Raw genomic sequence first — 72,089 nt, 5'->3', positions numbered from 1 at the left:
AAAAAGTCCTATGTGACTTAGGTAGTACTTTATATGGATAATATTGTTCCAAGTTTTGATATTTTTACCACTTATATTCATTTAAACATAATTGTATAGTTTTATATTTGTTTTAATGGATACCTATACTTAATATTCTTTTATTTGTTTGCTTTGTAATTTAATGAACTAGCCCATCTAATTTTAGAAATCTCGAGTCACTTGTGTATCATGTTAGAGTTATGTGTTTACTTACATTATCTTGTTAATATATTTTTATCTAATTTCATGTATTATGCTAGTTCAAGTATATTTTATTTTCTTGCATGTCTATTTTTTGTCTTCAATTTTTTTTTTGTTTTATGTTTTTATTTTGCTTTTGTTTAGTTGCTTGAAGGCAAGCAAAGACTTAGTGTGGTGGTCTTTAACTTGTCGCTAATTGTAATGGTAGTTTAGATACATTTTTGACATTTAAAGACCTTATTTTCTAATTATGTTATTAATAATTATTATATATTTGGTACTTAGTTGTTAGTAGTTAGTATTAAATATTAATAAAATAAGTGTTTTTACATAATTTTGAGTATTAGTGACCTATTAGGCCTACACGAGCCTTAAGTAGTTTTAATTTGTGTAATTGGGTGTGCAGGATATTGAATTTAAGGCCTAATGGATGTAAGAGCTTGAGACATGTGATGCATAAGCCTCTTGAGCTGCTAAAAGATGAAATAAACTGAAGAACCCACAAAATGCATGTCGCGTCGTGCCTTGGCTTGTGTATGGCGTGACATAGGACCGATGTGGAGGCTAAGTATTTTGAGGCTATTTTCTTCCACACAATCAACTTCATATGAAGACCTAAGACGCGTTGAAGACTTAATTCGGGTTGCTAACACTTATATAAATAAAACCTTAGGGGTTTGATGTAACTAAGTCTTCTTAAATGCATCCAAAAATTCTCGTTCTTTAGGAGTAGGATTTAGATTAAGTTTTCTTTTCTTTTTTTAAAACGCTTATTCTTTTCTATGGGAATCAATTTTGATCCTAGATTTCTTTTATTAAATTAAAGTTATTCAAGTTGTTTTCCTTTGCAAGCGGTGAGATTTGTTATCCCAATTGAAAGATTCGTTATTCCACTCTCAGTCAGTACAAATCAAGATTATTCATATCTCTTTTCTCTTTTGGTTTATTCGTGTTATTTCCATGTCTATATCAATTGAGTTTGAGATTATGAATATCATGAGTAGCTAATTTCCTTAGGGGTGATTAATGAGTGGATGGGGGAAGTTATTAATGGAGGATTAAGGGTTTGTAAATAGAATTAGTTGGTGTAAATTACGCGTTCTTAAACCCTAGGCTTGATAGCCCTATAAAGTAATCAAAGGTTAAATGAGGTTAAGAGATAAGTTTTCTGAGTAAATCACAATTTATCCTGGTTGAGAAAGTGAGGTTGGAAGATAAGCGAGTATCAACCAAATAATTAATTAATTAAAGTCCAGGAGGTAATAATTGGTTAGTTAATAGCTAAACCACCCTAAAACCTTAATCTGTAGTTAATTACAACCCCTAAAACAAGATAATATTCATGTTTGGTTTAATTGGTTTAGTTGTTTGTTTGTTTGTTTTATTATTTATTTATTTATTTTAGTTATTTGGCTTCCAATATTCATCTCTTTTATGATTTATCGTAATATAGACTTTAACCATTACTATTTAGACTTATTATTGTAAAGAGGTTTTCAATAGATTTAATTTATCCTTCCTTAGGTACGATCCTTGGAATACCTTTCTGTGTTCTATTGTAACACATTACTATATTAAAATTTGATCCATATACTTGCGGACACTGCTGAATTATTTCTTATGTTTTTGGTGTAGTATTTTCACATCAAACGTCTGCACATTTGGCAGCGGCCAACTATTGAGTGCATAATAATCAATCCTTAAAAACTTTGAGTGGTTTGAGTAAATCTTAGTAAGGATGATAAGCCTTGTTGAGTTTGAATTTTGAGTAACTATCAAGGTAGGGGAGACTCCTATGTTTTATTAATTGAAATTTTTGCTTGGATTGCTTATTGTGATAGCCCTAAAGTGACCCTAGTCGGAAAGCGTCTCGGGACCGCTAGACCGAGTCACCAAATTATTTGAATGTGATAATTATTGCCTAAAATATGTGAATATAAATGTGTGAAAGTTTTAAGCTTCGATTTAGTTAATTGCATGTGAATTTAGTTGATAGGACTTATGTGAGAAAATTTAGAAATGTGCTAGGCAAATGCAAGTGGCCTAATAGTGCATGTAATCAAAGGGGTGGACTTGCATGTCAATTTCCCCCATTTAAGTACTAGTGGCCGGCCATGACAAGGGATGATGGGCAAAACATGTCATGAAACATGTTGTGTTAATGGAAAAATAAAATAAGAAGCAAGGGCAATAAACTAATAAGAAATTGAAGGAAGAAAACAAAGAAAAAAAAATGTGTTCATCATTCTCATGCATGATCGAAAAAAAAAGAACAAAAAGTCTTTCTCATTTTGTTCTTCTTGGCCGATTGTGAAGAGGAAGTAGGGAGGGAGGCATTCGGTCATCCTAGGCTAATAGCAAGGTAAGAAGTTTATATTAGTTCATGAAATTTTGGTTAATCTTGAGTAAGATATCAAACTACTTTTGTAACCCATGTAGAAATTTTGATTTGTGTTATGGACTAGGGCTTTCAGCTATGGTATTTGACAATGGTGAATTTTGTTGTTCCATGTTAAATTTAGATGAGCAAAGATAGATGAGTGTTTGAACTATACAAATAATCATATGTGAGCAATGGGTGCTAAAGGGAAAGAAATCGGCTACCTTATTATGTACCAAGGCCGAATGTGTACTTGGTAAAGGAGGGGTTGTTATTGAACATTAGGTCATGTCCCTAGTGAATGGATGAATTGGTAACCATTGTGTATGAAGATTTGCTTTACTATGTTTTTGTTAGCAAGATGAGAAACGAGTTAAGATGGTCTTGGTGTAATTGTCGAATGCATGTTTAAGGAATTGGTTAAGTACATTGTTATTAAATGCTTGTTGTTAAGGAGTTTTGAGTTGGTTATAAATTGGGTTTAGTGTTCGAGGAACATTGGTTTGGACACCTAGTGCCGAATGTGTTCAAACGCAACTTACCAAGTGCATAAATATGATAATGCTATGATGGTAGACTTAATTGGAATTCGGCATTGTAAGTGATGCTTTGGGCTCTTGTGTTGGTTAGGGACAAAATGTATGTTATGAGGAACTAAATGATGTATATGAATTCGAAAATGCAAGGTATTAAGCTAGTCCTATTATTCGGTGGTGCATGAGTAGAGCACATGTATAATGCTTGAATAACTAGTCAATAAAATTATTCGCACCTAATTGTATAATATGAATGTATTTAATTGAATAGTTAAATTGATAAATTATTAAATAAGCTCTATCTGTTTGAATTAAGCTCAAGAGCTTAGAGGACCAAAGTTGGATAAGGGGAAGGAAAAAGTGATCGAATAGCCGTCGAAACCGTTCGACAACATCCGAGGTAAGTCTTCGAGTAATGACCCTACTTGAATTATATTGAAATGATTAGTCATACTATGACGGATAGCCGAATGTGCATAGAGACTATGTTATAAAGCCAATTGAAATCATGCTCTTTGTGTGTGGCTATTGAGCCGAAATTGGAAAGGTTTAATAAATGTTTTGTGTTTGAGCCTTAGTAACGAAAATGAAATATGGATGTGTCATGATTATTGATATATGTGTGCATGAGCATTTGAATGATATCCGGGCTAAGTCCCAAAGGCATTTATGCTAGTGATTTTATTCGGGCTAAGTCCCGAAGGCATTTATGCTAGTGATTTTATCGGGCTAAGACCCGAAGGCATTTGTGCGAGTTGCTATACCCGGGTTAAGACCCGAAGGTAATTGTGCTTGTGGTTATATCCGGCTAAATTCCGAAGAAACTTGGGTTTGAAGGTAAGCATTTTGTGCTGTAATAAATTCAATTAATACGCTCGAAAAACCCAAACGATAAGGTATGTTTGCATGTGCATCGGAAAAGTCGATTCGTTTTAAATAGTATTCGTTCAATCGACTAACGAACTTTCGGCTTTTAGATAGGTTGATACCTTGTGTGTGTATATGTTGATGAAGTGCGAAGTAAGTATGATTATGAGAATGTGTATTAATAAAGTGATTCATTTAGCTATGTGAATGTAATACTTTAGTCAAAGCCGATTTCATTACTTGAAACTTACTAAGCTTTAAAATGCTTACCCCGTTGCTTTGGCTCTCTGTTTTATAGATTTTGTTCGTTAGCTATCGGATTCGGGATCATCGAAGTCAAGTCATCCACACTATCAAAGCCCTTTTGGTACTCTTTTAGTTGAACTCTGGATATGGCATGTATAGGACTACCCTTTGTTGTTTTTTCAAGTACTTTTTGTGATGTATGTGTGTACAGCCATGCGAAAATGGCTCGTAGAAGTGGAGTATGGCATTAGACCATTTGTGTTTATGTATATATATATGGTTTCAGATGTGACTATGGACTGGAATGGAAGTGTTGGGCAAATGATCAGCCATTGGAATGGCTAAATATGATCATATGTGGACCTATGTATGACAAAACTCTAGTTGGTCCATGGTAACCACGAAATAGGTAAAGTTTACCTTGAAAACAGATGCTGACAGCAGCAGTGGTGTGGATTTGAAAATCACTAAAATTTTAGGAATGGAATTAAATAGTGAATAAATTATGTAATCGAACCTTGATGAATCTATTTTCATATGAAAGTAACAAACGATCATATGAATAGTATATTAGAGATATTAAAGTTCTCGTGAAACAGGGCCAGAACGGTTTCTGGATCTCCTATTTGACTTTTAAAATTTACCATAAATTATCCAGAGACAATTAGAAGTCATGCCTTATATGTATAGATTCCCCTTTGAGTCTAGTTTCATAAAATAAATGGTATGAGTATGAAGGTCTGTACAGGATATATCCAAGTCGTAATACGTGAAGTCAGAGTAGTCGAACCCAGAATCAGGGGAGACTTTAACTAATAAACTGTACCAATTGGCCCAACCAAAAATCCTAGAAATAAATCCACAGATGGATATATGAGTCTAATTTCAGGGAAAATTTACGTAATAGTTTTCGAGTTTTGGAACTCGAATATGATTTTTAAGGCGACAGTGACGCGGTTAGCCAGCCTGTCTGAAATTTTTTTTAAATGGACTGTGAAAACAAAGTAATTAAGTCTGTTAGCACCTCGCGTTCGACTCCGGCAATGGTCTCGGGTACGGGGTGTTACAATTTTATTGGTATCAGAGCTACGGTTTAGTCGATTCTAGGACTACCGTAATACGTTTGGGTCTAGCTATACATGCCATTATGTGATTAATTGATAGTGTGGTGATTTCTGACATTTGAATTTGTGTTTATTTATAGTAATGGATCCCGATCCCAACCGAGCGATAGCTGATGATGTGGAGAGTGTGGCGCCTACTCCCGCACAAGGGACAGCGCCGGTGGACTCTCAACCTATTGCTAGCAATCCGAATGATGAGGCTAGGCAAGCTTTTTATAGCGTGATGAATGATTGGTTCAACCAATACATTCGAACTAATACGGCTGTTCCACAACCTCCATTCCCGACTAATACAACCCCCGCACCTACAATACCTCCGGTAACTACCAAATAAGGTCAAATAAGCCCCCAGTTGACAGAATCCGAAAACATGGGCTACTGAATTTAAAGCTACGGATAGCGACGATGCCGAGCAAGCTGAATTTTGGTTGGACAACACTATCCGGGTACTCGATGAGCTATCTTGTACACCCGATGAATGCCTAAAGTGTACTATCTCCTTGCTACGCGATTCTGCCTACTATTGGTGGAGTACTCTGACTTCTGTTGTGCCCCGAGAGCAAGTAACTTGGGAGTTTTTCCAAACTGAGTTTCGGAAAAAGTATATCAGTCAGAGATTTGTTGATCAAAAACGGAAGGAATTTCTTGAGCTTAAGCAAGGTTCTATGTCAGTTACTGATTACGAGCGAAAATTTGTTAGACTTAGTAGATACGCTCGGGAATGTGTTTCGTCCGAGGCTATCATGTGTAAACGCTTCGAGGATGGGCTGAATGAAGATATAAAAATGTTCGTTGGCATTCTTGAAATACGAGAGTTCGTAGTACTTGTCGAGCGAGCTTGTAAAGCCTAAGAGCTTAGAAAAGAAAAACAAAAAGTTGATGTGGGAACTGGAGAGTTTCGTAAAAGATCCTCGGGAAAGTCTCTTCAACAGGCATCGAAGAAATTTCGAGATGATGTGGGCGGTCTAGAGGCACTTCGGGCCTTTTTAGACGAGATTGTGATCGACCCCCTGTGGGTACACGAGGCACTTCGGTCGCCAGTGTTGGGAATGAACGTCGAGACAGAACGGAGTGTCAGCATTGTGGTAAATGGCATTCGGGGAGCTGTAGGTTCCATGACCGCTCCTGCTATAAGTGTGGATCAGATGACCACTTTATCAAGGATTGCCCGAGGTTGCCTGAACAAAATGTAAGTCAGAGTGGGAAACCAGGTGCTACTACTGCTCGGGGTAGACCGTCTAGAAACACGGGCAATGCTAGTGGCGTCAGAGAGATCTAGAGATGCTACAACCAGATCTGAGGCTCGTGCGCCTGCTAGAGCTTATGCTATACGTGCCCGCGAGGATGCTTCTTCGCCTGATGTTATTACCGGTACTTTTACTCTCTTTGATACTAATGTAATTGCTTTGATTGACCCCGGTTCTACTCATTCTTATATATGTGAAACCTTAGCATCCAGTAAGACTTTACCTATTGAGTCTACTGAGTTCGTAATTCGGGTGTCAAATCCTTGGGTCGTTACGTGCTTGTCGACAAAGTGTGTAAGAAATGTCCCCTAGTAATTCGAGGTTCCTGTTTTCCGCGACTTGATGCTTCTGCCGTTTGATGAATTTGATGTTATTCTCGGTTTGGATTGGTTGACCGTGCATGATGCGGTTGTGAATTGCAAAAGCAAGACTATTGATTTGACGTGCGCAAATAAGAAGTAATCCGAGTTGAGTCTACGGACTTGGATGGGTTGGCAGCTGTAATATCCTCAATGTTGGCTTAGAAATATGTAAGAAAGGGTATGAAGCATACCTTGCGTATGTACTTGATAACAAGGAATTAGAAAAGAAACTTGAGTCGGTACCAGTAATTTGTGAATACCCGGATGTTTTTCTCGAAGAATTACCGGGTTTACCACCTGTTCGGGAAATAGAGTTTGGCATCGAACTGGTACCTGGGACCACACCGATTTCGATAGCTCCGTATCGTATGGCACCAACGGAATTAAAGGAGTTGAAAGCTCAGTTGCAAGAGTTGGTGGCTAGAGGTTTCGCTCGCCCGAGTTTTTCACCTTGGGGTGCACCAGTGTTGTTTGTGAAAAAGAAGGACGGAACCATGAGGTTGTGCATCGACTATCGTCAGCTTAATAAAGTGACAATAAAGAACAAATATCCGTTACCGCGTATCGATGATTTGTTCGATCAACTGAAGGGAGCCTCAGTGTTCTCAAAAATAGATTTGAGATCGGGCTATTATCAGTTGCGAATTCGAGATTCGAACATACCCAAAACTGCCTTTAGAACGAGATATGGTCACTACGAGTTCTTAGTGATGCCGTTTGGGCTCACTAATGCCCCTGCGGTATTTATGGATTGATGATCGGATCTTCAGACCATATTTGGATCGGTTCGTAGTTGTGTTCATTGATGACATCTTGGTCTATTCAAGAGATGAGACCGAACATGCTGAGCACCTGAGATTAGTGTTACAAATTTTACAGGATAAGCAGTTATAGCCAAGTTCAGTAAATGTGAGTTTTGGTTACGAGAAGTTAGCTTTTTGGGTCATGTAGTATCTGTATCGGGCATTCGAGTTGATCCGAGCAAAATTTCAGCCATACTTAACTGGAAGCCTCCAAGAAATATTACCGAAGTTCGGAGCTTCCTGGGGCTCGCCGGTTATTACTGACGATTTGTAAAAGGTTTCTTGATGATAGCCACACCAATGACGAAGCTACTTCAAAAGGATGTTAAGTTCGAATGGACGGAGAAATGTCAGAAAAGTTTCGATCAACTGAAAACTTATTTGACTGAAGCTCCAATTTTAGTGCAACCTGAATCAGGCAAAGAGTTTGTCATTTATAGCGACGCATCCCTACTTGGGTTGGGTTGCGTATTGATGCAAGAAGGTCGAGTTGTGGCCTATGCGTCGAGACAATTGAAGCCACACGAGAGAAATTATCCGACCCATGATCTCGAACTAGCCGCCATCGTATTTGCTTTGAAAATATGGCGACATTATTTGTTTGGTGAGAAGTGCCATGTATTTTCGGATCACAAAAGTCTCAAATATTTGATGACCCAGCGAGACTTGAATCTGCGACAAAGGCGTTGGCTTGAGTTGTTGAAAGATTATGAGCTTGTCATTAATTATCACCCGGGAAAGGCTAATGTGGTTGCGGATGCCTTAAGCCGGAAATCACTGTTTGCTTTGCGAGCGATGAATGTACACTTGTCTGTTCTACCCGACAATGTGTTAGTAGCTGAATTAAAAGCCAAACCATTATTGATTCATCAAATTCGTGAAGCTCAGAAAGTCGATGATGAATTGGTTGCAAAACGGGCTGAGTGTGTTCCGAACAAGGAATCGGAGTTTCAAATTGATGATGATGATTGTTTGAGGTTCAGAAGTCGTTTGTGTGTTCCAAGGAATTCGAAACTCATTTCGATGATTCTGAACGAAGCCCATTGTAGCCGAATGTCAATTCACCCGGGGAGTACGAAAATGTACAACGATTTGAAACGTCGATTTTGGTGGCATGGTATGAAACGAGACATCTCCGACTTTGTTTCGACATGTTTAATATGTCAACAAGTGAAAGCGGAACATCAAGTGCCTTCAGGATTACTTCAGCCGATCATGATACCCGAGTGGAAATGGGATCGAGTCACAATGGACTTTGTGTCCGGACTGCCATTGTCAGCAAGTAAGAAGGATGCGATTTGGGTTGTTGTTGATAGACTGACTAAGTCGGCTCACTTTATCCCCGTGCGTACGGATTTTTCATTGGATAAACTAGCTGAATTGTACATTTCTCAGATTGTGAGATTACACGGGGTACCGATTTCTGTTGTGTCGGATAGAGATCCAAGATTCACCTCGCGATTTTGGAAGAAATTGCAAGAAGCTTTGGGTACCAAGCTGCATTTTAGCACCGCTTTTCATCCACAAACCGATGGTCAATCCGAGTGGGTAATTCAGATACTTGAGGATATGTTGAGATGTTGCATCCTTGAGTTTAGTGGTTCATGGGAACGGTATTTACCATTGATTGAATTCGCTTACAACAATAGTTTTCAATCAAGTATTAAGATGGCACCTTACGAGGCTTTGTACGGGCGTAAATGCCGTACACCATTGTTTTGGACCGAGCTCGGTGAAAGTAAAATTTTCGGAGTGGATTTGATTAAAGATGCTGAACAGAAGGTAAAAGTAATCCGTGAAAGTCTAAAGATAGCCTCAGATCGCCAGAAGTCGTACGCGGATCTGAAACGAAAAGACATTGAGTATCAGGTGGGAGATAAGGTGTTTCTTAAAGTTTCACCTTGGAAAAAGATACTCAGATTTGGGCGTAAGGGCAAATTGAGTCCGAGGTTCATCGGGCCATACGAAATATCCGAACGAGTCGGTCCAGTTGCGTATCGATTGATTTTGCCCCCTGAACTTGAAAAGATTCACAACGTCTTTCATGTTTCGATGCTTCGATGCTATAGATCTGATCCATCGCACATAATTAGCCCATCAGAGGTTGAAATTCAAGCTGATATGAGTTATGAAGAAGAACCGATGCGTATCCTAGCTCGTGAAGTGAAAGAGTTACGAAACAAAAGGGTTCCGTTAGTAAAGGTGTTATGGCTCAAACACGGGATCGAGGAAGCTACTTGGGAAACCGAGAGCTCGATGAAAAACGATACCCAAACCTATTTATCGGTAAGATTTTCGGGGACGAAAATTTCTTAAGTGGGGGAGAGTTGTGACAGCCCTAAAGTGACCCTAGTCGGAAAGCGGTCTCGGGACCGCTAGACCGAGTCACCAAATTATTTGAATGTGATAATTATTGCCTAAAATATATGAATATAAATGTGTGAAAGTTTTAAGCTTCGATTTAGTTAATTGTATGTGAATTTAGTTGATAGGACTTATGTGAGAAAATTTAGAAATGTGCTAGGCAAATGCAAGTGGCCTAATAGTGCATGTAATCAAAGGGGTGGACTTGCATGTCAATTTCCCCCATTTAAGTACTAGTGGCCGGCCATGACAAAGGATGATGGGCAAAACATGTCATGAAACATGTGTGTTAATGGAAAAATAAAATAAGAAGCATGGGCAATAAACTAATAAGAAATTGAAGGAAGAAAACAAAGAAAAAAAATGTGTTCATCATTCTCATGCATGACCGAAAAAAAAAGAACAAAAAGTCTTTCTCATTTTGTTCTTCTTGGCCGATTGTGAAGAGGAAGTAGGGAGGGAGGCATTCGGTCATCCTAGGCTAATAGCAAGGTAAGAAGTTTATATTAGTTCATGAAATTTTGGTTAATCTTGAGTAAGATATCAAACTACTTTTGTAACCCATGTAGAAATTTTGATTTGTGTTATGGACTAGGGCTTTCGGCTATGGTATTTGATAATGGTGAATTTTGTTGTTCCATTTTAAATTTAGATGAGCAAAGATAGATGAGTGTTTGAACTATACAAATAATCATATGTGAGCAATGGGTGCTAAAGGGAAAGAAATCGGCTACCTTATTATGTACCAAGGCCGAATGTGTACTTGGTAAAGGAGGGGTTGTTATTGAACATTAGGTCATGTCCCTAGTGAATGGATGAATTGGTAACCATTGTGTATGAAGATTTGCTTTACTATGTTTTTGTTAGCAAGATGAGAAATGAGTTAAGATGGTCTTGGTGTAATTGCCGAATGCATGTTTAAGGAATTGGTTAAGTACATTGTTATTAAATGCTTGTTGTTAAGGAGTTTTGAGTTGGTTATAAATTGGGTTTAGTGTTCGAGGAACATTGGTTTGGACACCTAGTGCCGAATGTGTTCAAACGCAACTTACCAAGTGCATAAATATGATAATGCTATGATGGTAGACTTAATTGGAATTCGGCATTGTAAGTGATGCTTTGGGCTCTTGTGTTGGTTAGGGACAAAATGTATGTTATGAGGAACTAAATGATGTATATGAATTCGAAAATGCAAGGTATTAAGCTAGTCCTATTATTCGGTGGTGCATGAGTAGAGCACATGTATAATGCTTGAATAACTAGTCAATAAAATTATTCGCACCTAATTGTATAATATAAATGTATTTAATCGAATAGTTAAATTGATAAATTATTAAATAAGCTCTATCTGTTTGAATTAAGCTTAAGAGCTTAGAGGACCAAAGTTGGATAAGGGGAAGGAAAAAGTGATCGAATAGCCGTCGAAACCGTTCGACAACATCCGAGGTAAGTCTTCGAGTAATGACCCTACTTGAATTATATTGAAATGATTAGTCATACTATGACGGATAGCCGAATGTGCATAGAGACTACGTTATAAAGCCAATTGAAATCATGCTCTTTGTGTGTGGCTATTGAGCCGAAATTGGAAAGGTTTAATAAATGTTTTGTGTTTGAGCCTTAGTAACGAAAATGAAATATGGATGTGTCATGATTATTGATATATGTGTGCATGAGCATTTGAATGATATCCGGGCTAAGTCTCGAAGGCATTTATGCTAGTGATTTTATCCGGGCTAAGACCCGAAGGCATTTGTGCGAGTTGATATATCCGGGCTAAGACCCGAAGGCATTTGTGCGAGTTGCTATACCCGGGTTAAGACCCGAAGGCAATTGTGCTTGTGGTTATATCCGGCTAAATTCCGAAGAAACTTGGGTTTGAAGGTGAGCGTTTTGTGCTGTAATAAATTCAATTAATACGCTCGAAAAACCCAAACGATAAGGTATGTTTGCATGTGCATCGGAAAAGTCGATTCGTTTTAAATAGTATTCGTTCAATCGACTAACGAACTTTCGGCATTTAGATAGGTTGATACCTTGTGTGTGTATATGTTAATGAAGTGCGAAGTAAGTATGATTATGAGAATGTGTATTAATAAAGTGATTCATTTAGCTATGTGAATGTAATACTTTAGTCAAAGCCGATTTCATTACTTGAAACTTACTAAGCTTTAAAATGCTTACCCCGTTGCTTTGGCTCTCTGTTTTATAGATTTTGTTCGTTAGCTATCGGGTTCGGGATCATCGAAGTCGAAGTCATCCACACTATCAAAGCCCTTTTGGTACTCTTTTAGTTGAACTCTGGATATGGCATGTATAGGACTACCCTTTGTTGTTTTTTCAAGTACTTTTTGTGATGTATGTGTGTACAGCCATGCGAAAATGGCTCGTAGAAGTGGAGTATGGCATTAGACCATTTGTGTTTATGTATATATATATGGTTTCAAGATGTGACTATGGACTGGAATGGAAGTGTTGGGCAAATGATCAGCCATTGGAATGGCTAAATATGATCATATGTGGACCTATGTATGACAAAACTCTAGTTGGTCCATGGTAACCACGAAATAGGTAAAGTTTACCTTGAAAACAGATGCTGACAGCAGCAGTGGTGTGGATTTGAAAAATCACTAAAATTTGTAGGAATGGAATTAAATAGTGAATAAATTATTTAATCTAACCTTGATGAATCTCTTTTCATATGAAAGTAACGAAACGATCATATGAACAGTACATTAAGAGATATTAAAGTTCTCGTGAAACAGGGCCAGAACGGTTTCTGGATCTCCTGGTTCGACTTTGAAAATTTACCATAAATTATCCAGAGACAATTAGAAGTCATGCCTTATATGTATAGATTCCCATTTGAGTCTAGTTTCATTAGAAACAAATGGCATGAGTATTGAATCTCTGTACAGGGAGATATCCAAGTCGTAATACGTGAAGGTCAGAGTAGTCGAACCCAGAATTAGGGGAGACTTTAACTAATAAACTGTACCAATTGGCCCGACCAAAAATTCTATAAATAAATCCACAGATGGATATACAAGTCTAATTTTAGGGAAAATTTACGGAATCAGTTTTCGAGTTTTGTAACTCGAGATATGATTTTTAAGGCGACAGTGATGCGGTTAGCCAGCCTGTCTGGAATTTTTTTTAAATGGACTGTGAAAACAAAGTAATTAAGTCTGTTAGCACCTCGCGTTCGACTCCGGCAACGGTCTCGGGTACGGGTGTTACATCACCAAAATATAGAATTTCAAAAATAAAATTATCAATATATAAAACAAGACCATACGAACTTACCAAGGCCAAACAACAAAGATAGTAATATCAGGGAGTAGTTAGCAATTTTCTATTTTCCACGATTATCTACCAGTTCTTGATATGCATAGATATATTCAAAGACGAAGCTTAGTCGACCTTGGTTTTTTTGCCACAAGAAGAAATGAAGAAGATAATATTTTTATTACCTTTTACATTTGTTTATTCATTTATTTAATTACCCAAATACCATAAATTATACATATTTTTAATCTAAAACACATATGCCATATTGTCACTATCTTAACTATGGTTAAATTGCCATATAAATCTATTCAATTATGTTTTTTTGCACTCAATTAGCCCTTTAAAATTGATAGCGGTTGACTTTTGTAGCTTTTACGATTTAGTCATTTTTCTTTAATTAATTATCTAAACACCAAAATTACGGGATTAAATTTTAATATGACACTAATGACCTCGTTAATATTAAATAATTAATATTTATGGAATCATACATTAGAATTGTGATTTCGAACCACTGTTTCTGATACCACTGAAAACGGGTTGTTACAACGTGGCTGAAGTTTCTCCGGTACAACAAGAGGCTAATGAAGACATTTCAATTCATTCAAAAACTCCACTACGAAATTATTAGCTAGCTTACAACAAGGTAAGATGTGAGATTAAACCACCACAAAAGTTCTGCCATGGAAACCTAGTAGTATATGCTCTAAGTGTTGCTGAGATTATTGATTCAATCAATCCTTCCAATTACTCTAAGGCAGTTTAGGCTCCTAATTCCAACAAGTGGCTTGCGGCTATGGAAAAGGAGATGAAGACTCTTCAAAAGAACAAACCATGGAAACTCGTAAAAGTACCCACTGAGAAAAAAAGATGGTTGCAATTCAAAAAGAAGGAAGGATCTAATCCGGACGACACAAGATACAAGGCAAGGTTGGTCACAAAGGGCTACAGTCAAGTTGAGGGAGTTTATTTTCATGATGTTTTCTTTCTTGTTGTGTAGCATACGTCCATCCGGGCATTGTTAGCTCTTGTTGCATTATACAACCTTGAATTAGAGAAGTTAGATGTGAAAATAACATTCCTTCATGGCGACCTGGAGGAGGATATTTATATGTAACAACCTGAAGGCTTCAAGATCAAAGGCAAAGAAGGCCATGTTTTCCTTCTAAAGAAATATTTGTACGACCTAAAACAGTCTCCTCGACAATGGCATAAGAAGTTTGATTCCTTTATGTCAAGCATTGGTTTTATCTAAAATAAGTATGATAGTTGTGTATATTTGCATCATCCTGAAGATTGAAAATTTATATATTTGTTTCTTTATGTTGATTATATGCTAATTGCGGCTAATGATCCATCCGGAATTGATCAGTTAAAAATCATGCTCAACTCTAATTTCAATATGAAGGACCTTGATGCGGCTAAGAAAATCTTAGGGATGAAAATGTCCAGAGATAGAAGCTCTAGGAAGACATTTTTGTCTCAGCAAAGATATATTGAAAGAATTCTTGATCAGTTTGGGATGCAAAACTCAAAACCAGTTAGTACTCCCTTAGCTGCACACTTCAGACTTTCGACTTTAGAGTCACCACAAACCAAAGATAAAGAAAAGTATATGTCCTCAATATTTTACTCCAGTGCAATCGGAATTTTGATGTACGCAATGGTTTGCACTCGTCCCAATATTTCACATGTTGTTAGTGTCGTAAATAGATACATGGCTAGACCTAACAAATTATATGGCAAGCAGTTAAGTGGGCTTCATAGACTCAAATTATGTAGGATATTTAAACCAAAAAAGATCCATTATAGGATATCTGTTTGTTTTCAAAAAATGTGTCATTAGCTAGAAAGCCATATTTCAAACCATTGTGGCTTTATTGATTAACAAAGTTGAATATATGACAATCACAGAAGCTATGAAAGAAGTCATTTGGTTGAGAGGTCTATTCAAGGAGCTGATTAATAAACACAACGCGACTATTGTATATTGCGATAGTCAAAGTGTCAAACATCTCAATGAAGATCAGTATAATGAAAGAACAAAGCACATAGACATTCGATATCACATTGTTCTAGAGGTGATCACTCAAGGAGATGTTCAAATTCACAAAATTGGTTCAGAAAATAATCCAGCTGATATGATGACCAAAATCCTTCCAATTTCAAAGTTCAAATATTGTTTGGACTTGGTCAATATCCTGCAAAAATTGAGTTAGGCCTCTCACGGGGCTCGACAAAGAATGCGTTACGAAAATACGAGTTAAGGTGGAGATTTATGCAGTGTGCCTCACATTTTGGATGAAACAAGGTTGACATCACCACAAGAAAGAGCCGACATCCCAATGATGTGACACATGACGTCTCGACAATACGATGGATGATGTCAGGATGAACAGATAAATGATGTCACGACTTGGCGACGTGTTCCCCACTTAACCGAGTTTCTTCCCCTAGTTAAACTCTGATTATTTTTGCCTAGTCAAACTCTAATTTATCTAGGATGTTTTAGTCATATTTGACCTCCGAAATAATCTATAAAAAGGCCTTAGTAACTTTAGAAAGGTAGATGAAAATTACAACATAACACAATTAAGAAATAACTTTAACAGAGCTTTAAGAGAATTTTGTGTTTTAGTTTGAGGGTTTTGTATTTAGGGTTCAAATTTTGTTTTGATTATCTCCATCTTGTACTTTTCAAATTTCTGTCTCATTAGTGAAGTCTACTTTTCCTGTTGTTTTTTTATCCTCTTTAGAGGAGTTTTTCCATGCAAAATTTGTGTTCTTGATCTTTTCTATTTTTTCTCTTTCATTGTTTATTCGAGTCAATCTCGAACAGTACTGGTTATATACTGAACTAAGAACATTTAATCTTGTTCATTGAGGAATGTTTCTTATAAGTGCATTGGATGAAAAATCAAGTGAGTTACTTGGATAATGTCCCGAGTTTTCAAGGGGAAAAGTTAGAAGAAAGTAGTCTAAATATTTAGTAGAAAAGTGATGAGTCTAATTTGGTGAGTATTAGAGGTTGTAATCAATTTTTGTACGTGTTGCATAAACATATTAAATGTTCGTTATTTTTCTACCTTGTTCGTATTCAATGCCTGAAGCAGTTGGCACTGGTCACTAACACTGCCAACTGCTTTTGACTCTGCTTGTAAATATCAAATTCAATTATTTCATAATTATTTTTTAATATCTAACCCATTAAGTAAAATATGCAAAGCAGTTATTTTTAAGTTAAAATTCAAATTTGGATCAAGTGTCTGTATTTGTTAAACATAATTCATTTACTTATCTTCAATAACTTTTAACTTGAATCTTTACCGACTTCAAATTTAATATCTAATTCATTTTGTATCTTACCATTGCATAATATATGTAATTTCTTAAATATTTTTGCTTTAATCATAAAATATAAATTTGATTGAAATTTCTTAATCAATAAGCAAAGTTACAATTCATTTGTATTCACGATATAAACTCATTTTCTTAAAAACCTAATCTCATATATTAACGGCAATCATCATCATCATCGACAATTTAACCTTTGTCTATGTACTACATATTGTCAATTATATTATTTTAGTTTTTAATCAATTAGTGAGCTTTTGCCATTATTAACAATTTATTAGTTGAAAAAAATCAACATTTTGTATATTATTATTCTATTTTTTTTTCTATATTTTCATAATTAACTTTCAATCCTAATATAATTTTAAGAATATTTTTTCAATAATTATTGATAATCAAAGACAATCTAATAAAAGGTGTTTTTAAAGTGATATTACATTCTCTCAATTAAATAGAATAATCATATATTCTAGTCAAATTAAATTTTGTAAACAATTTATATATTGAAATTAAATTTTGTAAATAATTTATATAAAATTTTTAACATATTTAAAATTGATATTTCAAATATAATAATTTTAACAAATTTAAATATAATTTAAATTACTTTATTTTTTAAAACTTATAACATATGTCTAAATTTTATATTTTAAAAATTTAAGGATGAGTTAAAATGTATCATAGAATTAATTTTTTAAAAAGGAATTAGTCCTTATTCTTTGTTTGTTCCTTTCGGGAATTTACATTTTAATAGTAATTTTGATAGTAATTATTTAAATAAACAATTCCTTTTATAGGGAGCATAAATGATTATGATTGTAATAATTACGAGGATTCTACCTAAATTCGTCTATGGGTCGGGTCTCGAGTAAGGTATTTTTGGCCAGGGTCCGGCTCTGCGAATATGCAAAGTGTTTTTTCTTATACTTTTTATTATTTTCTTGTTAGTTTTTTTTTACTATTTTGCTACTATTTCACAATTATGTGTATATTATTTTGTTGTTAGTGTTAAGATATTGTATAAATCTTATTTTATTATTAATTTTATTACTATATTAGAGGTATTTTATATTTACTTGTTAAGTTGCATTTATCTTAATATTATTTAAGTATACATATTTTTTTTGAATAATATGACTGGGCTCTTTATTAATAGAATAAAATTCAATACCCAAATTAACATCTGGGCTCAGGTCCGACTGCCAATACAAGCAAAGAAAGAACCTAAATTGGGCATCCCTATTACCTAGCCCATTTCTGAACAAATATGATAAAATAACAATAAAGAATAAATGATGGAATAAAACAAAAGGAAATCAAAAGGAAATCTCCCAGTCACATCTAGCAGTCTGGCCATTTAATGCATTACTCGTCCTTTCATGTCCCAATAACCACGCCTTTGCAGATAGAAATTCCCAAAAAATATCAAAAACTTTGCTACCCTTAACCATTCTCTTTTCCTTTCTCGTTCATCTTTAATCCGGAGATTCTCTCCATCTTCCCTCTGGGTCTGCTACTCTGTGGATCGTCATTTCCCCTACCAGGTATGAGTCCTCCCTTCTTTCTAACGCTTCTTTTGCTAGATTATGGGATTGAATGTTCTTCCATCTATGAAGAAACTGGAAAGTGACGTCTTGAACCTTGGATTTTCTAGTCTGTATGTCATAAATAATCGCTCCAAGAACCGACTTGTCCATTTCTATCGATTGGCATTTTTGAATGAATATTTTCGAACCCCCCCTCTATTGTTGCTGTTGTTAACCCCATTTCTATTACTAATTTAATGGCATCTAATCCTACGAGGGCTTTTGCTGCGAACGGGGTGGGTATATCCTCATGTATAACTGACTTTGAGGCTTTTAAAATGCCCGTCTGGTCTCAAACGACTATACTTGAGGCCAATCTAGCATTTTTTCTGTCAAAAGCGGTATCAAACTGAACTATGATGCCCTCCGTCGCCCTAGTATGACCGTTGGCACTTTTGGTAGAAAATGTGAGTGTTTTCATTCGGATCCCATCCAGCTCTGCTATGTAACTACTAACTTTCCACGCTAAATCCCTAACTGATATGTTCTTCTTTTCATGTACAAGCTGATTTCGGGAACTCCATATGCACCATAACGCACAACAAAAGGACCGACATTACTCCATTGTACTCATTTCAAAAACCCAGGTTAGCCATTCCTAGAAACTTTTATTTCTATGAACTATAGTCCAAGAGAGATTGATGAGATGCCATATTTCACTGATTGCAGGACAAAGTCTAAAGATATGGCTACTGTCTTCCTCTTCGAGTCTACACCGAGAACACCGAACATTGTCTGTTACTTTCTTGAATCTTAGATTTACTAAGGAAGGAATGTAGTTCCAGGAGATTCGCCAAACTAGTATCTTAATTTTACCTGGTAGCTGTAAATCCCATAGTTTTCTATAGCAGTTTTTTGTTTTGGGCTGTAATAAATAAATATTAGGATTCAAGCTAGAATAGTGTAATAGTTTATAGGCGCTTCTTACTGAGAACTCCCCTGAAGGTTCCTCTTTCCACACTTGAAAGTCTGCATGTTCTATCAGGTTCCTCTTTCTACACCTGAAAGTCTGCATGTTCTATCTCTGCTAAAGGAATCTTCAAAATTTTTTGCGCTATGTCCGATTGAAAGGTATTGTTGATTAGATTTCGCTTCCAAGTCCTGTTAGTACTGTTAATTAAATCTGAAACTAATAATACTCCACTGTTTGTCTCTCTTCCTGGCCTACCAATAGCTTCACACCTAGGAATCCAAAAATCAGTCCAGACATCAATCTCGGTCCCTCGTCCAACTCTCCAACATAGCCTATTCTGAATGAGCCCTCGTGTTGCCCAGATGCTCTTCCAGGTATATGAAGGTAACCAACCCAACTGTGCATTTAAAAAGTTTGATTGCAGAAAATATTTGGCTTTAAGAACTCTGGTTAATAATGAACTCAGATTATTAATAAGGCGCCAGCCCTGCTTAGCTAATAACGTAACATTAAAATGGCAAAAATTTCGAAAACCCATGCCTCCATCTTTTAAAGAACACATATTTTTCTAAGAACACTAATGAATTCCTTTCCTCCTGTGCCCCTTTTGCCACCAAAACTTGGCTACAATGCCTTCCATTTCATCGTATAATGTCTTTGGTAATAAAAAACATGCCATTGAGTAAGCCGGTATCGTTTGTAAAACTGCTTTGATAAATATCTCCTTTCCACATTGAGAAAGTAATCTCATATTCCAATTATCAATACGCTGTTTTAGTCTATCCTTCAATGCTTGAAAAGATTCTTTTTTCCTTTCCCAACTAATCTTGGCAGCCCTAAATACCTTTCTAATTCATTGGAGCTCTGGATTCCCAATTAGGTGACCACCATCTGCCTAACTTCCTCAGTTATATTACTGCTAAAAAAGACTACTGATTTTTCAAAATTTACGCAATGACCTGAGCTATTTTTATACTCTCTCAAAATTTGCTTGATTGCACCTACTCTCCTTGTTGCTTCTTCAAATAATATGCAGTTATCAACAAATAGTAAACGGGACACCTTAGGGCCGCTTTTACTAGCATTGACACCTTTTATAAATCATTCTTTAGTAGCAATTCGCATTAGGCCAGATAGACCGTCCCCACATATGAAAAATAAAAATGGGCTTAATGGATCTCCTTGCCTAAGTCCTCTTGTTGGATAGAAAATATCTCCTTTGTTACCATTAACCACTGCTGAATAAGAAACACTAGATATGCATTTCATAATAGATTCAATCCAATTTTGAGCAAATCCTATTCAACTCATGATTTCTTGAATAAAATTCCATTCTACTCTATCATAAGCCTTACTCATCTAACTTGACTGCCATAAATCCTTTCTTCCCCCCTCTCTTCTGTTTCATCGAATGTAAAATTTCATAGGTCACTATTGCATTATCTGTTACGAGTCTCCCTGGCACAAATGCGCTTTGTACTTCATCAATACATTTATCAATAGCTCCTCTAAATCTATTTGCTATCACCTTTTCCAAAATTTTGTAAATAACATTACATAGACTAATTGGCTGAAAATGAGTCAGATGAGAAGGATTAATAATCTTTGGGATAAGCACAATCTGGGTTGCGTTAATTGGGCTAACCTTCATTTCTCCATTCAAAAGATTTAGCAAAAGGAAACAACATCACTCCCAACGATATCCCAACATCTTTGGTAAAAAAGGCTAGAAATCCATCTTCCCTTGGTGCCTTTGTGGATCCTATCTCGGACAAAGCCCCTGAATTTTCTATCCCTTGTAAGGTGCTAAAAGCTTACTATTATCTTCATCAGAGATACATTGTTTAATACCCGAAAAAACATGCTCATTAAAAGTAGTCCTCCCTGTTTTGAATAAATTCTCAAAATACACCAGCGCAATGCCCTCCATTTCCTGAACATCTTCCGTAATCTCTCCACTATCATTCTGTAGCTTCTTAATTTGATTCTTCCTCTTCCTTTGTGTTGCATGACTGTGAAAAAAAAGCTGTGTTCCTATCGCCAAGTTGCAACCAGTTTAACCAAGCTCGCTGTTCCCAATAATATTCTTCCTTTTCAATTTCAAAGTTTAGCTGAGTTTTTGTGTCAATCATGTCAGCCAAATTCCTCTCATCCCTTTCAGCTTCTACTAATTCTGATAATTTATTTGTTAGCATCTCATTTTTCCAATTTCTATTCATTCGTATTTGTCTCGCCGACTTTTTCAGTCCTATTCTCAAAAAATAAAGCTTTTGCAAAAGGTCCCCTACTGCCATTCCCCAAAGGTATTTAACTTCATTAAAAGAGTCTTCTAGAGTACACCATGCCTCAAATTTAAAATTAACACCTTTTCCCTTGACCTTTTATTTTTGAGTTTCAATCAATAGGGGACAATGATTAGAAAAATAATTAACCAGATGTTGAAATATTGCTTCAGGAAACAAAGCCATCCAACTTGCATTAGCAACCCCCTATCAAGTCGTTCTCTTATATTTGTCTTAGTTAGATTCCCCTTCTCCCAAGTAAACCACCTGCCCGAAAAACCCACATCATTTAGTTGACATTCCTCCAGCGTTTTTTGAAACAATTTCATCCTTCTTTCATCTCTAGGTAAGCCTCCTTTTTTTTCAAAGCCATATATAATTTCGTTAAAGTCTCCGCAAACAAACTAATTGTGACAACCCAAATTAAACCCTGGTCGGAATGTGGTTTCGAGACCACATTACCGAGCCAAAAATTTATTTGTCTTTTAATTACATAAATTTTTGGGTGACAGTGAATATATGAGAAATTAAATGCTTAATATTAGCTTTAGGAATGTGAATTAATTCGAAAAGAACCTAGTTGACGAAGTTAGAAAAGATAATAGATGAAATATAAGGAGTAATTAATAATAGGGAGAGGAAGCATGGCTTTGCATGTCAAATTACCCATAAAATACATGGTGGCCGGCCAAGGAGTGATGATGCTCCACTCATTCTAATTTAATATGTTTTTTGGTTAACAAATGATGGGAATAATAATAGGAAAGTGAACAAAAAAAAAGGGTGTTCGTACTTGCCATCTCCTAGCCGAAAAACCAAGAAAAAGAAAGGGAGAAAATATTTGAAGAAGTTCGGCCATTGCTTGTATCTAGGAGGAGTGTTTGATGTTGTGGCATGAAAATGAGGGAGTTTGAATGCTTAATAAGGAGGGAAGAAGGAGTGTTCATGTTTTCTTTATTTTGCAATTGTCGTAACTAGAGGAAGAAGAGGAAGCAAGATTCGGCCAAGGTGGTCCTTTAGATCAAGGTATGTTCAATGATATTTTTGGAAGTTTACACAACCTTTGGGTGATGAGTCTAAATTCTATCTATCCCATGGTTGGATTTGGGGTTGTTGGAGAGTTAGGATTCGGTTAAGGAGCTTAAAAAAATTTTAGTTGATACCTTGATGCTATTAGCATGCTAGTTATATGGATGTGTTAAGTTGCTTGTTATGTTAGCATGAAAGTTGAAATTGTTAAGCTATTTTGTTGGAGGTGCCGAATTTAGGACTAAGAAGAAAATGAGTATTCGGCTAACATAGTGGAAAGGTAGGTGTTGCCGATTGTTAGATTTGGACTATGAGAGTGGCTATAATGGGCATTAAGATGTGGAACTTAAGAAATGTAATTATATGTGGATTTACATGATGTTACAAATAGATGTGAAAATATGCTAGATTAGGAAAATTCGATCAAGTGTTCATGAGATGAAAGTAGGTGTCTAAATGATGTTATAGTTGACATTGTACATATATACATACATTCGGCCATCTAATTGAGTATGAAGGTAGTGTTAAATCTAATTGTGATGCCCATTCCGAAGTATATATATATATACAAAAGTATGCCCATTCGTGATGTTACCTTTAATTATGTGTATAATCGATTAAATGGGTAATTAGTGAGGATGGTTGTCGAATATACAAACATACATATGCATGTGTAATTGAATTATGAATGTTTAGCAAGATGGTTAAACTAGTTGATTTATTGATCAAGCTCAAGGAGTTAAAGGAGGAGAATCAAGCAAAGGCAAAGAAAAGATCATCGAGTAGCCGAGTTGGAACCGTCTTACCCAACACAAGGTAAGTCATTAAGCATATATTTTGTATTAATTTAAATGGTCATAACGTCTATGTAATGAAGCTGAATGGAATGATAAATATATATATATATGTATGCATGGGGTGATGAAAGTATTGAATAAAAAGAAAAGAGGTGAGATGTATTGAGTTGTTGGTTTCGGCACTAAGTGTGCGGGTGTAGACATTTATGATCACGAGATTGGCACTAAGTGTGTGGGTTTCAATTGTACAGCACTAAGTGTGCGAGTTTGATTATATAGCACTAAGTGTGCGAGTTGATTATATAGCACTGAGTGCGGACTTAATATATATTTTTGAATCGCTATGGACACTAAGTGTGCGACATTATTGAGTTGATCACGGACAGCGGATCGGGTAAGTACCTTGAGTTCATGGCTAATAGGCGCTATGTTTATATTTGGAGTTGAGCTTGGTAAGTTTGAACCTATGTGACAATTATAATTGAAGTCACGTACATAAGATTTATCGTGGAATAGGTGAAAGGTCGTTTAGTTGTATGATTGTAACGAAAATAAAATGATGTATAAAAATGCCTCAAATATCCTATTGATTAGTATATGGAATGTTAATGCATGACTTGGTATGAGATTGAACCGATAGGTCTAAGGAACTATGGTATGGTTCGGTGTGGATGGAGTAACTAGCCTCGTTCCATTTTGTTTCTTCTTGTGATAATGTTATTAATGGATGGTAGTGCATTGCTTATGACTTACTGAGTTATATACTTACTCGGTGTTTCCTTGTCATTTATTCTAGGTTTCTTGGACTCATCTCTTTTTGCGTGATCGGGCCGTCATCGAAGTCATCACACCGGCTAGCAACTTTTGGTATATTCTTTTTAGTCGGTCTAGGAGAACATTTCGGCATGTATAGGCTAATATGTTTTGTTGAAATTTGGTATGTAAACTTTTAGCCATGCGAAAATGGCATAAATGTTCGGTTGAATTTGGTTCTATAATGTTAGGTCGTAAGTCTCGGTAATTCGATTTTTATGCCAAATGTCATGGTTGATTATTTTTGGTGTTAAAATTCATGATATGGAAATAGTGTAGTAGGGAGATGTTTGACAATGATTAGCCTTTGGCATAGCTAGTCATGATCATAATTTGTGATATGTATGATGAATTATTAGTTAGATCAAGGAGAAATCACGAAATAGGCATAGTTGCTTTAGTAACAGATGCTGGCAGCAGCAGTGACGTGAGATTGAAAAATCACTAAAAATAGCAGGAGTAGAATTAATTAATGAATAAATTATGTAATTGAAGCTCGATGAGTCTATTTTCATATAGAAGAAACGAAACGACCATATGAGTTGTATGTTAGGAGATAATTAAACTCTTGTGAAACAGGGCCAGAGCGATTTCTGGATTCCCTATTCCGACTTTGGAAATTTATTATAAATTAATCAGAGATAATTAGAAGTCATGCCATATGTGCACAGATTCCCCTTTGAGTCTAGTTTTTATAGAAACAAACGAAATCAGTATTGAAGCCCTGTACAGGGAGATATCCAAGTCGTAATGCGCAAAGGTCAGTGTAGTCGATCCCTGTAACATGGGAGACTTTGACTAATAAATTGTACTAATTGGCCCGACCAAAAATTATAGAAAAAAATATGTAGATGGGCATATGAGTCTAGTTTCGGGGAAAATTTACGGAACTGGATTTCGAGTTTCAGAACTCAAGATATGATTTTTAAAGCGACTAGTACACAGATTGGAAGCTTGTCTGGGAAATTTTTTTAATAAGTGGTTTGAAGTCTGTTAACAACTCGTGTTCGACTCCGGCGACGGTCTCGGGTTCGGGGTGTTACAATTTATTTGGTATTAGAGCTACGGTTTAGTCGGTTCTAGGACTACCATAGCACGTATGAGTCTAGCTATACATGCCTTAATGTTAATGTTTAAATGTGTGATGACTTCTGACGGTTAAAATTTTTGTTTTGATTTGTAAATGGATCCCGGTGTAGAGAGAACTTTGGCGGATGACGTTGAAAGTGTAGCGGCTGCTCCTGCACAAGGGACGCCGCCTGTTGAACCTCAGTCATCTGCAAATAATCAATGTGAGGGGGCTAAACAAGCCTTCTTTACCATGATGAATGAGTGGGTCGCGCAATATGTCCGAACCAATCCGGCTGTCCAACAATTTCCGAATTTGAATAATCCACCCCAAGAGCCCGTAATGCCATCAGTTACTGATCCTGTGAGGCTGAGTAAGCCACCTGTAGACTTGATTAGGAAGCGCGGGGCCGAGGAGTTCAGGGCCATAGTTACTGATGATGTTGAAAGGGCCGAGTTCTGACTTGATAACACCATTCGGGTGTTTGATGAACTGTCATGCACGCCCGATGAATGTCTAAAGTGTGCTATATCCTTGTTGCGAGACTCAGCCTACTATTGGTGGAGGACCTTGATTTCCATAGTCCCAAACGAACGAGTTACTTGGGACTTCTTTCAAACGAAATTTCAAAAGAAATATATTAGTCAATGGTTCATTGATCAAAAGCGTAAGAAATTCTTGGAACTCAAGCAAGGCCGTATGACAGTATCTGAATACGAACATGAATTCGTAAGACTCAGTAGGTATGCCCGGGAGTGTGTAGCCGATGAGGTTGCTATGTGCAAAAGATTTGAAGAAGGATTGAATGAAGATTTAAAGCTACTAGTGGGTATTTTGGAGATAAAAGAATTCGTAACACTAGTCGAACGAGCCTGCAAGGCGGAAGAACTTGGAAAGGAGAAGAAGGCTGAATTTGAAGCTAGAGACTATCATAAAAGATCGATGGGTAAAGCTCCGTTCTCAGCTGTAAAGAAGTTCAAGGAGGACACTAATAAGTCGAGGACGACTGCGGGAATTTCCATCAGAGCACGACCATCGACGGACTCCCGAGCTACTTCAGTAGCTAGTGTGGGCAATAATCGTCAAGAGAAACCTGAATGTCCCCAATGCGGAAGACAACACCTAGGTGAATGTTGGGGTAAGTCTACTAACAGGGCCTGTTACAGATGCGGTTCGAAGGACCACTTCATTAGAGATTGCACGGAGCTTGATGAGAAGAATAAGATTCAAGGTGCAAGACCTAGTGGAGTGACAACTAGAGGTAGACCACCGAGAATTTTAGGAGGTAGGGGTGGTAGTCAGAGAGGGGCCTCTGATACGGCTGTTCGAGCCGAGAACCATACTCCTGCTAGAGCATATGCCATTCGCGCACGAGAGGAGGCATCCTCCCCTGACGTCATCACTGGTACCTTCACTCTCTTTGATACTAATGTAATTGCATTAATTGACCCTGGCTCTACTCATTCATATGTATGTGAAACCTTAACATCTAGTAAGACTCTACCTGTTGAGTCTACTGAGTTTGTAATTCAGGTGTCAAATCCCTTGGGTCGTCACGTGCTTGTCGACAAAGTGTAAGAAATGCCCCCTAGTAATTCGAGATTCCTGTTTTTCGACGGACTTGATGCTTTTGCCGTTTGATGAATTTGATGTTATTCTTGGTTTGGATTGGTTGACCGCGCATGATGCGGTTGTGAATTGCAAAAGCAAGACTATTGATTTGAGGTGCGTAAATAATGAGATAATTCGAGTTGAGTCTACGGACTTAAAGATGTTGCCAGTTGTAATATCAGCAATGTTGGCCCAGAAATATGTAAGAAAAGGGTGCGAAGCATACCTCGCGTATGTACTTGATGATAGAATTAGAAAAGAAACCCGAATCTGTGCCAGTGGTTTGTGAATACCCGGATGTTTTTCCTGAAGAATTACCGGGTTTACCACCTGTTCGGGAGGTAGAGTTTGGTATTGAGCTTGTACCTGGAACTACGCCAATTTCGATAGCTCCGTATCGTATGGCACCAACCGAGTTAAAAGAATTGAAAGCTCAGTTGCAAGAGTTGACGGATAGAGGTTTCGCTCGACCAAGTTTCTCACCTTGGGGTGCACCAGTATTGTTCGTGAAAAAGGACGAAATCATAAGGTTGTGCATTGATTATCGTCAACTGAATAAAGTGACGATAAAGAATAAATATCCATTACCGCGTATTGATGATTTGTTTGATCAACTAAAGGGAGCCTCAGTGTTTTCAAAGATAGATTTGAGATCGGGTTATTATCAGTTGCGGATTCGAGATTCGGACGTACCCAAAACTGCTTTCAGAACGAGGTACGGTCACTACGAGTTCTTAGTGATGCCGTTCGGGCTCACTAATGCCCCTGCTGTATTTATGGATTTGATGAATCGGATCTTCAGACAGTATTTGGACCGGTTCGTAGTTGTGTTCATTGATGACATCTTGGTCTATTCAGGAGATGAGACCGAACATGCTGAGCACCTAAGATTAGTGTTGCAAATTTTGCGGGATAAGCAGTTATATGCTAAGTTCAGTAAGAGTGAGTTCTGGTTAAGAGAGGTTAGCTTATTGGGTCATGTGGTATCCGCATCGGGTATTCGAGTTGACCCGAGTAAAATTTCAGCCATACTTAACTGGAAGCCTCCAAGAAATATTATCGAAGTTCGGAGCTTCCTGGGGCTCGCCGGTTATTACCGACGATTTGTAAAAGGTTTCTCGATGATAGCTGCACCGTTGACGAAACTACTCCAAAAAGATGTTGAGTTTGAGTGGACAGAGAACTGTCAGAAAAGTTTCGATCGACTAAAGACCTGTTTAACCGAAGCTCCAGTGCTAGTACAACCGGAGTCCGGGAAAGAGTTTGTCATTTATAGTGATGCATCCTTACTTGGGCTAGGTTGTGTGTTGATGCAAGAAGGTCGAGTTGTGGCTTACACGTCGAGACAATTAAAGCCGCATGAGAAACTATCTGACTCACGATCTTGAATTAGCAGCCATAGTGTTCGCCTTGAAAATATGGCGATATTACTTGTTTGGAGAAATGTGTCATATTTATTCAGACCACAAGAGTCTAAAATATCTGATGACTCAAAGAGATCTAAATCTACGGCAAAGACGTTGGCTTGAGTTGTTGAAGGACTACTAACTTGTTATTGATTATCACCCGGGAAAGGTTAACGTGGTTGCTGATGCTTTAAGTCGGAAAGCACTATTTGCTTTGAGAGCGGTGAATGCTCACTTATCCGTCTCACCCGATGGGGTGCTAGTAGCTGAATTAGAGGCCAAACCATTATTGATTCGTCAAATACTTGAATTCCAGAAAGTCGACGCTGAATTGGTCACTAAACGAGCTGAATGTGCTTCGAATGAGGAATCGGAGTTTCGGATTGACGACAATGATTGCTTGACGTTCAGAAGTCGATTATGTGTTCCAAGAAATTCGGAACTTATTTCAATGATTTTGGACGAGGCTCACAGTAGTCGAATGTCAGTCCACCCAGGTAGTACTAAAATGTACAATGACCTGAAACGTCAATTTTGGCGGCCCGGTATGAAACGAGACATTTCCGAATTTGTTTCAAGGTGTTTGATATGCCAACAAGTAAAAGCGGAACATCAAGTGCCGTCGGGATTACTTCAGCCGATCATGATACCCGAATGGAAGTGGGATCGGGTAACGATGGATTTTGTATCTGGATTGCCATTGTCATCAAGCAAGAAAGATGCAATCTGGGTCATTGTTGATAAATTGACTAAGTCTGCTCATTTTATCCCTGTCCGTACGGATTTTTCGCTCGATAAATTGGCAGAATTATGTCTCCCAAATAGTTCGGTTGCATGGGGTACCTATTTCCATCGTGTCGGATAGAGACCCAAGATTTACCTCGCGATTTTGGAAGAAATTACAAGAAGCATTGGGTACCAAGATGCACTTTAGCACCGCATTCCATCCTCAGACCGATGGCCAATCTGAGCGGATAATTCAAATACTCGAGGATATGTTGAGATGTGTTTTAGAGTTTTGTGGTTCATGGGAAAGATATCTGCCTTTGATCGAATTCGCTTACAACAATAGTTTTCAGTCAAGCATTAAGATGGCACCTTACGAGGCTTTATACGGTCGTAAATGCCGTACCCCATTATTTTGGACTGAACTTAGTGAAAGTAAGATCCTTGGGGTTGATTTGATTAAGGATGCCGAGCAGAAAGTCCGAGTAATTCGCGAAAGTTTGAAAGCCGCTTCGGATCGTCAAAAGTCGTATGCGGATTTGAAAAGAAAAGACATTGAATATCAGGTTGGAGACAAAGTATTTCTCAAAGTTTCGCCCTGGAAGAAGGTGCTTAGATTTGGTCGTAAGGGCAAATTGAGTCCGAGGTTCATCGGTCCGTACGAAGTATCCGAACGAGTTGGACCAGTTGCATACCGATTAATTTTGCCCCCTGAGCTCGAAAAGATTCACAACATTTTTCATGTCTCGATGCTTCGACGATATAGGTCCGATCCATCGCACGTAATTCCTCCATCAGAGATCGAGATTCAATCTAATTTGAGTTACGAAGAAGAACCAGTTCGTATTTTAGCACGTGAAGTAAAAGAACTACGAAACAGGAAAATCTCATTAGTGAAGGTACTGTGGCATAAACACGGAATTGAAGAAGCCACTTGGGAACTTGAGGACTCTATGAAGGATCGATATCCAAAATTATTTACCGGTAAGATTTTCGGGGACGAAAATTTCTTATGTGAGGGAGAGTTGTGACAACCCAAATTAAACCCTGTTCGGAATATGGTTTCGAGACCACATTACCGAGCCAAAAATTTATTTTTGTGTTTTAATTACATAAATTTTTGGGTGACAGTGAATATATGAGAAATTAAATGCTTAATATTAACTTTAGGAATGTGAATTAATTTGAAAAGGACCTAGTTGACGAAGTTAGAAAAGATAATAGATGAAATATAAGGAGTAATTAATAATAGGGAGAGGAAGCATGGCTTTGCATGTCAAATTACCCATAAAATACATGGTGGCCGGCCAAGGAGTGATGATGCTCCACTCATTCTAATTTAATATGTTTTTTGGTTAACAAATGATGGGAATAATAATAGGAAAGTGAACAAAAAAAAGGGGGTGTTCATACTTGCCATCTCCTAGCCGAAAAATCAAGAAAAAGAAAGGGAGAAAATTTTTGAAGAAGTTCGGCCATTGCTTGTATCTAGGAGGAGTGTTTGATGTTGTGGCATGAAAATGAGGGAGTTTGAATGCTTAATAAGGAGGGAAGAAGGAGTGTTTATGTTTTCTTTCTTTTGCAATTGTCGTAACTAGAGGAAGAAGAGGAAGCAAGATTCGGCCAATGTGGTCCTTTAGATCAAGGTATGTTCAATGATATTTTTGGAAGTTTACACAACCTTTGGGTGATGAGTCTAAATTCTATCTATCCCATGGTTGGATTTGGGGTTGTTGGAGAGTTAGGATTCGGCTAAGGAGCTTAAAAAATTTTAGTTGATACCTTGATGCTATTAGCATGCTAGTTATATGGATGTGTTAAGTTGCTTGTTATGTTAGCATGAAAGTTGAAATTGTTAAGCTATTTTGTTGGAGGTGCCGAATTTAGGACTAAGAAGAAAATGAGTATTCAGCTAACATAGTGGAAAGGTGGGTGTTGCCGATTGTTAGATTTAGACTATGGGAGTGGCTATAATGGGCATTAAGATGTGGAACTTAAGAAATGTAGTTATATGTGGATTTACATGATGTTACAAATAGATGTGAAAATATGCTAGATTAGGAAAATTCGATCAAGTGTTCATGAGATGAAAGTAGGTGTTTAAATGATGTTATAGTTGACATTGTACATATATACATACATTCGGCCATCTAATTGAGTATGAAGGTGGTGTTAAATCTAATTGTGATGCCCATTCCGAAGTATATATATACATATATATATACATAAGTATGCCCATTCGTGATGTTACCTTTAATTATGTGTATAATCGATTAAATGGGTAATTAGTGAGGATGGTTGCCGAATATACAAACATACATATGCATGTGTAATTGAATTATGAATGTTTAGCAAGATGGTTAAACTAGTTGATTTATTGATCAAGCTCAAGGAGTTAAAGGAGGAGAATCAAGTAAAGGTAAAGAAAAGATAATCGAGTAGCCGAGTTGGAACCGTCTTACCCAACACAAGGTAAGTCATTAAGCATATATTTTGTATTAATTTAAATGGTCATAACGTCTATATAATGATGCTGAATGGAATGATAAATATATATATGTATGCATGGGGTGATGAAAGTATTGAATAAAAAGAAAAGAGGTGAGATGTATTGAGTTGTTGGTTTCGGCACTAAGTGTGCGGGTGTAGACATTTATGATCACGAGATTGGCACTAAGTGTGCAGGTTTAAATTGTACAGCACTAAGTGTGCGAGTTTGATTATATAGCACTAAGTGTGCGAGTTGATTATATAGCACTGAGTGTGCGGACTTAATATATATTTTGAATCGTTATGGACACTAAGTGTGCGACATTATTGAGTTGATCACGGACAGCGGATCGGGTAAGTACCTTGAGTTCATGGCTAATAGGCGCTATGTTTATATTTGGAGTTGAGCTTGGTAAGTTTGAACCTATGTGACAATTATAATTGAAGTCACGTACATAAGATTTATCATGGAATAGGTGAAAGGTCGTTTAGTTGTATGATTGTAACGAAAATAAAATGATGTATAAAAATGCCTCAAATATCCTATTGATTAGTATATGGAATGTGAATGCATGACTTGGTATGAGATTGAACCGATAGGTCTAAGGAACTATGGTATGGTTCGGTGTGGATGGAGTAACTAGCCTCGTTCCATTTTGTTTCCTCTTGTGATAATGTTATTAATGGATGGTAGTGCATTGCTTATGACTTACTGAGTTATATACTCACTCGGTGTTTCCTTGTCACCTATTCTAGGTTTCTTGGACTCGTCTCTTTTTGCGTGATCGGGCCGTCATCGAAGTCATCACACCGGCTAGCAACTTTTGGTATCTTCTTTTAGTCGGTCTAGGAGAACATTTCGGCATGTATAGGCTAATATGTTTTGTTGAAATTTGGTATGTAAACTTTTAGCCATGCGAAAATGGCATAAATGTTCGGTTGGATTTGGTTCTATAATGTTAGGTCGTAAGTCTTGGTAATTCGATTTTTATGCCATATGTCATGGTTGATTATTTTTGGTGTTAAAATTCATGATATGGAAATAGTGTAGTAGGGAGATGTTTGACAATGATTAGCCTTTGGCATGGCTAGTCATGATCATAATTTGTGATATGTATGATGAATTACTAGTTAGATCAAGGAGAAATCACGAAATAGGCATAGTTGCTTTAGTAACAGATGCTGGCAGCAGCAGTGACGTGAGATTGAAAAATCACTAAAAATAGTAGGAGTGGAATTAATTAATGAATAAATTATGTAATCGAAGCTCGATGAGTCTATTTTCATATAGAAGAAACGAAACGACCATATGAGCTGTATGTTAGGAGATAATTAAACTCTTGTGAAACAGGGCCAGAGCGATTTCTGGATTCCCTGTTCCGACTTTGGAAATTCATTATAAATTAACCAGAGATAATTAGAAGTCATTCCATATGTGCACAGATTCCCCTTTGAGTCTAGTTTCTATAGAAACAAACGAAATCAGTATTGAAGCCCTGTATAGGGAGATATCCAAGTCGTAATGCGCAAAGGTCAGTGTAGTCGATCCCTGTAACATGGGAGACTTTGACTAATAAACTGTACAAATTGGCCCGACCAAAAATTCTAGAAAAAATATGTAGATGGGCATATGAGTTTAGTTTCGGGAAAAATTTACGGAACTGGATTTCGAGTTTCAGAACTCAAGATATGATTTTTAAAGCGACTAGTACGCAGATTGGAAGCTTGTCTGGGAAATTTTTTTAATAAGTGGTTTGAAGTCTGTTAACACCTCGTGTTCGACTCCGGCGACGGTCTCGGGTTCGGGGTGTTACACTAAGGGGTATCTTCATCGCGATTAAGAGTTTTCAGTGCAGCCTAAGAGTCTTCTCTATCTCGAGCATAAGGGGTACCATAAAAGCCCATAAATCGGCACTTTCCACTGATTTCTGCGTCTTCCATGATCACATTAATATGCCTCTTGGAAAAACTTTTAAGAGTTATCGCAATATCGTTTCTCCATGCCATACACAAACCTCCTCTCGTTCCATCCGAATCAACTTCAATTCCATTTGCAAAGCCACAACTTCTTCGAACTCTCTCCATTTGTAAACTACAAAGTTTAGTCTCCATAAAGAAGACTAACTGGGGATTAAAAATCTTCAGCGAGTGCCGAAGTCTCCTGATTGTTCGAGATCTCCCCAAACCACGAACATTCCAACTTAAAATTTTCATTGCGTTCGGTCGGTTTGCCTTTTGGCAGCCGCCGACAATATTAGATTGTGTTCTCCACTCTCCTATTTCTGGATAGCACCTTACTGATATCATCATTTTCTGCTAAATTATCATATTCAACTCTAGATCTTTTCTTCCCCTCCTCTCCTATAAGTGTTGGGTCCTATAATTTATTTTTAATTTGTTGAAAAATATTTATTTTAATGTTTTCAATATTTTTTATAGATTATATTTTTAAAAATATATATAAAATTAACACGAATAGTCCGTATCAGACTAGACCCGAATTTTAAGATTTTTATTCAGGTTAAATTTAGGTAAAATTTTATATTCAATTTTGAGTTAGGCCGAACCAAACCTAATTAAGAGTTGTAAATTTTTTATTAAACCGGAACCATGACACCTCGAATTCTACCTTTAACCCTCCTCGTCGAATGTAAATTAATCTTAAATTTCAATATAGACCCCCTTAGTTAAAAAAAGCAAAAACTAAAATTTCTGACCAAAAAAAAAAAATCTCGAAGGTTACAATCAGAATCTTGTCCTTCATACAATACTAAAAAAGAAGAGGAAAAAAAAAAGGAAAAAGAAAAATATTGCAAGAACAAATCAAAAGTAGATTACAAGAATAAAATTTAGAAGGTCTTATGCCTTCTAAACGAAGCAGTCTAATTGAAACGATCAAAGCAGCTTGCTTGAGCCATCTGAAAAAAAAGAACGAAAAGGAAAAGAAAAGAAAAACTACAAAATCCCTCGCCATCTTAGTTTTCTTTTTCTTCATACAAAAAGAGGTTGGATTTTCTTTACTTTTTTTTGGTTCCTTAATTATGGTTTCTTCCTTGACATGGAACCAGAGTTTCCATCAAACAAATCATCAATGAAAGTCTCAATGTCTTCAGGCTGGAACTTTATGTACTTCTCTGTTTGTCTTCCAGGATCCAAGTAGCCAGAGAACCTTGCCAAGAATGATCTGTATGCTGGTATCACTATTGCTGATATGGAAACCCTTAGCTCTGATTGCAGCTGCTTATCATTCACCACCCACAAGCTTTGAGTCCTATGGATATCATCGAACATGGCGTTAAAGCTCTTGAACCTCTCTTTCAGCACTGGTTTCACCACCTTCCCGTTCACATTCAATCCTTCCACGTTCAAACAACCCAATAGCTTCATCCACGTCTCCCGCTTGTAAGTCTGGTGGTAGTTCCTTAGATCAGACGATGTCTTGCGGCACCACGTGTCCTTCATTGCCTGATGGATCTCTGCTGAGCTTTTGATCTTCTGCAACATGTAACGCCCATTGTTCATCATGAAGATGCAACTCAAGGCTATGTCCTTGTAAAGCTTGGACTTTGCCTCTAGAGCCGAATCCAACAAATCCAAGATTCTCAACACTTGCCCCACGAATGGGGACTGATTTTCGTCATCGTATTTGTTTTTTTCTGAGTCCCCTTCGTAGCTCCGGGGCTTGTTCGTTGAATTAGCTCTTTCGATCTTGGAATGGTCCTTGAATACTTTCTCTATCGTCTCCTTGTACTCATCACATGCATACTTGAGGTAATTCATGGTGTAGCGAGTCAAAGGATGAACAGCCCCTCCAGGAACTGGGGTTTTCCCTGTATCGGATTTTATTGCATTCTCAAGGTCACAAAAGATGAAAATCGCCATTTCACCTATCCGGCAACGTGTCGTGGTCATTTCATTCCGGAGTTCTTCAGCCCATTTAGGCAACACGCCGTCGAGGGAGGAAAGATTGTCGCGCAACGTGTCGTATATGTCGAGGAACTTGAAGAGTTTCTCCGTTGAACGCTTGATGGTGGCGACCGCTTCAACAAAATTGAGAAGCTGGAGAAACACACCGCGTACGATGTTGCTGAAGAGGTTGGTGGATAAGGAAGGGTAACCGGAGAAGACTGTTTCGACCAACCTGCACTCATTAGAGAAGTAGACTTTGGTACATTGTTTGAAGGCCTTGATCCATGGGGGGATGTTTTTTTCCAATGCTTCCCATTGCATTTTCTGAGCCTCATCGATGCTGATCTTCTCATATCCAAGCTTGTTCAAGGTCTCATCAATTATGTTTCTCCTGGTAACCATGTAAGCCTCACAACATTCAGATTCATATCCGCCAAAGATCATCTCCTTGGCGATTTTATTCAACTTGGGTATCACTTGGTAAGAATACCCCGAGAAGTTGGATTCCTCTTTTGATTGATCAAGAGTCGATTGATCTTCGCCGTGTTGATCTGCAACAACCTCCTGTTTCAAGTCAGGTTCCTCAAGGAGAGACCTGAATTCGTCCTCCAAATAACACATGGCTTGTTGTTGAATCTGACCAATGCGGTTGATTAACGGAGCCTTGACGGAATCCGATAGATGTTTATACAGTCTTGATATCTGGTCCACAACTTTAAGGAAGGATCCATCATCATGAAAAAGCGGCTCATGCTTAGATAATTTCTTTTCTACAAGATCTACATACTTGTGGACAAAGTCAGGAATGTCTGGAGCTTCTGCATCATTTTCGAGTTTTGACAAGAAAGTTTCGATATCATCATAAGATTTTTGCAGGGTATGTTTGATCCCAGCGCGTTCTTCTTTTTCTTTGTCATCGATGTCTTGAGATTGAGGTTGTTCGCTCTTGGTTTCTTTCTCGGTTTTCTCCACCTCAGAGCTTTCTTCCTTGTCATCTCCTTTCTTAAAACTCGAAGAAGTTGCAGGCTTGTGATTCTCTTCCATGGCTAGAAAAAAAGGAAACGATAATGAAGGGATGAAGAAGATTAGATGAAGGGAAGGATAAATTTAGTGGATTTCTTTTAGCCTCATTTGTTTTTATTTTTATTTTTGTTTTTGTTCTTTTCTTCTCTTTTTTCTCTTTCTTTTTTATGTGTGTGTGTGTGTTTTGTGTTTTTATCTGAATATGAAATTGACATTGAAATGGTCGTGGGTGGCAGTAATGTACGGAAAGGAAGTTGTGGGGTTTGATTGGCAGAGTAGTTTTGATTTGGTTCTTTGCTTGGTTTAATGGTTTTATTATCTGTTTTAGGAGAGTTGACTTTTTTTTTTATAAATTACAATAGTAGGATAAAGTTTGAACAACAAATGTAAATAAGGTAATTTAATTTTAAGAGTGAATATTCTTAACCATTAGACTATCACATGAGGTTTAAGAGAATTAATTCTTTACTATAAATATATAAAATACATATATATATATATGTTTTGGCACTCTTTTGGTGCTTCCCACAATCTCTTTCCCCTGCATCCGATTCCCTCTTTGATAGTGATTATATAAAAAGATTTATGTTAGATGCCTTCTGAATAATTTTATACGGTTAATTAATCAAAAATAATATCATAACAATGGAATTATACAAAGTATGGGGTAAACAATGAAGGTATTTCGTATTGTAGGTAAAATAAGGAGCCACTAAGAATGATGATGTATCTCACGAAGGATGAGATTCGAGTAAAGTATAAGTTATAGAGTTCATGTTTTTTCTTGATCTCGATAGAGGGAATATTAACAAGTAAAGGAAGGTCTAACGGGAGCTCCTTATTGCATGATTACGTATTTGATAGATTCCAATTTAGACTCATATTAAGGTATAGTCTGGATGTGACCTTCCAATTTAGTGAGATAAAAACATCAATGAGATTAGAAATGATATGAATGGCATAGTAGTGACGCTTTTTTCGTGGCGGTATGAAGTGTTCATGTACGAAAGGCATAAGAGATACTTTGGTGTGGGGGTATAATAAATATTTTTTTAATTTTAAAAAAAATAAATTTAAATAATTTAATTTTTGATGATGTATTATTATTTGATTCACCAACAACATATAAAATTACTTTATATAAATATATCAAATTATGATAAATAATATACTATCAATATACTAAATGACTAAATATACAATAAATTATCTATATATAAAAATTGTGATCGAGTTTGGTGGCTGAAAACACTAAATTGATTAAGCAAACTATATAAAAGCCCCAATAAAAATTTTTACAAGAAGAGATGAAGGTATTTGACACTTCTAATCTTTAATAAAAACTAAAAATAACATTCATTTACTAAAAGAACATCCATTAAACATTATTTAATTTTTTTAAATATAATTTTATTTTAAAATTTTGTTAGGTGATTTAAAAGGTAATCTAGTAATAAATAAAAATAAAATCAACAAGTATTTAGTGTAGTACTAAGATAGTAAGACACATTACATCTTTTAAAAGAAGAACTAAGGTATGAATGTAACAACTCGATTTAGGGCCTAGTCGGAATAGTGGTCTCGGGACCACAAATCCAGAGTCGAATAAATTATTTTATTATTATTTTTTAGTCATTGCATGTTTATATTAGTGTATGAAAAATTTGGTGAGTTAATTTTGACGTTCGTGAGCTCAATTGAAAAAAAAAAACTAAATCGCATAAAATACAAAAGTCCTAAATTGATAGCTAAAAGTGTCAAATAGCTAGGGAATAAAAATTGGGGGTCATTAAAGAGCAATTAGACCCTACTGTGATAGCTTAGCCAGCCATGAGAGATGAAGGTGTGGTAAAGTCAACATTAGGTAATATTGATGACATAAGGTGTATTATAATAATGCCAAAAAGCCTAGCTATCATTTTCTTTTCTCCATCCTTTCTTTTGACCAAAATTTTTAGCAAAGAAATGGGGTTTTAAGAGCTTGAAATTTTAGCAACTTTAAGCCTTCACAAGTAAGTAATTTTAATGGCTTTTATTGAATATTTTTGTACTTTTAAGACCATTGAAGCATGAGCTTTCAAATGAGGGTACTATTTTGCAAAATGATCAAGAGTGTAAGGTTTTGCCATGAAAGGATTTGTAATGTTTGCTGAGTTTTTATGGAAGAAAATAAGTCTTGGGTGTGTTATGAACAACTTTTGTGAAATGTGTTAGCATGAAAACACCTAAAAGGACTATATTGCATAAGTTGTAAAATAGATGTTAAATATGTGAAATAGTGGGAATTTGGAGTTGCTATAAGAGTAAAAAGGGTTTGACTAGGCTTAAGATATGAAGAAATTTGATGAAAATTGATTTTTGGGCCTAGGGGTAAAATAATCATTTTGTTAAAGTCTAAGGGCAAAATGGTCATTTTACCAAAGATATGAATTTTTGATTGCTTAATTTTATTTAGTGACTAAATAAGTGTATTTTGCAATTATAGATCAAGAATCACCAAATCCGAACTTAAATCGGGGGAAAGCCAAGCAAATCGATTAAATCGACTAGTCGCCACATTTTGTAATCTGAGGTAAGTTGTATGTAAATAATACAACTACAATGTTAATGTATGTGTTGAATTGTACTTGAATTTAATATAGCATGAATTACTTGATTATGGAACTGAAAAAACATGATGGTAATAGAGATAGTAGAGTTCCCGTTTGAACCTAGAAAATAAATCAAATATTCATGACATAACATATGGGTTATTGTGAGCTAGTGTAAGACATGTCTGGAACATGCATCGGCCACATTATGAGAGCCTGTGTAAGACCATGTCTGGGACATGGCACCGGCATTGAGACGAGTGCTAGTGTAAGACATGTCTGGAACATGCATCGGTCGCGAGAGCAAGTCATTGTAAGACATGTTTGGGACATGCATCGGCTACGAGATGTGTCAGTGTGAGACCATGTCTGGGACATGGTGTAACATCCCGAAATAGGGCCTAGTCAGAATAGTGGTTTCGGGACCAAAAATCTGACATTGAAATATTTATTTTATGATTATTATGAGATTTATAATATGAGAATATGTATGTGTTAAAGTTTCATGAAGAAATTCTTTGAGTAAGGGGTCCAATTAGGAAATAAGGACCAAATTGAATAAATTTCAAAACTTAGATTCTAGAAGCAATTTGTATGAAATTGCTTTAGATTATAAATTAGAAGGTCTTGGAGAGCAATTTGCCCAATTTCTAAGTTTTTGGACAAAAATGGGCTTGTATGGATGAAATTTTAAAGAAAGGGCTTAAGGGTATTTTGGTCATTTGGCATTTTAATGAAACAAAATGGGAAAAAGAAGGAAAAATTCAGCCATTCTTCTCCCTTGTCCAGCCGAAATTCTTAAGCCACCATATCTAGGGTTTTTAACATTTTCAAGCTCAATAGTAAGTGCTCCTAAGCCTCATTTTTAATGTTCTTCGTATTTTTGAAATCTCGGTAGCTTGCTCTCTCTATTTTTACCCATATTTCATGCTGGGGTTCATGACTGGAAATTTACCCATGCATGAGTTACTTGTATTTTGATGGTTTATGGAGGAATATGAAAGTTCGATGTGACAACCCGTTTTAGACCCTAATCGGAATGGTGGTTTCGAAACCACGAAAATGAGTCAGAAAAATAATTAAATATTATTATCTGTGTTCATTATATGTGAATTAGCATATGTGAAGATTTCGTACGAAAATGTGATCGTTTGGGTGTTTAATTAATAAGAAAGGATTAAATTAATTTCTATGTTTTATTATGTGAATTTCCATGTGTGAAATAATAATAATAATAATAATAATAAATTAAAATAAAAAAATTGATGCTTTAATTTTGTTATTTGGATGTCAAATTATAAAAAGGGACTCAATTAATAAACCATAAAAATATGATAGGTAAAAGTTGAAGTGGCCAAATTGTATATGGATAGCATCATAGAGGACTTGCATGTCAAATGGACCACTATGATTATAGTGGACGGTAATGATGATGAAAAATTTGGCATTTTGTGTATTGTATATTAGTGAAATAATATTAAATAGTTTTATATTAGAAAACCATGAATTAATGATAGAAAAAGGGTGATAAAAACAAAGTTTCTCATTTTTTTTCTCCCCTTTTGCCGAAACTAAACAAGAAATGGAAGAAAGAACACCTAAGGCATTCGGCCATCTTGTGTTGGGAATTAAGATATGATTTCATATGTTTTTCTTTGGATTTTGAGAAATTTAAATTGGTTTTGAAGCTCCTAACATGACCCATGTGTATATTTTGTGTTTGTGATGCATGAAGCATTCGGTCATGAGCTCAATGGGTTACATTGTGTATGTTTTGATAATTTGTAAGGAGAAATGTTTCTAATTGAGTATGAACAAACTAAATTACCATATGTGGCTCAAATGAGCTTGAGTAGTCGGCTAATAAAGTTAGTTGAGTTATAATACTTGCTTAATAATGAAAAGAACATGAGCTTAATGCTCAAATAGCATTCGGCTTTGGACTAAGTTAAATTAGTTAGAAAATGAGTTCCAAGATAGTGAATTATGTGTTAAAAGAGGAATTTAGGTTGTATATACGTGTTTAGATTGAATACAAGAGGCTATGTTAGCTAATTGAGGGATTCAACCATAGTATTATAGTGAATAATAATTTGAACAAGGGTTTTAATTGTATGATAGGTTTTCAGCTATGGTTGATTGGATAATAAATTGGTGTGGATGCTTTGAATGAGATATGTACAATTATAAGTTAAATTTAAGGTTAAATTTGTCCTTATCATTGCCGAATGAGTTTAATGGCTAAAGAAAATTGTTAAGTGCTTAGTTAATGTGCATTCGGTCATTTAGGATGAGTATACATTTGATAATGTTTTGATGCTTTGAAATGGAATTTAATTATTAAATGAGTTCTAAGCTTGTTGAATTTTGAGATGTGATTGGGAGTAAATTTGACATGAGCATATTTTGCTAATGACATATTGATAAATGTTGAGTTATGATACCATGATATTAACTTAATTATCAAGTTGCCGAATGTGCTTATAAGTAAGTGAAGTTATGTTATAATTGAACTAAGTGTGGCTAGTAAAGCCTATTTAGTTTTCTTGCTATGTTTGACCATAAATATGTCTGAGTGATTCTGATTATAGCTTAACGTTTAGTTAAGCATAATTGATGCTTTAAATTATATAGTTGTATAATCAAATTTGTTTTGGTTGAGTGTTACTTTGTTAAAGGATTTTTATTATTAAGCTTAAAGGCATTCGATCATGAGATGGATTAAGGTGAATAAATGTTTATTTGTTTGTTTGAATTAAGCTCAAGAGAAAAAGGAGCTAAATTTGAAAAGGGGGAAAGCAAAAGTAGTTGATTAATCAATCCGTAATTGTGCAATGACATTCAAGGTAAGTCTTTAAGTAATTAAATTTGATTTGCTGCGCGCTTAAGATTTTATATAATATGGTAAGTAATTATTTGACCTTTACAAGTTCGATTTGCAATAAGTATATTGAATTTAGGCTATAATGCCGAATATGAAATGGATGATTTATGTATATAATGTGGCCGAATGACTATTAAGTAATGATGTGAAAGTGTGTAATATGTGTATACAATTTTATTGTACTTGTTTGTATAAAGTCGAATGTGAATTGAATGGTACATATGTGATGACCGAATAGCTATATGAAACAAAGTAAAAGAATGGGATATTTGTATAATAGATGAATTGTGACTATTGTTCCTACTTGATAGAGGTTGTGTGTGAAATAATTTGTGAATATGGCATATAGCCGAATGGTTATTAAAAGTGAAACAGGGATAGTGAAAAGATTATGCATTCTTTGTGTATGATTATTGAACCGAAAGTTAAAGGGTAGGTGTACATTTTGTGCTTATATTCGAATGAAGCAATTGAATTACTAATGTGATATGTTATGTGAAATGTGTTAACATGTGAATAAATATTCAAGACACTGGAAATGTATCCGGGCTAAAGTCCCGTAGGCTTCGTGCTGGAAATGTATCTAGGCTAAAGTTCCGTAGGCTTCGTGCTGGAAATGTATCCGGGCTAAAGTTCCGCAGGCTTCGTGTTGGAAATGTATCCAGGCTAAAGTCCCGCAGGCTTTGTGCTGGTAATATAATTTCAGGTTTTATACCTAGCAGGCCAAGTGCTGATGAATTTGATAAAAGTATACAATTACAAGATCCTACACTAAGATGACAAATTGAAAGTGTATTACATATTAAGTTGGCTAGGTATGTATCATGTACTCGTATGCGATTTTGATTTGAATTAAATTATAAATGTATAACGTGATGCATCTGTGAATAGGTGTTATGACTATAAATGTGATCGTGATACATTCGGTAAATGTGTGAAGTTATGGGAAGTGATTCTATGTTTATATTCAAATATAAACACTTGGTCCTTGTGGAAAGGTTTGTGGAAGTATATGATTTTATTTTTAGGTGATTACGATCATGGAAAATTAAATGTGAATATGATATTGTATTTTATTCGTTTCAATTGAACTAAAGTTGATAGTGAAGCATTTTTAATGCCTATGTTATATGAGTTCGATCTTGAATGACATGATATACATGTTTAAATAATTTGAATGCAAGGAATGTGTGAAAGAGCAAATTTGTAATAAATCTGCTTGAGACAGCAACAGTATCGTGATTTTGGAAAATCACCATAAATTGTGGAAATTGAATTAGAAGCTGAATAAATTATGTAATTAAAGCTTAATGATTCTAGTTTCTTATAAAAGAAACCGTGTAAGCAAAAGAATTGTAGATAATGAGATATTTGAAGTGGCGTGGGATAGAGTCAAAATGACTTTGAAATCCCCTGTTCTGTTTTTAGAAAATCATTTTAAATTGTACAATGATGATTATAAGATAAAATTTATATTCTTAGACTCCTTAATGAGTCTAGTTTCAAATGAAATAAATGAGAACATATTTTGAATTCTGTACAATGAGAAAACTGATTTATATGAAGAATGGTCAGATTAGTCAAACAGTGAAACAGGGGAAAATTTAAGAAAAATCTGGTATTGATTGGTCAAACCAAAAATTATGAAAATTTTAGGGATATAATATATATGAGTCTATTTTTAGGGAAAATTAACGGCACATGATTTGGAGTTTTTTAGCTCTAGTAATAAATAATTTAGTGACTGCTGCTTAGAAAGACAGCTTGTAGTGATTATGTGATTATGTTGTGAACATTGAATAAACTTGGTCAGATGTATGTAGTCCATGTGAAAATGAGACGTGATAAATAACAGATAAATATATGCTATATGTTCTTGACATGTGACCTTGTGGTTCCATGAATCAAACATGGAAAAATATGACATGTTTTGGTTGGTATGTAATGGATATGTGCAAGTTTTGTTCATACGAATGAATTGACAGTTATCACACGAATTTAAAATCATAGTCATAAGTTATTTGTAAATATAAATAAGTGAAGCTACTTAATAAGGTTATATGAACTTAAGAGTACTATGAATGTATATGTAATTGAGATTGTTTTTTTCAATTCGGATTAGTGATATGGAATTTCCATAATCATTGAAATGATTTATTTGCTTAAGGCTTACTAAGCTTTCAAAGCTTACTCTGTGTGTTTTTCCTATGTCTATAGGGCTTCAGAGAAGTTGCTTGGGTTGGAAGTCAAGGAGATTTCATCACACTATCGAGTTATCATGTGAGTAGATAAAGTTTGTATATCATTAAGGTTTAAGGCATGTATAGAATAGACTAATAGTGGAAGGATATTTTGGTTAACGTATTTAAGCCATGCGAATATGGCATCTTTTAGATGTTTAACTTTATAAGTTTGAAATTCGATCTCTGGTTGTGTCTAGCATTTATTTAAATAAATAATCTTTATTTCAAGAGAATGTTCAAAATTTTACTGTTAAGATCTATTTTCTAATTTCCGATAACGCCTTGTCCTATTTCGGCGACAGTTATGGGATAGGGGTGTTACATTCGATATGTGTTAAACATCTTTTCCTAGGTGATTTTCATGAAAACCCCCTAAAAGAACCTTATTGCAAAAGGTGTAAAACGTGTGGTAGAAATGAGAAATAAAGGAAAAATGTGGGCTGCCATAAGAGGGAAAAACATTCGGCTAGGCTTGGGTAAGGTAGAAATTGCATGCATTTCATTATACGAGCCTAGGGACTAAATTGTAAAAATATGAAAGGTTAGGGGCAAAACGTTCATTTGGACTGGGGGCGAAATTAAGACTCAAAAATTATAATGTGAGTGTTAATGACTTATTTTTATTATTATAGACCCCGAGGAACGAATTTCGGAGGTCGATCGAGGAAAACGAAAGGTTTCGGAATAACCGAAACATGATATCAAGACGAATACCAAGTAGGTTCGAATAACTCCAAGTAAAGTCATTGTATGCTTAATTGCATGATTTATGAATGTATGATAATTGTATTTGATGATGGCATGACAATTTATGAAATGCATTCTTAATAATAACATGTTGGTAATTGTCCCTATTGAGGTTGAAAAGGAAGTTCAATAGATGAACCATGTTTACATATGACTTGAGATTCTGCATGTGTTGCAGAAAGGACTTAACCTAGATGGGTAATCCGTTGATCTCAAAAATAGAAAGGATCTAGCCCGGATGGGTGTTCTTTAAGTGATCGAGCCTCCCGAAGAATATGTGTGCATTGAGGATTTAGTACGGATGGGTAATCCGATTAGGGTCTGAATTTAGCCTAGACTGGTAATTCAGATCCGAACTCATTTAAGGTATTTTTCACTATAAGGGATTTAGCCTGGACTGGTAATCCCGACTTTACCTTATGAGTTTACGATGCGGGATTTAGCCTGGACTGGTAATCCCGCCGTAAGATGTGAGGTTCGCAGGAGTGCGTACATGAGATGACCGCTTTTATGACTTGACGGTAAATGGATAATCTATCGAGATTTCCAACAAACTCAACGGGGTTAACATGAGATATAAAAATGAAAATGTTGGATGATGAGCTCATCTAAGACAAATTACATGGTACATTATTATTATGACTAGTTGATTGAGTGCATGTGATAGGGAAAGTATTTTATTCTTGTTGGTTCTATTGCTTAATATGGTTGTATGCTAATTAATCGGTAAGTTTACTTTCCAGTTATTCGGGCTTACTAAGCATGTAAATGCTTACCCCTCTTTTTTCCCTGTCTTACAAAGCTTGAGGACTCGTAAAGATTGGAAGACGGTTGGAGAATCAACACACTATCAATTAGTCCAGCTTTGGTATATAGATACTCTTATTTTGTTCAATGGCATGTATAGGGCTTTGGTTCATTTTATGATATGTGTCATTTGAACTGCTCATATGAAGGCTTGTAAAAGTTTACATATCTCCTTGTATTTGGCCATGAGAATTGGTTTATTTTGAAGTAGGCTATGACCTACAAATTTATGTATGCTTATGTTTGCATGGGATGGTTTGGCTATAATTGGCAATGAGTTACAAGAATGAGCCAATCTTAAATGTGTAAATGAGGCATGGGAACCCTTAATACAAAAAGGGAATTAACCTAGCATGAATAAAACCAATGATATGAGGTTTACATGCAATGAGGTTTATCAAAATTATATGTAAGTGTGTAATCTGGCTTTATTATGTATTAAGGTAACCCATAAGTGTGATTAGTTGATAGAGGGTGACTAGGGGCTTGGAAAATAGCCTTATAAGGTCCAGACGGGTAGACACATAGACGTGTGTCTAGGCCGTGTGTGACACACGGATCGCCCTCACGGGCGTGTGGTATGGTCGTGCGTCCTCTGCACCTAAAATTGACACACGAGCGTGTGTCTTGCCCATGTGCCCCTCAATGCATGCTGACGTCATAAACAAAGAGTTACACGGGCTGAGGGCACGAGCGTATCCCTAGCCACATGGGCGTGTGTGACCACACGGCCCCACCCACACGGGTGTGTGATTCAGTAAAGCAAGAGAATTTATTAAGTTGTCCAAAATTTATTGAATGTTCTCAATTTTGTCACGGACCGCCCTGATGCATGTTTTAGGCCTCGAAGGCCAATATAAGGGACATTATGGATGTGTTTGAAAAGTTTTAATTTTGGGAAAAATTTAGTAACCCGATTTGGTATGCTGGTAAAATTTTAAGTCCAGTAACGCCTCGAACCCTATCCCGGCGTTGGATACGGGAGAGGGGTGTTACACATGGCATCGACACAGATATGCTAGAGCTTGTGTAAGACCATGTCTAGGACATGGCATCGGCACCTTACCCTATGTTTGAGGCTTAATGAATATCTGATAGTGTTTCAAATGGTTCAATGGTGAAAGTTATTATTTCAAGTTAACGAGGAAAGTATAACTGTGTTGTGAGTGGTACAAGTACCTGTTTGGTATATATAGAATATGAGCCCATTTTATGATATACTATGTGTACTGAATATTGATGAGTAAGTTTTGCTTATGCCCAATTGTATGTTATGAGCTTGTTGATGAATGGTAAAGTTATGTTGTATATTCATTTATGTGCAACTTACTAAGCTTTATGCTTACTCCCTCTCATTTTCCCTTTTCTTATAGTGTCGCCTATCTAGCTCAAGGATCAACGGAAGTCAGAGATATCGATCACACTATCAATCAAAGCATTCGGTATAGTTTGATTTAAATTTTTGAATATGGCATGTATAGGGAACTAGACCTGTGTTTTGTGTCATTATCAATTTGGCCAAATCTGTTGGCTTGGGATAAATCTCTCATTTTGTATTAAGTCTCGAATTATAGCTAATATTCATTTTGATTTATATACAAAGATGTTATCTTCATAGATGAGTAAAATGCACACATGGAATGTTGTTTATTGTGCCTGATTTGGTTGCATGAGATAGCCTTGTATTGGTTTTGGTTGCTAATGTGTAGGTTGTGTAAGTAAAGGTGGCAAAGAGGCTTGGTAAATAGCCTTATATTGTCCATATGGGTAGACACAAGGGCGTGTGTCTCACACACGGCCTGCCCTATGGGCGTGTGGTCCGACTGTGTGTCCCCTGCACGTAAAATTTTCAAGTCAGTATGCATGTTAGTAAACACATGGGCAGAGACACGACCATATGTCTTAGCCGTGTGAAGGACACGGCCTAGTACACGGTTGTGTGCCTTGGCTGTGTGACATTTTGGAGTTGTTGACGTCAAAAACAGAGTGTCCATGTTTTTGCACACGGGCTGGGACAGAGGCGTGTCATAGTCGTGTGAAGGACACGAGCCAGGGACATGGGCGTGTGCCAGGCCGTGTGAAAACCCCTGTAGGTGTGCATTTAAATTATTTTCGCAGGGGTGGAGGACACGGGCGTGTCCCTGTATTGTTTAGGCCGTGTGAGACACACAGACCATCAACACGACCATGTCGAAATGGCCACATGGGCATGTTACCCTTCTATACGGGCATGTGTCATGTTTCAAAGACAAATTTTCTATAGATGATTTTAAAGGCCCAGGTTGATCCCGAATAGTTTCCAATAGTCGATTTGGGGATTGTAGGCCCATAGCAAGAAGTTTAAAGTAGAAATTGAAAAAGTTTTAATTTGAACAGAGTTTTGGCGACTCGAAAATATTTGAAAGCATGAGTTTAGTTAGGTAATGCCTCGTATTTCGTCCCGACGAAGGGTACGGGTATAGGGTGTTACATTTAGTGGTATCAGATCTATGGTTTAGTTGGTTCTAGGACTGACCTAGCGAGGGTACAGGTCTAGCTAAACATACCATAACCATATATTGATAGTGTGACGACTTCTGATGATTATAAATTGTATTTTTATATAGTAAATGGGTCATGATAGAGCCACAACAAATGACGTGGAAAGTAACGCGCCGGCTCTCGCCGAAGGGACCGCGCCAGTTGAGAGTGAGCCCGTGACTATGGGCCAAGGTGGAGGGGCTAGAGAAGCCTATCTTCGAATGATGGATGCTTGGTACATGGAGTTCGTTCATGCGAATTCGAACACTCAACCTCCCCCACCTCCTCCAGTCTCTCAGTATGCCCCGATAGCTCCGTAAGGCGTGGACATGATTAGGATGGAGAAACCTCCAGTTTATAAGATTCGGAAATAAGGGGCCAAGGGATTTAGGGCTAGTATAGATGATGACCCAGAAAAGGGAAGATTTTTGGTTAGAGAATAAGGGTATTCGATGAACTATCGTGCACACCTCAAGAGTGCGTGTAGTGTGCAGTGTCACTCCTACGGGATTCGACTTATCATTGGTGGAATACTCTCGTGTCTGTTGCACTGAAAGAGAGGATCAATTTGGAATTTTTCCAAGAAGAATTCCAGAAAAAATATACTAGCCAAAAGTTCATAGATCAAAAGAGGAAAAAATTTCTAGAGCTAAAGCAAGACCAAATGTTGGTGACGGAATATGAATGTGAATTTGTGAGGCTCAGTAAGTATGCACGAGAGTGCGTGTCTACAGAAGCCACTATGTGTAAGAGGTTTGAAGATGGTCTTAATGAAGATATTCGAGTATTTGTTGGCATCCTAGAACTAAAAGAATTTTAATGCTTGTTGAGAGAGCATGCAAGGCAGAAGAGCTGGTAAAAGAGAGGAGAAAAACGGCTTTTGAGTCGCAAGATTCAAAGAAGAGACAGATGGGAAAGTCACATCAGTCCTCATCTAAGAGATCAAAAGAATTCACTACTCAGTCGAATGCTTTAGTTGGGTTTTCGAATAGAAACAAGAACTGAAAGAACACAACTTCTAGAGCCCAGACCACTTCTGTCGCGAGCATCGATAGTGCTAGGCCAAATAGGCCAGAATGTTCGCAATATGGTAGGCGTCACTTCAGTGAGTGCCGGGGGAATGAAAGGGGCTATTTTAAGTGTGGATCATTAAAATATTTCATCCGAGATTGTCTTGAAATGGAAGAGAGAGAGAAAAAGCAAGAAGCAAAGGCAAGTAGTGTTCCTTTGAGGGGTAGATCACAAAAGAATCCTGGAAGCGGGGCTGCTAGAAGAGGTGCGCCAAGAGATACTGCAGTGAGGTTCGAGGGCAGAGCGCCTACAAGGACTTACACTATTTGTGCCGATGAAGAGGCAGAGCCTCCTGACATGATCACGGGTACCTTTTCTATTCATGAAATATCTGTTGTTGCTTTAATTGACCTGGGGTCTACCCACTCTTATATGTGTATGGAATTGATACCTCATATGAACATGATAGTAGAGTCCACTGAGTTTGTGATAAAAGTGTCTAACCTTTTAGGCAGACATGTACTAGTGGACCAAGTATGTAGAAATCGTCCTTTGACAATTAGAGATCATTGTCTTCCGGCTAACTTGATGTTATTGCCATTTAATGAATTTGATGTAATCCTTGGGATGGATTGGTTGACTTTTCATAGTGTTGTAGTGGATTGTGGGAGAAAACTTATTGAGTTGAAATGTGAAGATAGAAATGTTCTTCGGGTTGGGCCAGATGAATTGAATAATTTGCCTGTAATAGTATCTTTTTTGACTGTTGAGAAATATTTGAGAAAATGATATGAGGCTTACCTAGCTTTTGTGCTGAATACTCAAGTGTCTGAGTCGAAGATTGAATCGGTACCAGTGGTTTGTGAGTTTATAGATGTATTTCTAGAGGAATTACTCGGATTACCTCCAGTGAAGGAAGTTGAGTTTGGAATCAAGTTGGTCCTCGGTACGGTACCCATCTAGATTGCTCCGTATAGGATGGCTCTTACGGAGTTAAAAGAGTTGAAATTTCAACTACAAGAGTTAGCTGACAAGGGCTTTGCGAGACCGAGCTTTTCCCCACAGGGTGCTCCAGTGCTCTTTGTGAAAAAGAAAGATGGGTTGATGAGGTTATGTATCGACTATAGATAGCTCAACAAGGTAACAATGAAAAACAAGTATCCTTTGCCAAGGATCAATGACTTGTTTGATCAGTTAAAGGGAGCCATTGTATTTTCCAAGATTGACCTGAGGTCAGGATACTACTAGTTAAGGGTGAAAGAGCAGGATGTACCGAAGACTGCGTTTCAAACAAGATACGGGCATTATGAGTTCCTTGTCATGCCCTTTGGTTTGACTAACGCCCCGGCGGTGTTCATGGATTTAATGAACCACATTTTTCGGCCATATTTGGATAAGTTGTGGTGGTATTTATTGATAACATATTGATTTACTCGCGTGATGAGAATGAGCATGTGAAGCATTTGAGAACTGTGTTACTGACCTTGAGAGACAAGAAATTGTACGCCAAGTATAGTAAGAGTGAATTTTGGCTTAAGGAGGTCAGATTTCTTAGAAACATTGTGTTAGGTGACGGGATTAGAATTGACCCAAGTAAGATCACGGCTATTGTGGAGTGGAGACCGCCAAGGAATGTGACAGAAATTTGAAGCTTTTTAGGTTTGGCCGGATACTATAGACGGTTTGTAAACGGATTCTCCGTGATAGCTACTCCAATGGCAAGGCTGCTGCAAAAGGATGTCAAATTCGAATGGACAAAAAAATGCCAACGGAGTTTTGAGAAATTAAAGACTTTGCTGACCAAAGGCCTAGTGTTAGTGCAACCAAAGTCGGGCAAGGAGTTTGTGATATATAGTGGCGCCTCCTTGAATGGTTTGGGGTGCGTGCTTATGCAAGAGGGTAAGGTCATAGCTTACACTTCGAGACAACTAAAGCCTTATGAGAAAAACTACCCGACGCACGATTTAGAGTTGGCCGTCATCGTGTTCGCATTGAAAATTTGGAGACACCATTTGTATGGAGAGAAATACAGAGTATTCATCGATCACAAGAGTCTTAAGTACTTGATGACTCAAAAGAAGTTAAATTTGTGGCAACGATAATGGTTAGAGCTAATAAAGGATTATGAGTTGATTATCTACTACCATCCGAGAAAGGCGAATGTAGTCACCGACACTCTGAGTTGAAAGTCATTGTTTACCTTGAGAGCCTTGAATACTCAATTGTCTATGTCTAGCGATGGTCCGGTCCTAGCAGAGTTGAGAGCTAGACCGACATTTCTACAAGAGATCTGTGAAGCTCAGAAAGGTGATAATGAGTTACAAGCTAAGATGGCTTAGTGTGAGACAGAAAATAAGTTCGAGTTTTGTGTTGGTGTCGATGGGTGTTTGATGTTCAAAGATAGAGTTTGTGTACCCAAGAACAACGAGTTGATTCGGAAGATTTTAGATAAGGTACATAGCGGGTGCTTGTCTATCCACCCAGGTAGTGTGAAAATATATAACGACCTCAAGAAATATATCGGTGGTCGGGGATGAAAAGAGACATTTCAGAGTTCGTTTCCAGGTGTCTTGTGTGTTAGCAAGTGAAGGCTGAACACCAAGTACCTTCGGGTATGCTTCAGCCTATCATAGTCCCCGAATGGAAGTGGGATAGGAACACTATGGCTTTTGTGACGGGTTTGCCGGTAACCCCTAAGAAAAAGGATGTTGTTTAGGTTGTTGTGGATAGGCTATCAAAATTGGCACATTTTATACCAGTGCGTACCTATTAATCTCTCGAGAAACTGGCCGACTTGTACGTTTTTGAGATTGTGAGGCTACATGTAGTGCCTTTGTCGATTATTTCAAATTGAGACCCGAGATTTACCTCGAGGTTTTGGAAAAAGTTACAAGTGGCATTGAGGACAAAGTTGAGTTTTAGCACAGCATTCCATCTACAAATTGACGAACAGTCAGAAAGAGTGATTCAAAATTTAGAGGACATGTTGGGGTGTTATGTTCTCAAGTTTCAGGGAAGTTGGGAAAGATACTTACCATTGGTTGAATTCGCCTACAACAAAAGTTATCAGGCAAGTTTGAAGATGGCGCCTTATGAGGCTTTATATAGGCGAAAGTGTCGAATGCCCTTATGTTGGACTGAGCTCAGAGAGGGTCAAATTCATAGGGCCGATTTAGTCAAAGAGATTGAAGAGAAAGTTAAAGTGATTCATGACTGCTTGAAGGCCGCCTCGGATAGACAGAAATCCTACGCCGATTTGAAACAAAAGGAAATTGAGTTTCAAGTCAGTGATAAGGTATTTTTGAAAGTATCTACGTGGAGGAACGTCCTCAGATTTGGTAGAAGAGGCAAGTTGAGTCCTCATTTCATTGGACCTTATGAGGTTATCGAGAGTGTAGGATCGGTTTCCTATCAATTGGCTTTGCCACTAGAGTTGGAAAAGATTCACGACGTGTTCCATGTATCCATGCTACGCCGCTATAGATCAGACCCTTCGCATGTGATTGCACCAACAGAGGTTGAGATTTATTCGGACATGACTTGTAGCGAAGACCGGTCAAGATTTTGGCTTGGGAAGTCAAATAGTTAAGGAATAAGAGTATAACACTCCTGAAAGCTTGGTGGCATAGACATGGAGTCTTGGAAGCCACATAGGAACTTGAGGAGACTATGAGAGATCATTACCCGAACTTATTCACTGGTAAGATTTTAGGGGACGAAAATCCCTAAGGGGGAAATATAACAGCTCGATTTAGGGCCTAGTCAGAATAGTGGTCTCGGGACCACAAATCCAGAGTTGAATAAATTATTTTATTATTATTTTTTAGTCATTGCATGTTTATATTAGTGTATGAAAAATTTGGTGAGTTAATTTTGACGTTCGTGAGCTCAATTGAAAAAAAGGACTAAATCGCATAAAATACAAAAGTCCTAAATTGATAACTAAAAGTGTCAAATAGCTAGGGAATAAAAATTGGGGGTCATTAAAGAGCAATTAGACCCTATTGTGATAGCTTAGCCAGCCATGAGAGATGAAAGTGTGGTAAAGTCAACATTAGGTAATATTGATGACATAAGGTGTATTATAATAATGCCAAAAAGCCTAGCTATCATTTTCTTTTCTCCATCCTTTCTTTTGGCCAAAATTTTAGCAAAGAAATGGGGGTTTTAAGAGCTTGAAATTTTAGCAACTTTAAGCCTTCACAAGTAAGTAATTTTAATGGCTTTTATTGAATATTTTTGTACTTTTGAGACCCTTGAAGCATGAGCTTTCAAATGATGGTACTATTTTGCAAAATGATCAAGAGTGTAGGGTTTTGCCATGAAATGGTTTGTAATGTTTGCTGAGTTTTTATGGAAGAAAATAAGTCTTGGGTGTGTTATGAACAACTTTTGTGAAAGGTGTTAGCATGAAAACACCTAAAAGGACTATATTGCATAAGTTGTAAAATAGATGTTAAGTATGTGAAATAGTGGGAATTTGGAGTTGCTATAAGAGTAAAAAGGGTATATGAAGAAATTTGATAAAAATCAATTTTCGGGCCTAGGGGTAAAATGGTCATTTTGTCAAAGTCTAGAGGCAAAATGGTCATTTTACCAAAGATATGAATTTTCGATTGCTTATATTTAGTGACTAAATAAGTGCATTTTGCGATTATAGATCAAGAATCACCAAATCCAAACTTAAACCGAGGGAAAGCTAATCAAATCAATTAACTCGACTAGTCGCCACATTTTGTAATCCGAGGTAAGATGTATGTAAATAATACAACTACAATGTTAATGCATGTGTTGAATTGTACTTGAGTTTAATATAGCACGAATTGCTTGATTTTGGAATTGAGAAAGCATAATGGTAATAGAGATAGTATAGATCCCGTTTGAACCTAAGAAATAAATCAGATATTCATGACATAACATATGGGTTATTGTGAGCTAGTGTAAGACATGTATGGGACATGCATCACCCACATTATGAGAGCTAGTGTAAGACCATGTCTGGGACATGGCATCGACATTGAGACGAGTGCTAGTGTAAGGCATGTCTGGGACATGCATCGGCCCTGAGACGCAAGTCAGTGTAAGACATGTCTGGGACATGCATCGGCTATGAGATGTGTCAATGTAAGACCATGTCTGGGACATAGCATCGACATAGATATGCTAGAGCTTGTGTAAGACCATGTCTGGGACATGGCATCAGCACCTTTCCCCATGTTTGAGGCTTAATGAATATTTGATAGTGTTCCAAATGGTTCAACGGTGAAAGTTATGATTTCAAGTTAACGAGGAAAGTATAACTGTGTTGTGAGTGGTACAGGTACCTATTTTGTATATATAGAATATGAGCCCATTTTATGATATACGATGTGTACTAAATATTGATGAGTAAGTTTTGCTTATGCCCAATTTTATGTTATGAGCTTGTTGATGAATGGTAAAGTTATGTTGTATATTCATTTATGTGCAACTTACTAAGCTTTATGCTTACTCCCTCTCCTTTTCCATTTTCTTATAGTGACGCCTATCTAGCTCAAGGATCAATGGAAGTCAGAGATATCGATCACACTATCAATCGAAGCATTCAGTATAGTTCGATTTATATTTTTGAATATGGAAAGTATAAGGAACTAGACTTGTGTTTTGTGTCATTATCAATTTGGCCAAATGTGTTGGTTTGGGATAAATCTCTCATTTTGTATTAAGCCTCGAATTATGGCTAATATTCATTTTGATTTATATACAAAGATGTTATCTTCATAGATAAGTAAAATGCACACATGGGATGTTGTTTATTGTGGCTTATTTGGTTGCATGAGATAGCCTTGTATTGGTTTTGGTTGCTAATGTGTAGGTTGTGTAAGTAAGGGTGGCAAAGAGGGTTGGTAAATAGCCTTGTATTGTCCATACGGGTAGACACACGGACGTGTGTCTAGGCCGTGTGTGACATACGGTCTACCCTATGGGCGTGTGGTCCGATCGTGTGTCCCTTGCACATAAAAGTTTCAAGTCAGTATGCATTGTAGTAAACACACAGGCAGAGACACGGCTGTGCGTCTTAGTCATGTGAAGGACACATCCTAGTACACGGGCGTGTGCCTTGGCCGTGTGATATTTTGGGGTTACTGACATCAGAAATAGAATGTCCATGTTTTTGCATGCGGGTTGGGACACGGGCGTGTCTTGGCCGTCTGAAGAACACGGGCCAAGGACACCGGTGTGTGCCAGGCCTTGTGAAAACCCCTGTAGGTGTGCTTTTAAAATTATTTCCACAGGGGTGGAGAACATGGGCCTATCCCTATATTGCTTAGGCCGTGTGAGACACACGGGCCATCAACACGACCATGTTGAAATGGCCATACGGGCGTGTTGCCCTTCCACACGGGGATGTGCCATGTTTTAGAGACAAATTTCCTATAGATGGTTTAAGGGTCCCGGTTGATCCCAAATAGTTTCCAATAGTCGATTGGGGATTGTAGGCCCATGATAAGAAGTTTAAAGTTGAAATTGAAAAAAGTTTTAATTTGAACGGAGTTTTGGTGACTTGAAAATATTTGAAAGCATGAGTTTAGTTAGGTAATGCCTCGTATTTCATCCCGACAAAGGGTATGGGTGTGGGGTGTTACAATGAACGTTGGAAATTATGTTATTGAAAGAGGCAATCACAAGATTAGTCTTCATAACCCATAAAATAGACATAGATTACTGAAATTAAGAAATCAATAATTTGAACCTATTCAATTTAGATTCAAATAAACCTGGACTCCAAATTACCCTATAATGATTCAACCCAAAATCAACTCTATCCATTCATAAAATTTGAAGTAATTAATAATATTATCATCAATTAGGTTTTAACTTGATTAGCAATCTTACTTACCCAGTGGCACACTCAGGAAATGATTTAGTTTACCAAACCAAAACTTCAATCACTGCAAACTTTCCCCTTTAACCATTCTCATTTCCAACATTACAAGTAGCTTTTTAATAATAGTCCTATCTGAACCAAGCAAGATAACTTTAAAAGAAAATTTTTAATAAACTTCTTAAACTGAGAAACATGGAAAGTATGATATACTCTGGACCTTGTTAGTAATTGCAACTTATTAGCCACCTTTTCCATATTGGCTACCATAAGAAATGGTCCAAAGTACTTGGGAATAGGCTTGTAATTAGTTTTCCTATGCACTGGCTGTTGACGATAAGGTTGTAAATTCAAATAAATCATGTCTCTTGTTCGAAACTCTTGATCACTTCTCCTTCTATCGGCCATTGGTTTTATCTTGTCTCTGGCCCTTTACAAATAAAAATTTAACATCTTCATGATAGTCTCCCTTTGTTGTAGATTCCTGTCTACAATTACCACCAATGAACTTCTAGCTAGGTAATGATAATGAATAGGAGGTTCTTGCCCATATAAAGCTTGGTAAAGGATGGTGTGAATAGAAGAATGATATGTGATATTGTATCAAAATTTTGCAAGAAGCAACCAACGATAGCAATCACTAGATCTCTCACCTATCATGCATATCAAATAGGTCTCCAAGCACCTATTAACCATTTTTATTTGCCATTAGTCTCAGGGTTATAAGCAATAGCTAATTTGATTTAAATCCCCAACATCCTGAACAAAATTTTCCAAAATAGACTAACAAATACCTTATCCTTATCTACACGTCCCATACAACATAAACATATTGTACAAGAATTCTTAAGCCATATCAAAGTAGTGTATGGGTGTTCTAAATGTTGGGATCTGTAACGCCCCGTACCCGAGACCGTTGCCGGATTCGAACACGAGGTGTTAACGGACTTAATTCATTTACTTACACAGTTCATTTCGAAATTTCCAGGCAAGCTGGCTAACTGCATCACAGCCACTTTAAAAAATCATATCTCGAGTTCCAAAACTCAGAAACTGATTCCATAAATTTTTCATGAATCTAGACTCATATATCCATCTACAAATTTTTTTCTAGAATTTTTGGTCGGGCCAATTAGTACAGTTTATTAGTTAAATTCTCCCCTGTTTTAGGGTTCGACTACTCTGACATTCATGCATTACGACTTAGATATCTCCCTGTACAGAGATTCAATACTTATCCCGTTTATTTCTAATGAAACTAGACTCAAAAAGGAATCTTTACATATAAAGCATGACTTCTAATTGTCTCTGGTTAATTTATGGTGAATTTCCAAAATCAGAACAGGGGATCCAGAAAATGCTCTGGCCCTGTTTCACGAAAACTTAAACATCTCATAAAATATAGCTCATATGGTCGTTTCGTTTCTTTCATATGAAAATAGGCTCATCAAGATTCGATTACATAATTTATTCACTATTTAATTCCATTCCTACTATTTTTAGTGATTTTTCAAATTCACATCACTGCTGCTGTCAGCATCTATTCTAAGGTAAATTTTACCTATTTCATAATTTTCCATGAATCAATTAGTAAATTGACATACATCATTTTCAAGTATAATCACGATTAGCCATGACGTACGTAGCACCAATAGGACCATGATTGGTCATTCCAATGGCGAATCATTACCAACATTTCCACACCACTTAATAACCATATCATAAGACCATATATACAAAATGACCATAATGTTATACTCAAAATATACAAGCCATTTTCGCATGGCTATACGAATATACATTACCAAAAAATACTTAATTAACAACAAGGGTCAGCCCTATACATGCCATTATCAAAATTCAACTAAAAGAGTACCAAAGGGGCTTAGATAGTGTGGACGACTTCAACTTTGACACTCCCGAGTCCGATAGCTGACGAACAAAATCTATAAAACAGAGAATTAAAGCAACAGAATAAGCATTTTGATGCTTAGTAAGTTTTAAGTAATGAAATTATTTACAACTAAGGTATAGCGTTCGTATGACTAAATGAACAATTGCATATACGCATATTCCCAAAATCATGTTTACTTCACGCTTCAACCATTATATTCATACACTCAGGATCAAACCTGACTAAAGGCCGGAAGCTTGTTAATCAATGGAGTGAATACTATTTAAAAGGAATCAACCTTTCCAATGCATATACGAAACATACCTTATCGTTTGGATTTATGAGCGTATTAATTGAAGTTATTACAGCAAGATCGCTCATTTCCAAACCCAAGTACCTTCGGGATTTAGCCGGATATAGCAACTCGCACAAATGTCTTCGGGACTTAGCCCGGATATAGTAACTAGCACAGATGCCTTCGGGACTTAGCCCGGATATAGTAACTAGCACGAATGCCTTCGGGACTTAGCCCGGATATAGTAACTAGCACAAATGCCTTCGGGACTTAGCCCGAATATAGTCACTAGCACAAATGCCTTCGGATCTTAGTCCGGTTATCATCCGAATAATCATGCACATATATCAATAAATCATAACACATTTATATTTCATTTTCATTACTAGAACTCAAACACAAGACACTTATCAACCTTTACCATTTTCGGCTCAATAGCCACATACAAAGAGCATGATTTTGATTGGCTTTGTAACATGATCTCTATACACATTCGGCTACCAGTCATAAGTATAACTAATTACCTCGATATATAATTCAAGTAGAATCATTATATCGCCGTTTATTTGTTATGCTTATATGTCATGACTTAATCAAATCATAAACTAAGTTCCATTACTCAAAGACTTACCTCGGATGTTGTCGAACGACTTTAACGGCTATTCGATTACTTTTTCCTTTCCCTTATCAGATCTAGATCCTCTTTGCTCTTGAGCTTAATTTAAAACAATTGAATTCATTTAATTTCAAATCAAATAGGCGATTTAATATAATACATGTATATTATAAGGTTGAGGTACATATGACTTAATGGTTAACTATCAAACACCATACGCATATATATGTATATATATATATTCTTTAGTCATGCACAACCCAACATCTTACTTAGGCATTAACAACTTTATAGATATATGCATATCTATGTTAAGGCCGAATATATATAATTTAACACATTCTACAAATATGGTTATTTATAATGACTAAACACCATTTTATCTCAAGTTATACTTATAAGCACATCCATCCAAATACATTTGTACTTAAACATCATTCCGACCTAACACTCATATTACATCTATAAAACTACAAGCCGAATATACCTCTACTTACATCACTTAAACATCAACCCTCAATTTCTTTGACAAAGCACATTTCCGAAAATGATAAGGCAATATAACAGCCTTTAATCCAACTTATAATTCACACATATCACATTCCAAGCATTCACTCTATTCTATCACTTAAAGTACAAACATTACTCAATAACTTCCTAGTTCAAATTCGACAATTACACCAATTCACTAGATGATTTATTATTATTATTGTTCATTTATTCAAACTACTTAAAATTACCTTAAACTATCACAATTAACAACCATTTGTAACTTATTCATTAAACATGAAAACAACCATATATCTCTTCCATTTTCTACCATGGCCGAATGCTCAAGACACCACACCATTCCAAATTGGTCATGGGTTGAGCAAAGAACTTAATGACTAACTTAAAAATGTTAAAAATCCAAGAATCATCATTGAACCTACCTTAATTTAGCTAACCACCATAGCCGAATTTCTCAAAGCTTTTTCTCTTCTAGTTACGGCAATGAGGAGCAAAGATGGAGAAACTTTGGTTTCTCCTCCCACAAATCAACATTTTTTTATTATCCATATTTTTATTTTTAACATAAAATATTAACATAAAATAATTATAATATGTTTTAGTCCATAACATGGCCGGCCACCATCTAGAATTTGGCTAATTTGACATGCAAGTACAAGCATTTTCTAACATGTATTAATAGGCCACTTTAACATTTGCCTAGCACATTTCTAAATTTTCTCACACAAGTCCTATTTAATAAATTTCGCACCATATACACATAATTTAAGCATGAATTTTTCACACATGCATATTCATATATAATGAGCATCAAACATGACTATAAATTATTTTTATGACTTGGTTTCGTGGTCCCGAAACCACTTTCCGACTAGGGTCAATTTAGGGCTGTCACAGGATCTATTGTCATAAGTTTCGTATATTCATCAATTTATACTTGTAATTTTTTGAATAGAATGATTGAAATAAAATTCCACTATAAATTAATATCATTTGAATCAATCCTCAATGGATTTTGCATGCAAAAAGAAATGTTGGCAAATATTAGCTTATTGATTATCTAATGTTTAACTAATATTAAGTTGCATTATGTGGTTGGATCATAATGTGAGAAGACAATTTATATTAGTAGTTAATCTAGATATTCCATAGTCTAATCAAAATTTAGCAAATCGATTGAAACAATATTAAGACATCTATATATTGGATCTGGTGCCCTGAGTGTATATATTCATTTGTAAACTTGTAATTTTTCGAACAGATTGGCTAATAGAATAAATTCATTGATTAAATTAATATATTTTGTATAATTCTACTCATATGGTTTTTGCATGCAAAGTAAAATGGAAACAAAATGTTGCTCCTTAGTTCTCTAATGTTTAAACTAATACTAAACGATATTACGTGCTTGGATCATAATACAAAAAGACAACTTATAGTAGTAGACAAACCTAAACATGTCCTTAATCTAACCGAAAATGAAAAAACTGATTGAAAGACTAATGTTTTGTCTATCAAGTCTAATTGAGGAGATGCTTTGTCTTGGGCATTGGAGCGGATGACTCCCAGAAGATATAGACATAGATTTGACTGACTGGAATGACAGTACATTGAACTAGACCCAAGAAGAATAAATCTTGAATTTTTTTATGGATTTATTCACTTGCGATGTTCATAGTGTGGCATACAAACCCTGAGTGGATGAAAAAGTATGTATGCTTGACTCATACACTTTGATGTAAGTAAAAGCTTGAGTTCAAATAGATAAGGAACGAAAAGCTGTTGCATTAGGTGTACAACTTCTGTAGTATGTAGCATTATTCACAATAGTGGAATTCATAGCCTAAAACATGGGTAAATGATAACCTCTCATTGGCATTATATGGTTGATGAAAAGTAAACGTGGTTACGGGTCATTCGTCTTTGTGATGGATGACTTAATCACTATTGATTGACTTTTTGTGAAGAAAGATGTAATGATTACAATGAGATAAAATAGGATTCTATTGGGAGCATGAATATTATCCCAAAGAGATTAAGGATATCCTATGAGGGTAACACACTTATGACAACGTCATTGGAAGAGTACTGATCGAGTTGCTTTCGTAATGGTATGTCGTTAGGGAGTGCTTAGTCATGATACTATAGTGGAATGACTTTGTGATAAAATGATTTTATAATTAATAGGTAAAAAGTTGGAACTTAATTATAAATCATTTTAGCCTTAATTGCATATGTCCAATCGATTCCTCCACTAGCTCGTTGAAACCAGAAATGAATTGCATGTTGAATCAAATGAACAAAAATGAATAGAAATGGAGAAATGGGAAAAAGTGGGAAATGATTAAGGTTTTCTCGGAAATGAAAATGAAAATGGAGAAATAAAATCATTTGGAAATCAATGTGGTTTTCTCCAAAATGAAATTAAAAATGAAAATTACCTAAAAAAGGAATTTATGTTTTTCGAATAAATAAAGTTCGAAAATGGAAATAATCATTTGGTTATAATGAACCATTGAATGCGAAAATATTAAATATATTTTCTCATAGATTCTTTTTATGGTAAAGTCCTAATAATCTTAACAAAATTAGAATTGGGTTGAGAAAATTATTTAATTGAAAATATATTGAAGTTTTTTTTAGAAATAGAAAAACAAATATTGGGTTGGATCAAATTATAAAATATTTGATTGAACGCTCAGAAAGTACTTATAATTGAACCCAATATGGAAGAATCCCAAAAGCCTCTTATGTAATAAAGGGGTGAAACATCTTGAGATCGGGATGGGAAGTTTTGGCTTCGAAAGTGGAGGTTCGCTAGTGTTTCAATGTTGCAATATATACCAAAAGATGTGGTAAGTGGTTCGTTAGATTTATTGCAAGTTGGGTTCGCCAATTGGTTTGGTGAGCTAGGGTTCGCTAATCAAAGTCAAGCTAGACTCAAATTAGGAAATAAAGATACTGTGTATCTAGGAATACTTTTTGTGCAAGTACCCTTCTTCTAAACCGAATATGGTTGCTAAGTCTAGTAGGGTATCCTAAGATCACTAAGTCACTCAATGACTATAAATAATCCCTTCATGAGAATTCTCTCATCGATATTTTGTTGTCAAGTCTCTGTTTTGAACCAAGTTCGTAATAACCAAGGTAAGTCTCAATCCTGCTAGGGTTGATTGTCCAGAAAGCTAGGTTTGCTTACATGTGTGAAATCTGTAAAGTTTTTTCTGCTTAAGTAACCTCAGTGCGTGTTTATGAAAGTTGCGAACCAGCCAGACCATCTATCAGCAAGGATAAAGGAAAAGGTAAACTCTTTTAAATTCTCAAAGCTTTTTTTGGTGAGTGCTTAAGAATTGTCATAAGTGTGCTAAATTATCATGTTTTTTGTAACAACCCGTTTTTAGTTAAATCAGAACAGTGGTTTCGGGACCACAAATTTGATGTTGAAAAAAATTATTTTAATATTATTTTAAGTGTTCACAGCATGATAATATGCATGTGTGAAAGTTTCATTAAGAAATTTTATCGTTTGAATAGTTAATTTGATAAAAAGGACTAAATCGTGTAAAGCGTAAAACTTGAGTTCTAATAGCTAAAGGTGTCTAATAGCTATGGTTTATTAAAGTGAAGGTGTAACACCCCGTACCCGAGACCGTTGTCGTAAGCGACCACGAGGTGCTAACAAACATAATTCATGTATGTTCACAGTCCATTTTAAAAATTTCCAGACAGCTGGCTAACTGCGTCACTGTCACCTTAAAAATCATATATTGAGTTCCAAAACTCAAAAATCAGTTTTGTAATTTTTCCCTGAAACTAGACTCATATATCCATCCAAAAATTTTTTTCTAGAAGTTTTGGTCAAGCCAATTAGTACAGTTTATTAGTTAAAGTCTCCCCTGTTATAGGGTTCGACTACACTGACCTTCTTGCACTGAGACTTAGATAACTCCTTATACAGGGCTTCAATACTTATGCAGTTTGATTATAATGAAACTAGACTCAAAAAGGAATCTATACATATATGGCTTGACTTCTAATTATCTCTGGTTAATTTATAATGAATTTCCAAAGTCAGATAATGGGATCCAGAAATCGCTCTGGCCCTGTCCCACGAAAACTTAAATATCCCTTAAAAATACGACTCATATGACCATTTCGTTTCTTCCATATGGAAGTCGATTCATCAAGGTTCTATTACATAATTTATTCACTATTTAATTCTATTCCTACTATTTTTAGTGATTTTTCAAATTCACACTACTGCTGCTGTCAGCATCTGCCTTTAAGGTAGACTTTACCTATTACATAGTTTCCATGATTCAACTAACCCTTTAGCATATATAGCACAAAGTATGATGTGATTAACCATTCCAATGGCCAATCATTGTCAAGCACATCCACACCTCTCAATAACCATATACATACAAAATGATTATAACATTATGCTCAAAAATATATATAAGCCATCTTTGCATGGCTATCCAAATTTGTACAATACCGAAAGGTACATGACCAACATCAAAAAGGGTAGTCCTATACATGCCATTTCAAAGTTCAACCAAAAGTGTACCAAAAGGGGCTTTGATAGTGTGGACGACTTCGACTTTGAAAATCCCGAGTCCGATAGCTGACGAACCAAAATCTATAAAACAGAGATTCAAAGAAACGGAGTAAGCATTTAATGCTTAGTAAGTTTTGAGCCATGAAAGTAGACACAACTAAAGTGTAGCATTCATATGGCTAAACGGTTAATTTCATATGCAAAAATTCTCAATATCATACTTACTTCACATTACCAACCCTTATATTCATACACAAAAGATCAACTTAGCCAAAGGCCGGTAGCTCATTTATCGACTGAGCGAATACTATTTGTAAGGGATCAACTAATTCAATGCATATACGAAACATACCTCATCACTGGGATTTTACGAGCATATTAGTTGAAACTATTACAGCAAGGTTGCTCATTCCCAAGCCAAGTGCCTTCAGGATTTAACCGGGTATAGCTACTCGCTCGAATGCCTTTGGGACATAGCCCGGATATAGTAACTCGCACCAATGCCTTCGGGACTTAGCCCGGATATAGTAACTCGCACAAATGCCTTCGGGACTTAGCCCGGATATAGTAACTCGCACAAATGCCTTCGGGACTTAGCCTGGAACTAGTCACTAGCGCAAATGCCTTCGGGACTTAGCCCGGTTATCATCCAAATATTCATGCACATCTCAATAAATCATGACACATCTATATTTCATTTTCATAATTAGAGTTCAAACACAAGTCACGTATTAAGCAATCCCATTTTCGGCTCACTAGCCACATACAAACAGCATGGTTTAGTTTGCTTTATGACACGATCTCTATGCACATACTGCTACCCGTCATACCTATAGACTAATTAACTCAACATATAATTCAAGTAGAATCATCATATCACCGTATATTTGTTATGCTCATACGTCAGGACTTAATCAAATCGTAAACTAAGTCTCGTTACTCGAAAACTTACCTCGGATGTTGCCGAACGATTTCGGCGGCTATTCGATCACTTTTTCCTTTCCCTTATCCAACTTTGGTCCTCTAAGCTCTTGAGCTAATTCAAACAAATTTAACTTATTAAAGTCTCTGTAACACCCCGAACCCGAGACCGACACCGGAGTCGAACACGAGATGTTAACAGACTTTAAACCCTTTTATAAAAATATTTCTCAGACACTGCCAATCTGCGTACTAGTCGCTTTAAAAATCATATCTTGAGTTTCACAACTCGAAAATCAGTTTCGTGATTTTTCCCTAAAACTAGACTCATATGCCCATCTACATATTTTTTCTAGAATTTTTGGTCGGGCCAATTAGTACAGTTTATTAGTCAAAATCTCCCATGTTACAGGGATCGACTACACTGACCTTTGCGCATTACGACCTGGATATCTCCCTGCACAGAGCTTCAATACTGATGCCGTTTGTTTCTATAGAAACTAGACTCATAGAGGAATCTATCCATATATGGTATGACTCCTAATTGTCTCTGGTTAATTTATAATGAATTTCCGAAGTCGGAACAGGGAATCCAGAAACCGTTCTGGCCCTGTCTCACGAGAACCTGAATATCTCTTAACATACTGTCCATATGATCTTTTCGTTGCTTCTATATGAAAATAGACTCATCGAGCTTCGAATACATAATTTATTCATCAATTTATTCCACTCCTACTTTTTTTAGTGATTTTTCAATCCCACGTCACTACTGCTGCAGCATCTGTTACGAAAGCAACTATGCCCATTTCGTGATTTCTCCTTGATCTAACTAGTAATTCGTCATACATATCACAAATTATGATCATGACTAGCCATGCCAAAGGCTAATCATTGCCAAACATCTCCCTACTACACTATTGCCATATCATGAATTTTAACACCAAAATAATCAACCATGACATATGGCATAAAAAGGTCGAATTATCAAGATTTACGACCTCACGTTATGAAACCAAACCCAACCGAACATTTATGCCATTTTCGCATGGCTAAAAGTTTACATACCAAAGTTCAAACACAACATAATAGCCTATACATACCGAAATGTTCTCCTAAGCCGACTAAGAAGAAAGTACCAAAACTTGCTAGCCGGTGTGATGACTTCGACGACGGCACGATCACGCAAAAAGAGACGAGTCCAAGAAACCTAGAATAGGTGACAAGCAAACACCGAATGAGTATATAACTCAGTAAGCCATAAGCATTCCACAACCATCCATTAATAAAATTATCACAACAGGAAACAATGAAATGAGGTTAAGTACTCCATCCATACCAAACTATACCATAGTTCCTTAACCCTATGGTTCAATCTCATACCAAGTCCTACATTGGCCTTTCATACATCATTTTATTTTCGTTATAATCATACAATTAAACGAACTTTCACCTATTCCACAATGAACCTTATGTACGTGACTTCAACTATAATCGTCACATAGGTTCAAAACTTACCAAGCTCAACTCCAAATATAAACATAGCGCCTATTAGCCATGAACTCAAGGTACTTACCTTTTCCGCTGTCCAAAATTGACTCGGTAAAGTCGCACCCTTCATGTAAATAATTTATAGAAAATATATATTGGGTTCGCACACATAGTGCTTAATAATCAACCGCGCACACTTAGTGCCATGCACTTTAAACTCACACACTTAGTGCCATGCATTTCAAGTTCGCACACTTACCTTTTCTGCTGTCCAAAATTGACTCGGTAAAGTCGCACCCTTCATGTAAATAATTTATAGAAAATATATATTGGGTTCGCACACATAGTGCTTAATAATCAACCGCGCACACTTAGTGCCATGCACTTTAAACTCACACACTTAGTGCCATGCATTTCAAGTTCGCACACTTACCTTTTCCGCTGTCCAAAATTGACTCGGTAAAGTCGCACCCTTCATGTAAATAATTTATAGAAAATATATATTGGGTTCGCACACATAGTGCTTAATAATCAACCGCGCACACTTAGTGCCATGCACTTTAAACTCACACACTTAGTGCCATGCATTTCAAGTTCGCACACTTACCTTTTCCGCTGTCCAAAATCGACTCGGTAAGGTCGCACCCTTAATGTAAATAATTTATAGAAAATATATATTGGGTTCGCACACATAGTGCTTAATAATCAACCACGCACACTTAGTGCCATGTACTTTAAACTCACACACTTAGTGCTGTACAATTTAAACCCGCACACTTAGTGCCAATCTCATGACCGTGAACACTTATTGCCCGCACACTTAGTGCCGAAAACCAGCCACTCAATAGGCTTCACTTCCTTTTTACATTCGACAAATTTCATCTCTACTTACATATACATTTGTATACATTTCATCTCATTAAACACAATGGTATAGGTATTACGATCCTTTAAATCAATACCAAAGATATGCTTAATGACTTACTTGTGTTGGGTAAGATGTTTCCAACTCGACTACTCGATGATCTTTTCTTTGCCTTTGCTCGATTCTCCTCCTTTAACTCCTTGAGCTTAATCAATAAATCAACTAGTTTAACCGCCTTGCTAAATATTTACAATCCAATGACACATGCATATGTATGTTAGTATATTCGGCAATCACCCTTACTAATCACCCACTTGATCAATTATGGAGAATCAAAGTTAATATCACAATGTGTACCCTATATGGCCCATTATACATAATCAAATTTAACATCATCTATATATTTACTCATATGGCCGAATATACCTAATCATACATACACCTAAGCAAAAATAATTTCTAAAATCTTTATATCATTTATACACTAGTAAAGCATCCTCTCCCTTTCCATCAATTTAGCACATGCATTACTCATTAACCTACAAAAATTAGATTCGGCCTTAGCACACAACTTGCTAGCCGATTCTTCCCCATCTAGCAACCAATGCACATATGTGCTCACTCAAAAATGCTAAAAAAAAAGAGATTCAAGAATCATCAATCCACCATCACATGCATCATTAACAAGCTTCATATTTAGCATGCAATGGCATTAACACAAACTCCACCTAGGCCGAATCTTAACTCATCTTCATGCCTCATCACCACAACATCAAACATCAAAATACCAACCAAGAATGTAACATGCATGGCCGAATATCATCTCCATCATTTAACAAAGTTTGAACCATGGCTAGGTAGATTTCAAACTTACAACTTAAAATATACATGAATCTCAAAGAATAATATCAAACATACCTCAATCTAGTTACATGCATGGCCAAACTTCCTCCTAATTCTCTTCCAAACCAAACATGAAGCAAGAACTCCTTCCTCCTCCCTTAGAATTTTCGGTCAAAAGAGGATGAAAAAGGATGAACAAGTTTTTCTTTTCCTTTCTTTAGCTCACGGCAATGGGGGGGGGGGGAACAACCACTCATTTTTTTGTTTTTCCTTTCTTTATTACCCATACTCCTTATTTTATTTTTTTCCTACATACCTCACTAGGCCAACATGTTCCCAACATGTTTCCACCCATAGCATGGCCAACCACTAGCTCAAATTTTGGGTAATTTGACATGCAAACCCATCATTTTCACAACATGCATTAATAGACCATTTTAAATTAGCCTATCATATTTTCACCATGTCTCATATCGATCCCTATTTAATAATTTCTCATACAATTGGCAAAATTGGAGAATGAAACTTCCACATACTCATGTACACACATAATAAGCATAGAATATGGAAATTAATTATTTTTATGACTCGGTTTTGTGGTCCCGAAACCACTTCCCGACTAGGGTCAATTTTGGGCTGTTACAGTCTCATTATGCTAGCTTATGGCCGAATATGACAAGGAGTTTGATAGGTCATATGGCCACTTTTAGCTCAAATACAAAATGGTCATACGCATTTTTAATCACATTGAGTAATTTAATACAATTAATCTAACATTTCCTCATGTGCACCTTTATGACCGAAAACACACATCATTAACCTAATATCAATTACTAAGCACTTTAGCAATTTCTCCTTGAGTGGATTATCCAAGTCAAGATAGATTCATCATCATGCTTACCTATAACCGAACACATGCAACACCAATCCATCTATTCATTCATGCGTGCATCTTATTCAAGCATGTATATCTACAACCGAATTCATCATATAAATGACTATGAATTTACTCAAACAATCTCAATACCACACATGGTGCTCAAGCCCTTTTTCAATTTCAAAACTCGGCTAGTACAACTATATACACTAGTAAATCAAACACTAACAATAGCACTTCACCTTACTACCATTTCTCATCCAAATAACGTGAACAACAACCATATTTCTCTTCTACTTCCTACCATGGCCGAATGCATCAAAACACCATACCATTTCAATTTTGGTCATGGTTAAACAAAGAACTTAATGTCTAACTCAAAAATGCTAAAAAGAAAATTCAAATGTCATCAATCCACCCTCACATATATCCTTACAAAGCTTCACTTTTAGCATGCAAATGACATCAACACCAATCCACCTTAGCCGAATATCATCTCCATGACATAGTAAAGATTTGAACCATGGGCTAGGTAGAACTCAAGCTAACAACTAAAAGCATGCATGAATCTCATGGAACAACATCAACATACCTTAACCTAGATACAAGTATGGCCGAACCTCTTCCTAGTCCTCTTCCAAGCCGAACATGAAGCAAGAGAGCACCCTCCTTCTTCCTTCCTCCTTAGAACTTTCGGCCAAAAAATGAAAAAGGATGGACACTTTTTTTTCTTTGTTTTCATCATTTTCCCCTCCATTATTTTATTACCATGCTCCTTATTTTATCATTCCACCCATGAAACACCAACATAACATGTTTATGACATGTTTTACCCATCACACTTTGTCCACCCTATTTGTCATGGCGGACCACTACTAATTAGGGGGGAAATTGACATGCAAGTCCACCCCTTTTATTACATGCACTAATAGATCCTTATATTTTGACCTACCACATTTCAAAAGTGTCACACATAAGTCCTATTGACTAAATTCACATGCAATTTACTAAATCAAAGCTTAAAACTTTCACACATTCATATTCACACATTTTAGACAATAAATATCATATTCAAATAATTTGGTGACTCGGTTTAGCGGTCCCGAAACCGCTTTCCGACTAGGGTCACTTTAAGGTTGTCACAACTCTCCCCCACTTAAGAAATTTTCGTCCCCGAAAATCTTACCGGTAAATAGGTTTGGGTATCGCTCTTTCATAGAGTTCTCGGGTTCCCAAGTAGCTTCTTCCATCCCGTGTTTGAGCCATAACACTTTTACTAACGGAACCCTTTTGTTTCGCAACTCTTTCACTTCACGAGCTAGGATACGAATCGGTTCTTCTTCATAACTCATATCGGATTGAATTTCAACCTCTGATGGATTAATTACGTGTGATGGATCAGATCTATAACGTCGAAGCATCGAAACATGAAAGATGTTGTGAATCTTTTCAAGTTCAGGGGGCAAAATCAATCTATACACAACTGGACCAATTCGTTCGGATACTTCATATGGCTCTATGAACCTCGGACTCAGTTTGTGTGACAGCCCTAAATTGACCCTAGTCGGGAAGTGGTTTCGGGACCACAAAACCGAGTTAAGAAAATAATTAAAAGTTATATTCTGTGTTTATGAAGTGAGTAAATGCATGTGTGAAAGTCTCATGCATTAATTTGATCATCTTTATGTGAATTTATTTATATGGACTTATATGAAACTTTGTTGGAAAGTGAGAGGTTAATTTTACAATGGTCTAATAGTACATGCATTGAAAGGAGGGGTTTTGCATGTCAATTTACCCATGATAAACATGGTGGCCGGCCAAGGAAGGAATATGCTCCACTAATTCAAAATTAAAATAATTTTGTATTAACAAAGGATTTAATAATTGATATTAAAGGAATTATAGTATGGAAGGAAATAATATAATGAGAAGTGGGAGGAGAAACCAAAGTGACTCATCCTTACTCCTCCATTGCCGAAACTTGAAGAAAGAAAGAAGAAAAACTCTTGTTGAATTTCGGCTAAGGTGTTTTGATACAAAAAGGTATGTTTTATGCCACTCTTGAAAATGTATGCATAATTTGGAGGTTTGGTTTAAAAGCTACTTGAATCTTGGATTGAAGTTAGGTTATTATGAGGGTTGAATTTCGGCCTAGGAGCTTAAAATTTTTAGTAGAAGTTTTGATGACATTAGATGGATAGTTAGGTTGGATGTGTTAAATTGTTAAGTGTTCTAGCTTGAAAGTTAAGGTTAATATGGCTTATGGGGTTGCCGAATCTAGTTTAGAGAGAAAGAAAAATATATGTATTCGGATGTGCTTCAAGGAATGACATTAGGGTAGCTAGAGTCTAAGAACTTTCGGTCAAGGACTATTGTGTGAGCAAATTCGGTATAGAGGTTTAATTGTTAAGTGCATTGTGTTTAATGTTTAAAGAATGGGTAGTAGCTAATTAAAGTTAAGAAGGCTGGAATTTCTTTTAAGGGAGGTGTGACCTTAACATGAACAAAATAGAATCAGCCTTAAGCTTGACTAAATGGTTCGGTTATTATTAGTTTAGAAGAAACCTATATGAAATGGTTGATATATGGTGAATTGGTAGTACTCTACTTGGGACAGCAGTAGTAAGGTGATTTTCGAAAATCGCCATAATTTGTAGGAGTTGAATTAGAAGCTGAGTGAATTATGTCATTAAAGCTTCAAGGGTCTATTTTCTTACAAAAGAAACTATAGAAACAAAGGAGTTACCGATCTAGAGATATTTGAAGTATTATGGGGCTGAGTCAAAATGACTGCTGGATTCCCTGTTCTGTTTTTAGAAAATCATTATAAATTGTACAAAAATGATTATAAGATAAAATTTATATGCTTAGACTCCTTAATGAGTCTAGTTTCAAATGAGATTAAATACAACACATTTGGAATTCTGTAAAGTGAGAAATTGGATTCGTAGTGAAGAGTGGTCAGAATAGTCAAACAGTGAAATAGGGGAAACTTTAAGAAAAATCTGGTATTGATTGGCCAAGCCTAAAATTCTGAAAAATTTATGGATGGAAGATATACGAGTCTATATTCAGGGAAAATTAACGGCAAGTGATTT

General features: G+C 36.4%; 1 protein-coding gene and 1 long non-coding RNA gene across 8 annotated transcripts; one reads left to right on the top strand and one right to left on the bottom strand.

The window, feature by feature from the left end:
* Positions 1–18,097: 18,097 nt before the first annotated feature.
* LOC107888842 (uncharacterized) lies at positions 18,098–24,619 on the top strand. 7 transcript variants are annotated; one of them, XR_001681516.2, is made up of 7 exons: positions 18,135–18,340; positions 18,600–18,789; positions 18,888–18,969; positions 19,052–19,453; positions 19,557–19,679; positions 23,337–23,422; positions 24,200–24,595. It is a non-coding gene; the product is annotated as an uncharacterized lncRNA (long non-coding RNA). The 7 variants fall into 7 exon arrangements; XR_001681515.2 differs by having other exon boundaries at positions 18,098–18,789; positions 19,557–19,669; positions 24,200–24,619; XR_005901834.1 differs by having other exon boundaries at positions 18,098–18,789; positions 24,200–24,619.
* Positions 24,620–34,328: 9,709 nt separating this feature from the next.
* On the bottom strand, positions 34,329–36,710 carry LOC107888843 (exocyst complex component EXO70B1). Its single transcript, XM_016813090.2, has one exon. It carries the CDS (start codon positions 36,469–36,471, stop codon positions 34,558–34,560), a length of 1,914 nt encoding a protein of 637 aa, XP_016668579.1. The 5' UTR covers positions 36,472–36,710; the 3' UTR covers positions 34,329–34,557.
* Positions 36,711–72,089: the final 35,379 nt, after the last annotated feature.

The sequence above is a fragment of the Gossypium hirsutum genome, chromosome A09 (assembly GCF_007990345.1).
Source record: "Gossypium hirsutum isolate 1008001.06 chromosome A09, Gossypium_hirsutum_v2.1, whole genome shotgun sequence".
Taxonomy (NCBI): Eukaryota; Viridiplantae; Streptophyta; class Magnoliopsida; order Malvales; family Malvaceae; genus Gossypium; species Gossypium hirsutum.
The sequence above is the reverse complement of the archived record's forward strand: the minus strand, read 5'-3'. Positions and strand labels throughout refer to the sequence as shown.

Excerpts from the sequence above, each read along its gene's own strand:
- LOC107888843 (XM_016813090.2), bottom strand. The coding sequence starts at position 36,471 with ATGGAAGAGAATCACAAGCCTGCAACTTCTTCGAGTTTTAAGAAAGGA.